Source organism: Meles meles, chromosome 10 (assembly GCF_922984935.1).
Source record: "Meles meles chromosome 10, mMelMel3.1 paternal haplotype, whole genome shotgun sequence".
Lineage (NCBI taxonomy): Eukaryota > Metazoa > Chordata > Mammalia > Carnivora > Mustelidae > Meles > Meles meles.
In genome coordinates, this window is record NC_060075.1 from 70,695,541 (window position 1) to 70,767,629 (window position 72,089).

Below are 72,089 nucleotides of genomic sequence, written 5' to 3' on the forward strand. Positions count from 1 at the left end.
GAGGGAATCTCCCATTTTATAGGTAGGGAACTGAGACACAGAAAGGTGAGTGGTCGAGGTCACTCAGCCACAAGGAGCAGTCACAACTGGAGCTCAGATCTCCTGGGTCCTTCTTCTCTGCTCTTTCTACTGTACCAAATTGCCTTTTTTGCATAGTTTCTACCTAATGAGAAACACTCAGTCTAATGGCTGGTAGAGATGCTATAATCCATTATTTATATTACAAAGAGCATCGAAGCAAGGAATTCTACTCGATATTTTCTTTTGGAAAACCAAACATGCTTTATTTTTTTCACAATTTATTTAAACATCTCACATATACAAAATAGGTACAATTTAATTTTTCTGCTTGTCCGAGAAACAAGGCTTCTTTTTGGTACCACGGGAGAGGATGAAAATGAGACTGGCAAAGAACAAATGCTGAATTTAAAGAAGAGGACAAGGTTGGGCAAGTAATCTGCATACTTTTATTTGGGAATAAGATGTAAAATACTGATGCTAAATCAGATGAAAAGAGAATACACAATACAACTCATTACAGAGGATTATTTCTTCTCAAATTCTTCTAGCACCATTAACGGTCTTCAAGTATCTGAAATACTATTAGCACCTTTGTATTCTGAACAAAACAAGTACCTCAGCTCATCTCCGTCTAGGTCAGCACCTAATGATGTGGATCACACTCACAGGACAGTGTTTTGAGGTAGTTTCAAACCTTTGGAAGTTTGGGTTTTTAACTTCCCTCTGTGGAAGATATTCAAAAGCCACAAGTGGTGCAAATGTTCATGGTTTTTATTTTTCAGTTTTTATTTTGGTTTTCTTACAAAGGTTGACATTTTCCACAACAGGTTGTAAGAGTGTTGAAAAAAAATTCCAAATCTTTTTTTTGGGGGGGGTGGGGGAGGGAATGAATGAAATCATATTGCACTATGCTCTGATTGATCCTCCTCCTTCTCTTTTGCCCACAATTTAAGCAAGTAGATGTGCAGAGGAAATGGAAGGACTCAGCTCTCAGTTAAGAAAAGAAGAAAAAGAAATGGCAAAGAGAGAAAGTTTTTTCAGATTTCTTTTCTTTTTTTAATTTAGGTTGAGTTCATTTACTTGAAACAGACTGGGCCAACGTCCACCCTGAATTCTTGGTCGGCACCACCGATGTCCAAAGGTGCAATATCAAGGATAGGCAGGCGGGATGGCTTATTTGTTTTGTATTCAATGATTGTCTTTCTCCATTCATTCGTCTTTTTCTGTTTGAAAAAGAAAAAATATATATGAATATACAAAAAATATGTCTATATGTGTGTATATAACATATTTATATATATACACATGTGTATATATATGTGTGTGTGTATGTGTGTGTATATATATATATGTATATATAAAATGTAGCACTATAGAGACAGTTAAGAACCACTTTTAGGTATGTTCATTCTGAAGGGTGTCCCAGATCACCATGTTCATCTTTGAAACAAGCATCAGGGGTGTTTTTACATATTCCAAGTGGTTTATGGCTACAGTATCATTTTTGAGGGGTGTGTGTCTCGGTAGGGTGAGCTGGGTGGGTTTGTTGTGAGTAAATTTTAATTTTTCTTCAATGTATAGCATATTATAGAGACAGATTATATGCAGACAATACTATTAAGTCAAATAACATGCATATCACTATAAATTATACCTTGGGACCTTTTAACCTCAAGTAATTTTAAGTTCCAGGAAGCCCTCATCATTTAACAAACTCATGTTTAAAGTTTAAACTGCTAATGCACGGCCATGGTATGTAGTTCAGCTTTTCAGAGAATTTCCGAAGGCAAGATCTGATAAGAATTCCTCTGGACTTGCCATCTGAATTTAAATAAATACACTTCGGACAATGGATTGAATAAGGTAGGTCCCTCCTTCACCTGTTCATGCAGTGGTCTGAGCTAGAACTGCAGCCCCCCCTTTCCCCAGATGTTGCTATGACTTACAGAGCAGCCGTCCGCAAGAACAGTGTAGGTGAACCTGCTGTTGCCCTCGGCAACCAGTTCAACATCATTGGAACCTTGCAGAATGACAGCCTTTTTCAGGTTGCCGGTCTCCTCATCCATGTAGGCAATGCTGTTCTTGCAGTGGTAGGTGATGTTCTGAGAGGCATGGTTGGCCAGGAGGCGCATGAAGGCGAGTTGAGTGGCCATTTCCTTGGTGGTTACTCCTTCAGTGTTATATTCAAACTATAGAGAATAAGAAATGCTAGTTAAGTGGAGAGGGACTCAGATACTAAGAGTCAAAAAAGAGATGGGGAAAAAAAGGCTGTTGTAGGGAGGAATGATGGACTCAGATATGAACCTTGGGGAAAAGACGCTTCTGCAAAGGAATCTCAATTCCCTTGTCGGTGCAATATTAGTTCCCTAGAAGGCACATGGCAACTACCAGCTGAGGCAAGATGATCTCAAAAAGGCACCTGTTTTAGATAAGCCTTTATGTGTATGTTTCTTCTTTAGTATAAGAGAGCAAGGAGACAGAGAGTCAGACCTCTTTCTTTTTCAGATTCCCACCAGTAGGCATTCAATAAAGTTGGTGAAGACATTTGATTAAAAATTCAGAAGAGACTACACAGGCATGGGCGTATGTAGTGTGCGAGCTGGCACTTCCTTGTGCTGAATGGCATTAGTTTCTCCAGTGATTATCAGGTAAGTCCAATTTGAATAATAACTTTAGATTGTCTGGATATGTCCAGTCACTCCCTCTTTAATGTGCAGTCCAGCACAGAACCAAAACCCAGGAAGAGAGTAGCTTCTTTTTAATAATCCCATTTTGGTAAAGGATTAAAATGCAGGTCATTAAAAAGTGAACAACTTTAATATTTAGTAGGAGAGAAGGAGTGTTTGTAAGATTCCTCACCTGGGTACCATCATTGATAGTTTCTCCTAACCAGGTATGCTTCTTGACCTTGGAATTTCTGTACCAGTTCTTGACTGGGATGTTTTCAGGTTGAGCCCGGATGCAGGTTTCGCCAGTAGAGAAATCACAGTATACTTTGATAGCATCCATAGTGCATCCTTGGTTAGGGTCAATCCAGTAGTAACCTTTAAAAAAAAAAAAAAGACCCAGCTCAGAAAGCCTCTCCTTGACTGGAGCATAGGTTCTAATTATTAGTAGACAAAGATTTTAATTCCCATAAGTAACACTGTGTACCCCACATTTAAGAGGAAGAGGATGGCTATTTTTAGGATTAGACAGTTCCTCCTCTCCTCTTCTCCATGAAAAATCAAATCAGAGTGTATTACCACAAAAAGGCAAAAATATATATGAAGAGGAGCCTGGGACTGGGTGCTGGCTGGGAGAGGAAAAGGCTTTATTAATTAGGTATGATTCCAGATAATGCATTTTTACCCCAAAATTTTCCACTGTAAATGTCCATGGGAACGGACTTTGCAAAGCCCAGCTCGTGAGAAGGGCTGGTCCGGCTTGGACATCCTGACTTACCGCTACTCCACTCTGGGTGGCTGAGTCTCAAGTCACGGCATGTGCGAGCTGGGTTCTTCCTTGAGCCTTCAGGGGTAAGAAGGGTCTCGATCTGGTTGTTGAGGGATTTCAGAGTAGCATCAACTTCATAATCCTTGGGTCTGAGAGAAGGTGGTGAGCGAGGCTGGTCAGCCCTGTAGAAGTCCCCTTCGTAACCAAAGTCATAGCCACCACCACTTGGGCCGGGAGGGCCAGGAGGACCGGGGGGACCAGGAGGGCCCTGCAAAGGTGAGAGCAAGAAAGAGGAGATTTTATATTTGGTCACAGTGAGAGACGTCAGTGACAGCAAATTTCCAGCTGAGTGTTACACACAAGCACATTCTAATAAGTAAAAAAAGTAACTTGATCCCAGGCATACTTGCAGGGACCATACAGCTCCTTCTGTATGATCTTTACACAGTTTAGAACTAAACATATGAGCGGGGAGGACTACTTGAATGTGTGGTCACAGCCGTCTTGGGCTAGTCTGAAGAGAATATTCCTCAGGCCCGTGATGCTCTTTATTATTTCATGGAACAGTACTTACAGCAGGACCTTGGCTCCCCTGAGAGCCACGGATGCCAGCAGGTCCGACTGTACCAGGATGTCCAGTGCGGCCGTCTTTGCCAGCGGGGCCGGAAGGACCAGCAGGGCCCTAGGGAAGAAGGACACCAAGTCTGAGTGAGTCAGTAAAAACCCCACAAGGAAGGAGAGGCCTGGGGCTCCCTCCCTGCTGTAAGCGCAGTTTCAGAGACCAAGGTCTTTTAGGTTGACCTACCCTAGGACCGGCAGGACCCACAGAACCAGGTGCACCTTGATCACCATGTTGACCCTTGAAAGAGAGGACAGGAAAAAAAAAAATCACACTTTCAGAACACATGTCGACAGTTTTTTTTTTTTAAATTGAATGGAAAACTTTAGTTTCAATGGACTCTGGATTGAGAAAATTGAAAATGTAAAATGGGGCTCTTTTCTCCCATTATGTCTATTATATTCAATTATAGTTTTTTCTACAAGCTATTTCAGCTGTGCCATATTAGTCATTCCTCTAATTATATTTATTTTAAGTGGGGTTGAAGGACATTGTTGCCAGGAGACTTTAATATATGTATATTTCGATCTCCCTTAACCCGTACCTTTTTGTGTTGGGATGAAATAGCATTATCTCTGTGAGATGAAGTCAGCCAGAGAATGGGAAGTGAATATGATGTAGTTCATTTTAGAGCAAGAGCAGTGAAAATTTGAGAAAGATCATTTAAGACCTGTATACGTGCAGGAAGGGCGCACTTTACTTACAGCAAGACCAGGAAGACCTTGCAGTCCATTGTGTCCCTTTAAGCCAGGAAGACCTCTGGGCCCTTTGTCACCAGGCTCTCCCTTATCACCTCGAATGCCTTGTGGGCCCTGCAAAGAAAAAGGTGGACAGAGAGAATTTACCTTCCTTTCAAAATGACACTTTCCCACAAACATTGCTTAATCTGTTTACAGAGCGAACTCAAGACATGCAAAGGGTTGAGAACCACATGGGTGTTATAGCCATCCATTCCCCTGATCTGCTTTAGTTGAGCCCTCCCTTAAGTGGCTGGATTTTTGTGATTATTTAATACAAACAAGCAGAGGAGATCTGGAATAGAAGAGACTTAGAGGCTAGTTGTAGCAATCATGGACTGAATTTTTTGAAAAATATGAAGTCTAGTCTATACATTATTTTCTTCATGGACAGTCTGGACCTGAGTTTCCTTAAATGTTAATCAGTGAAGAAATTTTCACCATGTACTTACACTAGGACCTCTTGGACCAGCAGCACCAACAGGACCCACAGAACCAGCAGGACCCTGCAAATTGGAGAAGCAAAACCAAACTTGTCAGCCAAGCCCAATCCCACCCCGCCACCCCCCCCGCCACCAAAGCCCCACAATTCCCGAGTGTGGGGAGGTCAGAGTGAAGCCTCCAAGGAGGACAGCACCAAGGGACTGGTATTTACGAACTTACAGGTTCACCGCGGTTTCCATGTTTGCCAGTGGGACCCACAGGGCCGTGAGGACCAGGTGCACCCACAGCGCCAACGGGACCAATGTTGCCAGGGTAACCACGCTCTCCCTACCAGAGGCAAAGTGAAGTTTAGTATCCACCTGGCCTGGATTCTAGTCACTTTTAAATTGGAGAAAGACAAAGAGGTGTGCTGACCTTGTGTCCAGGTTGACCGTCACGGCCTGGGGGACCATCGTTCCCAGGGTTGCCCTGTGAAGATACCACACCAGTTAAGGTGCTCAGGGAGGCTCTTTACCTCACCAGCCCCTAGAGTTCAGCTCCCCTGTTTTCATCCCTCCTGGTGCTCCACAGTGAACCGCCAGTCAGACCGATAGTCGGATCTGCCAGTTAGAACTTGCCAGGCTCGTTTTCTGAGACGTGTTTTAAAGAGCCATCCCCCCAGCCCCCAACCCACGTAATTTTTCATATTTTCAAGCAGGAATGGTCAGGACACAGATATCATGGAGAAACAGACCATCTTGTTCAGAGACTTGGAACAAGAGGAACTCAGCTGAGGACATGAAGCTGTGCACAGCAGAACACAGCTGGGTTTGATTGTCCAGACTGTGTGTTAGACTCACATCACGACCAGCTTCACCAGGAGCACCGTTGACTCCAGGTGCACCTACAGCCCCAGGGGGACCACGAGCCCCAGGTGGACCAGCGATGCCGAGAGGTCCGGGTTCACCCTAGAGGCAAAGAAGATGAAACATTCCTTTCGTTGGATTGAGTGCAAATCTCACCCTCCCAGCACAATCCCAGCTAGGAGATACTGGCTGGAAAAGGGAAAGTACAGTGAGGGAATGGGCCACAGAATGGCAAGAAGCATTTGTGTTCTCCTCTCCCTCCACACTCAGAGGGCCAGCTTCATGTAATTTTGGAATGTCACCCCATACTAGGTGAGCCTGGTTGCATCTGATATCGCCAATGAAATGAATTCACAAAGTTGAGAGAGTTTATGGAGATGAGAGGATTCCTAGTTGCTGTCATGTATCAGATTTAATGGAATGATTCAGAACTTCCAGAGTTTCATTCTTCCTACAGGATAAATGATGCCAGCATTTCATGTTGCAGAGGAGTAAATGCAATTAGAGCTTATATAGTTCTTAAGCATGTAAAAAGAACAAAAATCATTCTGCATAATGTTAAGCTGTATCTTTATAGCGTGTGTCTAAGGAAGGTGGTATTAAAGCTGCTCAGATAAGTGACATGTGATCTGTATAAAGAAAATGCCATGAATAAAAAATCTTAAGTGGAGTTATTCAGTGATCAATCTGTCACATCTGAAGTGGCAGCTTTTAAAATCTTTTATTATGTTAATGAGAAGAAGAATGGTGTCAAACACTCACCACAGATCCAGAAACACCTGGTAGACCACGTTCACCTCGAGAGCCTGGGAGACCCAGAATGCCAGGAGCACCAAGGAGCCCTTGAGGACCTGGGGTGCCAGGAGGACCCTGAAAAAGAGGAAAAAATACTATCACTGGGGAGTCACGAGGTGGTAATACAGGTTGGCTTGGCAAGTATATTTCTTTGTACCTGGTTCCTCCCTGAGACCAATGGGACAAGAGTGAAAAATGTGACTGAGATGAATGAAGCCATCTGGGGTGGTACAATAGAGTTTTTAAAGAATCCATGCCAAGAAGCAAGTTTTGACCTTGGCCTCTAACTGAACCCAGTCTCGTAAAGGCACATTTCAGAGTAACGATAATACCAGACGTAGCGTGTTTAAGACATCGGTAGCTTACAGAGATTGATTCGTTTACAATAGGATGGCCATGGCAGTGGGATTCTGTTCTAATCCCAGGACCAGTGAGGTGCCATTCTGATCAAACAGTGAGTTCCTTCATTTATCGTCATCCCCATCTAGTGCCTTCTAAGCAACTGCCAGAGCTCTGCCAGCTCAGTATGTGCTGGACAGATTTCCTGGCTCGACCGAGCTCTACGTGAAAGCCTGCCGTACTCATCAACAGGTATACGCCACCTAAAGATCTGCGTAAAGGCTTTACTGGAATTCAGTACGAGGTATTACCAGAGAAGAGCTTGAAATCACTTACAGCGGTACCAGCCTCTCCAGAGGGACCCTTCTCCCCGGCAAAGCCAGGGGGACCATGTGCACCGGTTTCTCCCGTTCGGCCAACTGGACCTTGGTCACCCCGAGGCCCACGGAGTCCTTCTTTACCAGCAGCACCAGGGGGACCAGGAGGGCCAGTGATACCCTGTGAGCAAATGAACGAGTCATTTATTCTGTTAATGGTCGCAGACCCAGGAGAGAGCTGCTGAGGTTCTAGAGAGGAAGATGCAAATAGATGAAAGCAACAAAATGATATCTTGGCCATTCCAGGGCCCTGCTGAGGCTCTGTCACATTCCCTCTAATGGAGAGAGGCAACTCCCTGTCCTCCTCCTCCCGAGGCTGTGAGAAGGTGACTAATTGCATTCGAGGCTACGGCAAATGTCTGTGAGGAGAAGAAATGCTGTGTTACCGGGCCGCTGGCATCTCGGAATCTCGGAATGAGAACTCTGGAGAGTGAGATGAGTGGGTCGTAAATGAATGGGACTTTGGGTTTGGGAGGACTCTGCTCATTTCTTTTTGAAGAAAACCAATACTGGCATTTTGTTCATAATTGAGGAATCAGATATGCTCTCAACTAGGTTTAATTAAATGCCTACAGGGAATGAAGATTTTTCTGTTATGAACCTGTAAAAGGATTCCAAGAAATCAACATCTTTGCTATTTTTTTTCCCTGAAACCTTAACCGGAAGACTTAATCCTTGGTAATTAATTAAATTCTCTTGAGTCCTGACAGGAGAGTCTGAATCAGAATTAAATTAGAGGCCAAACCACCTTTAAATTCAGGAACAATTATACCTTAACAACGGAGGCAGAATGTTGGCCATAAAGGGTAATTAGATATAGAAATATCTGATATGTGACTAAAACTGTTCTGTTTTTTTATTTTTAACGAAGAGACCATGCCCCTAAAAGGGGACTTGTGTTCACATGAATAAAAGTCTCTTAAGCTGATCTTATAAAATATAATCTGTGGTGATTTTGCCTTAATGTTTCAGGAAAACTGATTTCAGACCAGGAAAGTAATAGCAAAATATTAGTAGCACGTTTCCAGAGAGTTTCTTGCCAGTTTCCTACTAGAAACAAGGCCTTTTGGCTAGAGTAAATGACATATTTTGAAGTGATTTACTTACAGAAGGCCCAGGAGGACCAGTCCGTCCAGCAGCACCAGGGAAGCCAGTAGCACCCTAAGAAGCAAGCACATTCAAGTTCTACAATCAACACCAACTCAAGGGATTTGGGTAAGACGGAAATTTCTCCTCTGGCCAATCCTTAATGCACGTGACCGAGGATGGACCAAGGAGCACGTAGGGCAGCCTCATACAGGGTATTATTTAACAAGGACTCTGAAGACCTCCATGTCTGCACCTCTTTCCAGCAGCATGCCCCTGTCGCAACCCGTATTTTGCATTAAGGCTCTGATGGTCCTTTTTGAAATGCTACCATATAACCTGACACTTCTAAGAACAAGAAGACAGGACACCATGCCATTATTACACACTGATGTGTAATGTCTTAAACCATGCTATCTTAACCACCTGGCTGGGTACAAAAGAAATGAACACTGGAGAAGTACTTTTGTTTCCAGAGGAAGGTACAAGAACAGACCAAGAGTATTAACTGCGGTCCAGTGAGAGCAGGAAAGAGTGTGTGCAGCTCATTCCTAGGGAAGTTCAGGTCCTGAAGGAGTCAGTGTAATAGCACTGGGCAGGTCAGAGAAAGGGCACGGTCAGGCAGGAGAAGAGGGAGGAGGGCATCAGCAAAAGGACAGGGGGTACCAGAGAAATTATTTTTACCCATTTCACAATTCAACAACCTGGGGTTAACTTTGGTTGTTACCTCAGGTGAGGCGGTAGCAACATGCACTGCATGAGTTCCAATTGGGATTAGTAACCCATGATCTAACTTCAGTATCGGAATTCCTCTGAACAAAGTGAACTTGGATCTCAAGAGTCTCCTGAGTATAGTTCAGAATTAACCAAAAATCTCCAAACTCTCAAGTTGTTGTTAATAGATTCTAAAGAAAGACATGTTATCAGAGTCCCTTGAAATACTCACAGGGGGACCGCCATCACCACGACTTCCGGCAGGACCAGGGGGACCATTTGGACCCTAAATGGAAACAAACCAAAAAAACATGGGGTCCAGTCACAAGACATTTCCTATAAATGTTGCTTTTTTTCTTCAAAGGTAATCATTCCCATGTCTATTAGAGACCAATTCAGAAATTTAAAATGGTGATCATCTGTGTCATGAAATAAATGTCCTTACTTCAGGGCGACCAAGCTCATGGGTTATACTAAAGAATTAAAGGAGGGGTGCCTGGGTGGCTCGGTGGGTTAAAGCCTCTGCCTTCGGCTCAGGTCATGATCCCGGGGACCTGGGATCGAGCCCCGCATCAGGCTCTCTGCTCAGCAGGGAGCCTGCTTCCCTTCCTCTCTCTCTCTGCCTCCTCTCTGCCTACTTGTGATCTCCGTGTGTCAAATAAATAAATAAAATCTTTAAAAAAAAAAAAAAAGAAGTAAGAGGAGATGATGTTTATGAAACTTTACAAAGTATAAAGTGGAATGCAAATGTTAATTCTTATTTTTTAAATCATCATCTATCTAGTATGTTCCTGGTACACAGCAGGCACTTGACTGATCTACGCTGAGGTGTAAGAGCTCATGGGTAATGACACAGGCCACGTTGACTATGGTGAATTCAACTTACGGAGGGGCCAGCGGATCCGACAGGGCCTGTGGGACCAACAGGACCGTTTTCACCCTTGGGTCCTTTGGTTCCTCGCTCTCCTTTAGCTCCAGGTTGACCAGCAGCACCCTGTTAGAGAGGAAGAGTTGTGTCCAGGTGTCCCAGCTCACTCTACTTGCCAGCTTGAGGATGTTTCGGATTAAGTTGCATCCTAGGATACTCACAGCAGGACCAGCAAATCCATTGGGGCCAGCGGGACCGACCTCACCACGTTCACCCTGGGTGGGGGGAAGGGATATTAAGAATGGCACAGCGATCTTAGGTTCATTAAGGTCTAAAAGTTATGAGTGTCCCGGATGACCCAGGTTTCCACTTACAGGGCTACCTCGAGGACCAGCAGGACCAGCAGGACCAGCAGGACCGGCTTCACCCTATAATGGGACCAAAGAGGAGTTTGTCACATCAGTGCTCACAGAGGCAGTAGGGAGAGGGACCGATGGTAGAGAGTGTTGTGTCCGAAGACAAAACCAATGCACATCTCAGGGAGTAAAATAAAATGGATTCTTACTGTGCTTAATATTGTATTCATCTTGGGGGGGAAGCGGTATTGGTCATACACTTGCAAAAACACTATAAATCAGTGCCCACAATATGAGAAGGAGGACATTTTAATTTTTAGATGGACACAGAGCTGATCTATTTGCTGCAATCTGTGCAGTACAATAAATAAGGTCTATTTTAAGTGGACTGTTCGATGTGAAATGGGCACACTATGTATTTTATTGATTTTTTACAATTGAAGGCTTTGAGGAGGCTCAGTGCATTAGGATATTGTTAATGGGCAACGGGGAAAGTCTTTAAAACAAATGATAGGGATTAAAGTATAGATCAGATAGCTGGCACATGTAGAGGAAGGGAAAGAGAACTTTAAACACACAGCATTTGTTTCCTGCGGCCTCATCGCAACAGATAGGTTTTTAAATAAGTAGGCTCTATAGCAAGCCATAAAAATGAGTTGCGGGGGCTCTCTTGGGCGGCGGCAGGCAGCGAACCTGCTGATGCTTCTAGTGGCTCCCAGAGCCAAGACTCCATGGGAAAGCATGCTTACCCGGTCACCAGTGGCTCCCGCGGGACCAGGGGCACCTACAGCACCAGGAGCACCCTAGCACCGAAAAGAAACAGATCTTATTAATTACACCCCTAGGCCATCAAAGGTGACCCCTGCCATTTCCCCTCGCTGTGCTCAGACCGTGACCGAATGCTGTCACTGCACACTCAGGGTGGACATGGAGAAAGCTTTTGATGCACTTCAGTTCTAATTACCAAAACCATTAGAAGCAGCTCTCGGGAGGAAAGTACCCCGGTGATCAAGGTGACAGGAATGTGGAAGTCAAGGGCACGTTAGGAATTGGGGAGATCTGAACTCGCTGCTCTTGTCAGGCTTCCTGGAGAGCAGCCAATGAGCAGCCTTGTTTGAAACCGCCAGGGCTAGGGGATTCAGAGAAAGAACGATTTTCAGTGTGCCATGGGGAGGTGTCAGCTCTGAGGGAGTGAGGAGAAGAACCAAGGTAGCTAATGGCCTGGAAGAGCCACGTTGCCAACTCTCCAGGCAGGGTTATTACCCCTTCATGGCATGATCTTTGGCCTCTCCATGGCATTAACATTTAATCACGGGGGCTGCTCTTGGAGGGATAAATTCTTAGGACACACATTTGAATAAATGGCACCTTGTTTGAGGTTCTGCCTTCTTAAAATCCATGTGTTACTGATCTTTTTCCAAAGTCCTATAATAACTTAATTACTTAATGATCTATTAAACCTAGAGCTTTTGGTTTATAGTTTGTACTCAGTAGAGTTAACACTGAGGAAGGCAGAAAGTTATTCAGGTTATGCTTTTCAAAGGGATAAGTTCTGTTCAATCTTTCTTTTGGAACATGTTAAGTGATCCTACTGGACATAGACCCAGGAAGGAAAGGAAGAATCTTACTAAACCCAGATCCTCCTTTTGTCAGTTCTGTCTTGGAAAGCTGCTCAACTCAAACCGAAGGAAATGGAAACACAACAACAGTCTGAGTACAAACAATAACACTCTACTCACACGGGCACCATCTCGGCCTGGGTTACCAACTTCACCTCTGAGACCAGTTTCACCCTGAAAGTATAAAGCAAGAGCAACTTTTGGTTTTCCGGCCCAATTTTTGGATCAAAATGAATCCGCAATGCTTTTACAGAAAATCCCGCACACCTCTAGTCCTATAACATTTAGTCACGTCTTGAGTCCCTACCGTTCTCTAGATTGTTGAATGAGGGGGAAAAAAATGTAAGGAAAAAATAATTCAGGACCCTCTCCAGATTATCGTGAAATATATTCTTTTCTAATTTCCATACACTCCCCTGCAGCATAATCAAACAAGGTACACATTCACGTGGACAGAATTCTAAGGCGACATCACAATGGGCCTTGGTGCCCGATCGCTCCTACGGCGTAACTAATGCAGCAGCACGGCTGACAGCTGTTCAATATAGCGTCTTCCCATTAATTAGGGCAGGATGAGGCATTATTGTTAGTGGCATTAAAATGAGCCTCATGTATTACTCAACACCATCTGTTTGCGTGAAATTCCATGGTAGCAAGGAATTTTGCCAGATTAGTGAGTTTAGAAATGCGTAGGTGCCAGGTGGCAGAGGGGAATGTGTAGAGATAGGTCTCAACACTCTAGCAGACCACCTCCCAGGAACTGTTTTTAAAAAAAAATAAAAACTGGGCAGCCCTGGGTGGCCTGCTTGGCGAGAGTGCCTCAACAGCATGTGTGAAGGTGCAACAGTGAGAGGGTACCTTTTCTCCCTTGCCTCCGGGGACGCCGGCAGCGCCCCTCTCTCCTGGGAGCCCACCGGGACCAGATGGACCCGCCGTGCCCGGAGCACCCAGCACACCAGGCTCGCCCTGGAATCAAACACACATGAAATCAATTATGTCAGCGGCAAGAGAAGAAAATGAAGACTCGAACTCTTGAAGGATTCCAATTTCAACATTTAATAGGTCGCATTCTTGCCTGCTTAGAGACACAAAGGAGGGCTACTGAAAAGCAGGGAGGCTGTAACCGCGGGAGACGCTATTAATGACGCGGTGGCTGAAGAGAAGTGGGAGTGGGTGGCCCTGAGCTGTAACCTGCTCCGGGTCCTCTTCAGGCAGTCGTCAGGCAGCCATGGAAGTCAGGCAGCCATGGAAAAGAGGAGGCCCGGACGACAGGACACGCAGAGTGAAAAATGTTGGCCCACAAACCTTTCTCAAGGATAAGTCATTCAGCCCACACAGGCTGATATGGAGAGAAACCTCATCAACTGGGGAGATGTTTACATTTGAATCTCCTTAAGAGTGGGGAGTATAAGCTCCCACTTTATATAAAAACCCTACAATTCCACGTACTTCAGACCTATTGACTAACTTCTAAGAGAAAACCGAGAGTACTATCCTCTGGACCGTGTTTTCTTTCCTGTTTCTTCTCTCCCTCTTAGCTTTTTTTCTAATATCCTTCCACCTGCCCAAATAGCTTTTTGCAACTAATCTTTGCTTTCCCCCACCCCCCATAGGTAGGAATCAGGAGTCACAGGAATTGCCTTCTCTTTATTGTGGTCAAAGTAATCCATTTTCTAGAAATGTGTCATTCCACCTATTTTAATATATGTGCTGCCGAAGTGAGCACCATTCCACCCATTTTAAAATGTAAACCAGATTTCGGTTTAAAACCCGGCTTTGTCAGGCTTCTGTCTGGGAGATGAACTTATCATGAAAATTTAGACTACCTCTGGAAATTTTTCTCTCTGAAGTAGGAGAAGGTGAAACTTTGTTTTTCAAAATAGTGTCCAAAGGTTTGCGATGTTTCTAGATTGAAATCCAAGTATTAGCAGCGTGATGACGTGAGAGTGAGAAACATACTAATTCATTTATGCCTATAGAACACTGGGACTTCCCTTCCTTTACACTAATTCAGGTCCACTGGAATCAGATTGTCATTTACTGAGATGGAAATCATTACAGAGTAGGAAATAATAAAAAAAAAAAAAAAACCTGAAAAACAATTCATTTCCTGTTGTTAAAGATCTCGTTACTCTAGAGCATAGTGGGCCAAAGCAGCAATAGAGAACAGAAAATTTTACCTTATTTCCATCGGGCCCAGGAGGTCCAGAAGGACCTCGGCTTCCAATAGGACCAGAAGGACCAGCAGCACCACTTTCCCCAGGGGGCCCACGCTCCCCCTGCGAGAGAGAAAGAGAGAGAGAGAGAGAGAAATTAAACTGTTGCACTCTTCATCGCTTTCAGAGATTCCATTTTACACATCAGAGTTCTTACTTTTTAAGCTTTTGAATCCTGTTTCTGCCATTATAAAATTATAACTACTTTTCCTTAATTTCTCTACTAGCAAAATGAATGGAGGGGATGAGATAATCTCTAAAGTTTCATTCGGCTTTAATGTTCGGGGTCTACAACTCCTTAATGTTTTTCTTCTAGAGTATAATATTCAAACTTGGAACTCATTCTTTTGTTTTTGTTTTTTTTTGTTTGTTTGTTTGTTTTGTAATAGATCCATAGGTAAAAATAAATGCCAGTTATGCATGGTAGTCATAGGGAAAGACTGTGTCATTTTAGCAGAGCAATGCTAGGTGTAGATAGGATTAGATATACTCACACCCACCCCCCCTTTTGTAATCTTATGCACTAGCAGTGTAACAGTTAAAATATTTAACGGGATACACATGTGCATGTGTGTCTGCATGTGTATATCAATCTCTCTACCTGTCAATCTACATTTGTCCCAATTGCATGTCAGCATCACCATGACAGGGTACTCCACGGGCCAGAATATTTAACATGTATGTAGTCCACATTGCAACTGTTTCAAAGGCCCTTGTTATAATTATGGTTGGGGCAAACTCATCATTCCAGTTATTCTAATGACTACACACAAATTAAATCTATTTTTTTTTAATAAGAGCTGATTCATGATTTCAGCTTTAGGCTTTGAACATCAATGCACATTGCAAAAGTGACTTAAAATCTTAGTAAGCTATTACTTTTCCTTGGCTCGGTTCGAGCCACTTTCATAAATATAACTTGTCTATATAAATTACTGAATATAATACATATATTAGCTCCTTTATATTTCTTAGAACTGTGTGGTTTGGGGCTGTGAAATAGGAGTAATTAAATTAAAAAGTCTACTTTCAATTTAGAAATCAAATGTTCTCTACAGATTATGTTTGAGTACAGAAGAGTGTCAGGAACTTGTTGCAAGGTCATCAATAGCTTTTAAGAGAAAGCACTACTTATTTTAAAAATACACTGACTGAAGTTTATGAAAGTAAATTAAATAATACTTACTCTTGGGCCAGCAGGACCAGGGAGACCAAATTCACCAGGGAGACCCTAGGCAGAATATGATACAGAAATAAATCATGAAATGTATCTATGTTCTTGAAATCCATTTATGATTAAGGTATTTAGATAGCTTTTGAAATAGCCAAACAAAGCCAGCTAGGCTCTAGCTCCCTGAGTGTGTAAAAAGTACAGGGCTATTAGGAACAAGAGAATTTTCAGTCGTATATGGACAGATACAAAAAGTGAGAATTCCACTGATATCAAAGATATTTCTATGCAAGAACCTGGTATCAGAAAATTTAAGTTTCCACTACCTAGTTTACTACTTTAAAACAAATTATCTCATTTTATAATATGATAAAAAACGATGAACAATATCAGACATTGCCTATTTTTAGTTACATAACAGACTGCTTTCTTAATAGAAATGATCATATTCTGCACATTACCTAGTTAATCGTATACCCAAGTGTATCTCCTTTATTACTGACCAGCTGTCTCCTTAATGTGCCCCACTGTTGACAAAGGAGACCAGGCCACAGAATGTAACTGAATTGAGGCACATTCATCACAATTACCAGAGAAAATGACTCAGAACTCCTGCCCTGATTGTGGCTAGCACTGTCATGTCTGAATGCCAAGAAAAACATTAAATGCAATTTTTCAGGGTCTAGTTTGGTGGAAAAGCACTGCATTTACTTTCTCACTATGGGAAAGGAAATAATTTGCATGTTAACATTACCAAGAACAAGACAAAAAGTAAGGCTATTAAACGCAATATGCATTGATATATTTTCCTTTCATAATGCAGTGTTTCATTCAGTCTTTAAAACAAAGGAGTTGTTATTCCAAGACAGTGCGAGTAACTGGGTTTATTCTCTCCAAAGTACCGATGAAGTAGAACACTGTCATTAACATATGAAATACGAAGTTTCTTTTTGCATATTATAATTGCAGTGCAGTCCTGCGTTCCCTGGGGTGGGGGAAGGGGTGAAGTCCCAAATTTCCGTGAGCCTCCTATCCCCCGTTTTACTCACTCTTTCTCCTGGTTTGCCGACTTCACCAGCTGTACCTGCGGGGCCAGGCAGACCCTAGATGAAAGAAACCACCAATCTCAATCTTGTGGCCCTATTCAGAGGATTTGCGAATAATTATTTTTTTCTGGATGTTATCTGATATCGACATGATCACGAACTATTCTAGGTTATTACAGAGGTACACAAAAGTTTGCCTTGAAAAGGTGGACCCTTCTTTACTTCAGTTCTGAAATCATGCTCGGTGCTGGGGGTGGGGGGCGCAGGGGAGTGCTCTGGGGCTTTACAGCCAGCTAGTATGAGCAAAGGCAATATTCTGTTTGTCTCTGTGGACTTACCTGGAAGCCTGGAGGACCAGCGGGACCTTGTTCACCTTTTCCACCTTGGACACCCTGAAAGTAATAGTAAAGAGAGCCTAAGTAGAGATGTACGCCACCATTGCTGTCTGTCCAGACTACTTTTGCACAGGAAAAAGGAGGTGGTCATTTGGGAGGACTAGCTTCATTCGGGGCAGCAAAGGACAAGAATGGGAGAGATACTCACCTGTGGCCCAGGAGGCCCCTGAGCACCATTGTTTCCATCAGGACCTGGAGCCCCCTACAACAGGTCACAGAGAGGTACAGCATTACCTGTGAGTTTAAGAAGACTCGAAGCCTCATGCAGTACTTTCTCAACACGTCCCGTCTTAGCATGACTCACTGTGGGTCCCTGCCCAAATGCCAACTTTTGGTATGGCTTGTGGGAAGTCCACGGATGGAGGGCAATTTATGAAGGCCTGAAAATGCTACTAGCATCTGCATAGCTTTCTAATCATAGAATAAAAATCAAATGCGCCCATAAATAATTTTGACCTAATACACATTCTGATTTGTTGGCGCTCCACGGCCTTATAATTGTGGTTGAAAAAGAAAAAAGATATTCTGGGACAGTAAAAGGGTCTTTGGGGTTGTCATTTTGAAAAGACAAGGACAGAATTCTATCAGATGGCCTCAGAGGATGCGTGTTTCCAGAGGGAAAGCTACGTGGGCAGATACCCAAAGTCACCACCTACCCGAGCACCAGCAAGGCCAGCATGACCTTTCTCACCGGGTTTGCCAGGATCACCCTAGAATAAACATTTAAAAAAAGGACACAATGTCAAATTAACCACGACAATTCTGAAAGGTTAATTTCTTGCTTGCTTTGCTTTTCTTAGGTTCCCAGTCTTTGAATTCTGTCCTTGAGGGCACGTCCTACCATCTCGCAACTCGCAATGAGGCCCACCTGCGTCCGCAGGGGCGCAAGCTCTGGAGGCAGATCCCCATCAGGTGTGCACTGGTACCCTGGAGAGCGGCTGCCACTGCGCTAAGGGGCTTGCAGTGTTCTTGTGGTGAAAGGGACCCCCCACCTTGAGGTCGAGTGGACGGAGGGCAGCTGGGAACCCGGGATTTGGTGAATGTGCCAAGGGAAGAGGGTGTGCTGTGCTTACGGTGGGGCCTTTGGGTCCAGGGAATCCGATGTTGCCAGGCTCTCCTCTTGCTCCAGCTGGGCCGATTGGTCCCGGCCTGCCATCAATACCAGGGAGACCCTGAAAGCAGAGTTTATTTAAAGTTCACTCAGCATTGACTGGAGTCTCCCGACTTCAAGCCGGGGATGCTCCTGTAGGAGGAAACAGAATCATCCTCTGAACACACAGAGCTTCCTGGTATAAAGTGTCAATGAATTATGAATCCATTTTCCTTTTCTAAATAGGATGTCAGTACACACGCAGCCAAGTCAATCTCAGATGTACCCAATTCCCTCCTTCCCCTCCCTTTCCAGACCCTCGTCACCCTCTTCAATTTTCCATGCCATGTTTTTTTTTTTTTCCCCTCCACTCCTTCCCGTCCGGCATTCATCTGGACTCCATAATTACAATCTATTACTTTGCGTTCCCAGATGATGTATGTGGCTGATATTTATTTTCAGTGTGTTCATGTATAAATAAGCCGCAGAATAGACTTGATAAGGGTGCAAGAAGTGTCCTTGAAAATATAATGGAAAATGAGCAATTCTTACCATGGGACCTTCTTTACCAGCTGGGCCAATATTTCCAGGGGCACCAGGAAAACCCTATAAAGTAAATGAGGATGCTTTCATGTCGCCACTTTAACTTACATACTCGAGGCTCCAATTTATTAAAACCTCACAAAAGCACTTCCCCTCACCCCACCCCCGACTTTTCGTTTGTTGCCTAGGGTAAACCATTAGGGGTATTAGCCACTAGCTGGGAGGTATGAAAAGAGCTCTGAAATCTTTCTTCTCTCTCTGTTTTTTTATACCTTTCCTTTCATTGGAGTTTAGTGCAACGGGTTCATTTATGGAGAGCTCAAGAAACTGGGAAGCAACATACTATATGGGCAAAATGTATCATGTTCTTTACCTCACTGTAGAAAAACAAATACTTTCAGTAAGCAATTTTCAAAGTGGATTTTTTTATTGCTACATTTGGTGTCTTTATTACTTGTTTATGGTACAATTACAGATGATATTCATCCATAAGAGATAATGGAGGCAAAAAAAAAAAATCACTCTATTGCTATGGATTACAGTGTCTACGAATCTAAAGGTCATTTCTCCATGGCTAGTGTGATGCTGAATACATTAAAGCATTTTGTGATTGCTGGAAAAATGATTTCACTTATGAATCTAATACACTGATAATGTATAGTCCTAATACGTTTCATGGACACCTTATATAAAACTCACAAATTGAGATAAAAGATTCATGCTGATAGGAGAACCAACCTAATTTGGGTATATTAAAATAAATCTATTTTTCAAAAAACCTCACAACCATTGGATTGAGTAATAAATAAGAAATTGATGAACTAACCCAATTCGTAAAAATATATCTGGGCTTTGATAAAGTTAAATTAAAAAGGCAACCATCAGCAAATCTACTAACAGATTTACTTTGGATGATTCTTTTTTTTTTTTTTGGCCTTCTAATATTAATCATCCCTTTCAAAAAGGAAACAGTGCCAGGTATGACTTGCTCCAAATCAATCTGAAACTTACTCGGGGTCCCATGAGGCCAGGCTCTCCAGGGCGACCAGAATCTCCATTGGGACCTCGGACACCAGCAGGGCCAGTTGCACCACGAGGGCCGGGAGGACCCTTTTCAACAGAAGGGAGAGGGGAGGATGCTAAATCGAATGACAGCCCCATCAAAAGAAGCATCAGATCCCTTCCCCGGGAGTGAGTAATGGACAGCTCACCATGACACCAGCTCTGCCATCAGCTCCCGGAAGACCACGAGAACCAGGACTTCCCTGTAAGAAAGCACACGAAACAGGAAGGATTGGGAAAAACCCCTGAATCCCACAGGGCTGGGTTTACTGAGACACGGCTTGCATGCAAGAAATCTTGATGCCCTGAAGGGAGAGATACAAACAATAAAACCAAGCCAGAAAACTTGACCCAAACCTCAAAGGAATGTGTAGAGGAGGCACTCTACAAAAGTAGGTCAGCATTGCTTCCAGACCAAGCTGAGAGTCACCGATTTAATAAAGGAGATGGAAAGCAGATGCTTCCCTAGTCTAGAAAATGCACTCAGTGGTTCTGACCAATCCCCAATGAAAGGATGTCCTCAGATCCTTCTGGTATGTCTGGGTGTCGAGAGCATCTGGAACCTACTCTCAGCCCAGGAGGTCCAGAGGGGCCAGTGGATCCAGCTTCACCATTGGGGCCTCTCTTTCCTTCTTCACCACTGGGACCAGGAGGACCTTGGGGCCCAGCAGAGCCCTGTTTCATGAGAAAAGCAAAGAGGAGAGAATAGGAAAAATCATTTTTATGTCATATCTAGCCAGAGAAAAATTAATCATTTTTTTAAAAAAGCAAAAGTATGACTTTTTAGATCGAACAAGTAATAAATCCATAAAATTCGATCATAGAACTACTTACAGGCTCACCCTTGTTGCCACTCTCTCCTTTGGAACCAGCTGGACCAGGTTCACCCTAGGGTTCAATACAAAATGGCGGTCAAAGGAAAAACAGGTGTCACAGCTCTCTCACAGAAAAACGCCTTGGAATTATTTATGGATCAAGATAAAGAGAAATGTGTGTCCAGGTTCACATTCAAACAGCTGACAGGGGACTGGCTTCACTGAACAGACAAGAGCAATATAATAATCTACCTCACTGACCTCTGGGGAGTGTTCCAGGATAGTAGGAGGGGTGTGTGTGTGAGAGAGAGACACACAGACACATAGGTGGACCTCATAGAAGTAATAGACACTAAAAATGCTCAGGAAAGAAAAAACCAAAAATGTGAAGACCACAAGAAGTTGAGATGGTGATAAAATGACAGCCGAGTTGGCCTTTCAAGATGATGGGAGCTGCGGCCATGACCACTTACCACTAGACCTCTGGCCCCAGTAGCACCAGCAGCGCCAACAGGGCCGGGAATTCCACGGGGTCCAGGGAGGCCGGGAGCGCCAGCAACACCGGGCAGGCCCTGTGGAGAGAATGTGGCGTGGTGGGTCCTGAGGCGCTGGGCGGACGAGGGGGCATGCGCCCAAGTGCGCCTAAAAGCAGAGTAGCCCAGGGTGGCCAGATACTCACAGCAGCTCCCTTAGCACCAGTCAGGCCATTGGCTCCAGGGTTGCCCTGTGAGGAAGAAGGGAGGAAGAGGTCATCAGTCAATGGGAGTGTTTCTATTCTTTGACCCCCACTTTCACTCCTTCTGCCCGCTTCTACTCCATGAGGCTGATGACGGTGGCTACTTACAGGAGGTCCAACGGGGCCAGAGACACCTGGAAGACCCACTTCACCACGGGGACCCGCAGGACCAGCAGGACCAGGGTTACCAACAGGTCCGAGTTCACCCTAAAAGAGGGAATGACACGGAGGCATTGGTCTGCAGATAATTAAACAGTGTATCTCCATTTTTAAGCCCCCAAGTTCCACAAGCTTTCTTCGGAACTGCAATCATTTCCCTCATCTCGTTTGGTACCACAAATTTGGATTGGGGTTCCTATTTTCCTGCCTTCGTTCTGCCATCTTGGGTACCTACCATCTTCACCTACCTCTGTCTCTCTGTGATAGACACTGGTTCTCGGCTAGTCAGTCCTCACTAGTTTGGGAGTATATCCCAGAGGGCTCCCATAAAACAAAGTTCTTTGTTGGCGTCTGTATTTATATTCCTGAGCTCAAGTCTCACAAGCTTTAAGTGAGAAACTGGGTCGTTCTACATCCATTCTGAAAGGGGTGCTCATTAAGCTCCCTGTGGTGTAATTTCCTATCTGCAAGCACAGGGCCTGTCTTTCACATCACAGTAAGAAGTGGATCAAGGTAATGACGATGGTTGGCAGTGTTTTTACCTTGGGGCCAGGAGCACCAGGGAAGCCTGGAGGGCCAGCAGACCCAATAGGACCCTGAAACCGAAGTAGACTATGGTAAGAAACTGCTTCCATCCCAAATTCTCAACCCTTCCCAAATTCTTCAGTGTCAGAACTTACAGCAGGACCCACAGGGCCCACACTTCCATCACTTCCACGGGCACCCTACGAAAATAAGGAGACAAAGTCAGAAGAAAGTTAAGTGGCAGTTATTACAACAATTTTTAAAAGGATAAGGGACAAAAACGGAAGCACTCACAGCTGGACCAGGGGCACCGACACGTCCTCTCTCACCAGGAAGCCCACGGGCTCCCTAGAAGCAGAAATATTTTCAATGAAATCCACAATGCTAATTTTAAAAATGTCACAGGCATCATTTGCTTTGTCCAATTTCCAACATGCGCAAGAATCCACTAGAAATAAATCGGTCTTGTTCTAATTCCAACTAAAAGGTAATGGATTTCAATTAAGTATGCAGAAGGTTATTAGAAACATATCAAAGAGTACAATGCTGAGGGAAATGGTAATTAGCAAAAACATGAAAGAAGTTCCAGCTTGCACAGAGGATATACATTTAGATTTACAATCAAGTCATCGATACTTACTGTTTGACCTGGTGTTCCATTTTCACCAGGGGCACCGGGTTCACCCTACGTGGAAAAGAAGGATTGAGTTTTTGTTCATTTCAGGGTATCAGTTTTTTTTTTTTCTGATTGGGTCATTTTTGCCCTATTATTTTATTTTTTTATTCTTATTTTTAAAATTTTTAATTTATTTGACAGACAGAGATCACAAGTAGGCAGAGAGGCAGGCAGAGAGAGAGGGGAAGCAGGCTCCCCGCTAAACAGAGAGCCCGATGCAGGGCTCAATCCCAGGACCCTGAGATCATGACCTGAGTTGAAGGCAGAGGCTTAACCCACTGAGCCACCCAGACGCCCCTACCCTATTATTTTAATTTGAACCATTTATATATTTTGTAACATTTCTTACACAGGTAGATGTTCTCAATTATGCCAATCCATAAAATTTTAAATTTCAAAAATATGCATTTTTAATATAGATAATAGCAGATACCAGAGTACTAGGGAGATGTAGTCATTTGAGGGTTATGTAACCCAGATCTAATATTTCCCCTTAGATTTTGGGTATCATTTTGACTAGGCTTATGTATCAGGAATGATATCATAAAAAGAGATGGCAGAGAATAAATTGCTTTCAACAGAACCGTATTTACTCTCTTTAAAGTTATTCTTAACACTCAGTATTTTCATTTTTGTAAAATATGCATGGAAATTTAAAGCTTTGTAATATTTTTCAAAGCTGCCTTATTTATTTCTAACCCATATTCTTATCTTGAGTAAAAACCATGGTACCGGCAGGGGAGGGGGAGTAGTCATTTAATAAAATGGCACATATGAAGGAATTTTGCTACTAAGGAATCTGATTAGGGTCTGGAAGAAACAGATTTCACAGACCCTTTAGGAACCATTCATTTCTAGGCTTCTATGTCAAGTGTATTCTTTGGGAATAAGCACAAAGTTGTTCTTTGAGAGTCAGAACTTCTAGCCCCTGCCCTCCTAACTACTAGATGTGTGACTCTGGACAAGTCACTCATTCTCTCTGTGCCTCAGTTTCCCTCATTTGCAAAATGAGCTCCTTTCGGTGCTAACATTTTTATGATGCTGGGACTAGTAGGCTGAGCTATTACATTAGGCTCTAGGGAGAATGAGTTTGACCTTATCCATTTGTGTGGCAGCTGGAAAGTTAGAACAGATTCTCCATATTCATGTTCATTTCTAGTCCCGCTAGTATTCGTTACTCATTAATTTGTAATTACGTTGGTATTCACTTTAATATCACATTATCTCCTTAATAGGAGAGAGAACATTTTATAGTTGAAAATGCTGTCAGAGAAGAGCCTAGCCAAGAGATAACACACTTCTGAGACTTTAATTACCTAATTAAAAATTTTTTGAGTGTGCACAGATAAATCACAGGAAAGAGGTTGAAAAGTGTATTGTGACATGAATGTACCTATCTAATTAGTGCATGGCAAAGGAGACCTTACAGTTTAAAATAACATAGTGTTCCAATATCTGATTATATGTTTATTTACTTTTATTTTGGCTACAGAGATCAGCTGAAATTGGAGGATAGGAAATGAAGGAAGAAACTACTGACACTGTTTTTATCTCAAGTGGTTAAAAGCTATTGAATTAAAGAAATAGTACTAATAACTGGACTTTGGTCACAGAATCCCATAGCCTCACCATTGAGGCTCTGAAGTATTGAAGAGGAAATAAGATATTCTTTGGAATATGAGTAGTCTTCACTAAAAATATCCCTTCTGATGGTCATGGGGAATTACAGTCAATTTAAAGCAACAACAACAACAATGTTCTGGCTCAGTATTTACCTTCACACCTGGAGCGCCCGGCTGTCCCTTCAATCCATCCAGACCATTGTGTCCCTGAAATGCAAATCCTTATTATTAAAATGCTGTTCCATCACAGTGCTTGGTCAAATTCTGCCCTCACCCGGGGATGACCCCTTCTGTGCAAGGGAGGGTCCAGCCGGCCAGGCCAGTGGGCTGCGAGGGGCACACTTGCTCCGTTGCCCCAGGTAAGCCTCCTCTCTGCACTTGGAAGGGAAGGAAATAGAATTAGATGCTCTGTCACAGCCTCTCCCTCTTAAGTAATTTTTACTATTTTCAGATGGTTTTAAGTACCTCTTAAAGTCGTCCGCCTTTTATACAATTTTCCCTGTAGGGATCCTCATTTCTTGGAAGCTGGGAGCACACTGAGAAAAGTGCATCCCACCATACTTTTCAGCCATCTGAACTCTTCTCTAACTCTCTTTCCTCTGGTGAATTCCAGGAATTTGGAAGCAAGTATGTGTCACCCAGGAGTTTAAATATAGTCAAGGCTTTTCCTAAAAGCATGTACTCTGGGTAACAAATGTGCTCACCCGAATGCCCTTGAAGCCAGGAAGTCCAGGGGTCCCAGGGAAACCACGAGCACCCTTAAAAGGAAACACAGAAGAAGACAAATCATGTTTTCATTCTAAATTAGAAAACAATGATTTCTTCCCTCCAGAGTATTTCTTCCCATTGAAGTTCAAACTTGGAATCAAAGACTAGGATATTTTAAGCGCATCCCCTTGCTCTCATTTGAGTAACACTAGGCTGTTTGAACAAAACCGGATTTAGCTTACAGCAAGGTTGCTGTCACTAAAACGATATTCCTCACACTAACAAACACTGTATGCATTCTTGACTGGGCTCCCTGCTTGGTCAGATGCTTTCAGTGAGTGGTACAAGCAATCCAACATCTAGGTGATCGTTTAGACCGATACCAGTTTTACCATCCACCTTGCATGGGAGACGCCTCTGACGTCTGGGCTGGAGACCCCGGGATAAAAAGCTTACCTGTGGTCCAACAACTCCTCTCTCACCGGGTCGTCCAGGTTTTCCAGGGTGACCCTAAAACATGAAAGCATTGTAGGGTCAGCCTTTTCTTGCTAAGCCGCCAGATCAAAGTTGGAACATCTTGGTTTTAAAGATGAGGGAAAAAGGCATTCTATAAAGATGTGGGTCCGAATACATACTTAATGGACAATGAATTTCCCAAAATACAAACAAAGATTTCTTCCACATCTTCCACATGGGGTGAGTCATATCGGGCATAACCAGCTTTTGGCAGAATACTTCATTTGAATCCAGAAAGTCTTGTCGAGGAAGGAGTGTTTAAATGGCATTTTGGAAATGCTTACGAGTAAATACTTACATCCTCCCCAGCCTTGCCAGGAGGCCCAGGTGGACCGCGAGCACCTGCAGGACCCTGAAGAAAACAGGAGACAAATCATTTCATTGAGGTTATATTAATAAACATCTTGAAGAAACATAATCTACCACAAAAGGGTGAAAATGTACTCACAGTTTGACCAGGTTCACCGGGCTCACCAGCAGGTCCTTGAAAACCTTGGGGGCCCTAAAAGAAACCAGTACGTCATACTCCACACATTTCTTTAATTCTGGCTTTTTCCATAAAAAGGTTACCAGCTGTGGGTACTTACAGGAGCACCAGACGCACCAGGTGGCCCTCGAGGTCCCATCAAGCCCTGGAAAGAGGACAAGTCTTAGCACTGAGAAGTTATCGAGGCTTTGGTTTGAGTTGGAGAGCAATGGCATAGTCGTACCACCGACATTTTGTGATAGACAAACAGAATGTGCTGGTTTTATTTCACAGTTTTTGTTTCTGCCAGGGAGGCTCTTACAGACCACCATTTCCTCTACTATTTCTCTGTCTTTGCTTCTGCCTTTTCTCCTAGCCAAATCAGCAGAACCCAATTGGGTGGGTGGCCACAGGTTCCTTAAATTTGCAGACAACTGGGCTGATCGAGATTGTTCTAAAGCAACGAATTGGAGCCATGTGCACAGTACGGAATATACAACCGCCTTCTGGGCCGTGGGTGAAACATTTCCATTTGATTGCCTCGATCATAGGTCATCTCCCCATCATATTTAGTGAAGAAATTGATATTTTTCTTGCCGCAAGGGGCATCAATTGAAAAGGATCAACAGTCCTTCTTAATGATTAGAGGGAGGTTTGTTATGTAACCTTATAGCTCCTTTTAGGGCTGCTGGGGACTGATGAAAATGTCAGACCAAAGCTGAGGTAGTGAGGGGTGAGGGAAAAATGAAACGTTATTGAAACATCTTCCTAGAAGGTTCTGATGTTATTACTGAAAATGTGGCCCACACCCACAGCAGCCGGTTCTTCCTTTTGTTTTTCCTTCTGTCCCAGGCAGGTAAAGCGAGACAGTGTTACTAGTTTGTGAGTTAAATCCACATTCTTGACTCCCCTTTGCAGTAAGCGAGCCTGTGCAAGATCTCTTGTAGGGGCCAGCTCCTTCACGCTGAAAATATTGCATAGGCAAGTCTAGGATAATTTGTTCATGACACATCAACCATGGGGACTCTGCAGGCAAGTCTGCCCCACGGTATTAATGCCTAGAGTGAAATAATATGGATTTTATTAAAAAGTAGCTCATCTTAATTATAAGAATTATTTGTTTAGTTTTAGAAATTGCTTTCACATTAAAAGAAACTGTCACTTTTCAATCAAAATAATTTTTTAGGTATACATTAAAAATAATTTTCTTTGACACCATGAATTTTTAATTATATTTATTCATTTTTCCGCATATTTGCAACAATTTCATTTACATAAAAGGTAGTTTATTTTGTGGAGGCTGTGAGACGGACGATGATTACTCATTAATTCAGAGAAGAACCCTGTGGGGTTTTAGAGTTATTGATTTTCCAACATGGAAAATTATTTTAATACTTTATTGCTGCCTTTCTTATTTGTGAACCACGTATCTGTTGATTACATATGTCTGTGACTGTGTGGGGATGGTGCAAGCTTAAATTATATTTCACTGATATTTAAAAGTAAAACACTCTCTTTTGTGCCCCCCAGAGAATGTTCCGAAGTCAGGGGAATCTGAAATCCATATTAATTTTCTGGGCTTATGTAGGCTATTCTATTAGTGTTTTACTTTTTTTTCCCCTTTAGCTTCTTCCTGACACATAGGTACTGCTTTAAAGCTGACTAATGTCAGCATTAGCTGAAATGGCTAATTTCAAATACCCAATACAAACAAAGCCAAAGAAAATCTCTACTTCTTCATTTTAAATATGGATGTTTGAAAATTACCAGAAAAATCAGGAAATTGGAAATCATCAATTACAGGCACATTACTTCTCAAGTGAGAGTTTTAATTTACACAAAATATTATCTTGCCCTTATAGTGGATTAGCTTACCGTGGACCATTAGGTCCAACTGAACGTCTTCTTTTGAAGACAGAGCACTGAATGGCACCGTCCAGGTGAAATTTATACTTTATAGACCATGTTAATGTTAAATTGCAGTGTTTAATTGACTTAATATTTTTAGTTCCAGCCATTTTGCCTTTATTTTATACATACTAGTATATATTGTGCATGCTCATTTTTTTTTTTCTAACACATCTTATTAACGCTTATTGGAAGGCTCGCTTGTTAAAGATACACCATCATCATCGTAATCATGCAGGGAACTTTTCTAGCTATTACTCAAATTATAGGATATGTTGCTGACTATTTGTGCTGAGTGATATGAATGCTAAATTATACTCCTATTCTCTTCTGTATGGATTTATAATAGACTAAAAAGGTATTAATCAAAAGGTATTAAAAGAAACATTTCCAGTACTGTTAACTCCTTGAGGGAGGGTGAGATTCTGCCATATTCATGGCTACATCCCCAGCGCCCTAGTACAGGTGCTGTTCTGAAGAGCTCACTGAAGCCACCTGATAAATAGTTGCTGAATAAATTGATGTTTTATTCAAGTACAAGATACATGAGACACGATGTTTTTGATGATCAGATATCCTGCCTGAAGGCAAGTCCTAGTTTTGTCATTAACCACTTCCATGGCCCTAGAAAAGTTTAAACTCTCTTGTATAGGACAAATGGGTGGGGGCATCTGGCTGATTCAGTCAGTTAAGCCTTCGACTCTTGGTTTCGGCTCAGGTCATGACCTCAAGGTCCTGGGACTGAGCTCCACATTGGGCTCCACACTCAGCACAGAATCTGCTTGTCCCTCTCCCTCTGCTCTTCCATCCCCCACTCAAATACATATATAAAGAAAGAAATCAATAAAATATTTTTTTAAAAATGGGCTGGACTAGAACTTGCTATTCCTTTCCAGCAAGTTTATAGAACTTAATAGCTCTGCATCTCTACAGGTTGCTTAAAATTCTGAGCAATGTTAAAGGATATAAAAAAAATTAATCAGAGTGATCACTCTTTCAAACTAAATTGATTTATCTAAATTATAGTTACTATGTCCAGAGATTATTTACACACTGGACACATGTTTGTAGAGAAAATTCAACCCCCAGATGGAGGCTTAGATTCTTGTAGATTTGAATACAAAAGGACTTGTTGCCTTTATCTGATCTAAGTATTGAGTGTTAACCTAGGTAGTTAAGGAAATGGCAATGTGAAATTTTTTACATAGAAACGAATTCTCTATTCAGTAATTTTTTTGGCTAAGATTAAAAAGAGGGAAGCATACCATTGGTCCAGGGCCAAGGCCAACTCCTTTCCCAGGATCATACTGAGCCGCAAAGTTCTAGAGAGAAAAAGAACACATTATATAAAAATTACCAGCTCTGTAGTTCATCTTCTCATCCTACTTGTACAGATTTTTATGTTGTTATTTAAAAAAGGGAGTGATATTTTTATAAACTTATTAGTTTATAATTCCATATTGAGCTAAGTTCTTAAAAAGTCAGGAGAGAATATAAGTTTAAAATGGAGTCCCCACCTGGTTTGAAGTGGGAAGCTTCCTTACCTCATTTTTTCAAACCCTTTCTGCTCTGCCAATCACCTCTCCCTTCTCCCACCCTCTAGCTCTACACTGAGAAAGGGGAGCTTTCTAAACTTTAAGTCCTTGGAGACTCCTGAGAAACTGAGCAGAGATCGAGAGGTCACCTTTGCATTTCCACCTGTTGTCCTGCTCCTCCAGAACTACACAAAAGTGACTGAGAGGCCTTTTTCTTGCTGGAGTTTCAAAAAAGGATATAAAGAGTTTTCAAGTTTAGAGGAAAATTAAATTAAAATGCCCCTTGGAAGATTAAACTTTTAAAAAATAGTTCACAGTAATAACTTTACTGTTAAAGATCTCTCTTATAGTAGTAGATCTATTAAAGGAGGTGCTTTTTAATGCACTCAGTAGATAAGCAATCATAATAAGATTTTCTGGGGGAGAAAGGTCTTATTTTACTGGCATACAGTTGGATATTAGAATCAGGCTCCTGATTCATAGTGCTAACCAATTAAGCAAATATGTTTTCCTTCCTGCAGTGAGGCCATTTGGCACTCATACCATTGTTAAAGACATAAAGCTAAAAGAAGATATTAATGAAAAAGGGAAATGTACTTTTCTCAAATTAGTTTCAAGCAAATTAAACTTAAAACTACTTTGAATGTTGGTTCAGCAGACTTCAAGCCAAGGAGAATAAAAAGAGTAGGATGTTTGTGAAATTGCTGAAGACCAGAGATTTCACTTATAATTCAATCTAATCAAACTCTTTAATAATGCAACACCTCTTATTTGTGCCCTACTGATGAAAGATATTAAATCCCCAAATTAAATAATAGTCATGAGGGCTGCAGCTACCTTCAGTGAACACAAAGCCCAGTTCTGTAACTGACAAGGGCTCACAAAGAAACCAGGCAAAGCAAAATCTTGAATGAAGAAACCAAAGAAATGAAATAAAATGTACTAATATCCAAGTAGCAGATTCTCCCTTAACTGTTAAAAATAAGCTCCACAATGAGCCTTCTTTCAATAGAGGTAGAAGACACTGAATTGAGCTAAAAGTTAGTAGTACTTAAGACGCCTTACCCCGCCAAGACCAGGGGGGCCAGGAGGTCCAGGTGGACCAGGAGGGCCTGGGATACCATCGTCACCATCTCTGCCTGGTGGGCCTGGTGGACCCTGTTTTGTAAAAAGCAAATTCAGTCATGGTTAGACAGACCCCCATAGAAACCTATACATATAAAAGGAGACCTAATATATGCAGTAAGATCAGTGGTTCAGACCTTTCAATGTGCAAGGGGTAAGGAAATTTAATGCGCCATCTTTGTCATCGATTGAACTTCACTTATGACGTGGGTCTTTCTTAGAAGGAGGTTTAGTGACTGATACACAAAAAGACACCGGGCAGACTAGTTCTGCTGGAAGAGGGATAGCTCAGGCTTTGAATATTAATTCAAAATGGAGCTCCAGGATTCAAATAAAGATAGAAATTATAGCTACCATTTATAATTCTATAAATTTCACATGGAGATCAGTGCACAGTGGTGTTCTCTGTATATTGATTGTCAGTTTCAGATTGATGAACTTACTCAACTGTTTTGGTATACTATGTATGAATTGTAGATTAATTGATAGGATAATAAAGTCACTTTATCACAAGGTAGAAAATCCTGCAGACTTCCTACCGTTCACACTATTCATGTTGTTACAGTAATTTACTGACATAATGCGACCTCTACTAGACTGTTGGGAGTGGAATACATTTTAGACTGCACTTCCCAATAGATATTAGATATAGGTATTTATATATTGGCAAAAGTGTCATATAATGTAGCTGTACATGCCAAATAAGCAGAGCAGAGAGATCTAAGAATACCATGAATAGATCGTAAACCTAACTTGCACGTTTACGAATTTAGGCAGAAGCATGTTGTTGACTGCTGTTTCACTACTATTCCTGGGCTTTGTAAGAGATCTTGCTTGAAAAGCAAACAAAACATGTGCAAAGAGAGGACTGTGGAGGTAGGTAGATGCATGACCACTATGCGTAAGTTGGACAAGTCTACTGAAAACAAAGACAAACCAATGCAAAGAACATGGCTGGTTATAACAGCTTGGCTTTCTAAGATAATCTTGATCTAGAAAAATAGTGATTATATATAATAATTCTCATTCTCCTCTTCTGCAGGGCATTATCTGCTTAAAAGTTGGTGCAAAATCTCAATACATAATAATCCTATGAACCGTCTAATCTGTAGTTATTCAAATATGGCCCAAAGCTTTTTAACAGTTCAAAAATGACGCACCCTTTCTCCACGTGGTCCTCTATCTCCAGCTGGGCCCTGTGAGGAAGATACAAACAGCAGAATAATAAATGTCTAAGCAATTTTCAGTGAATGAGAAAGCAGCCTTGGCAATAATTAGTAAGACTGAGCTAAACACTGTATTATTAGAAAGTAGCTGTAAAAATGGCATAATACAATAGAAAAAGGTACATTGTTTTTATTATAATTACATGTAATGTTTTCAACCTGGGAGACTAGAGGCTGCAGTATCCAGTCATGGGGCCAATATTATAACTACTATTTTTAGAAATATGATTTCTGTAGATAAAAGTTATCATTTTGTTACACTGTTAACAGTATATTTAAAAAGCCCTTTAAAATAAACTTTCATTTACTACCTATAATTATCATAATATTCCTTCCATCTCCAGAATTAAGTCTTTTTTTCTTTAGTATGTAAATCACCAGTTTGTATAATATAATTAGAGATAATTCTGGAAGATAATAAAACTTGGTTATCTTAAAAATCAAAGCTACTTTATTTTATGGTTTGCTTAATGCATATCCATGTGAGCAAAATCTTGACAAAGTATTTTCCTTCTGTAGTTTACTACAAATTTAGTTAAATTAGAAGTTATTTCTGATCATTTCAGATATTGATGGAAAAGTATTAAGATTCTTACCTTTCTTGCAGTTGCCTAGAAAAGAATAAGAAATAATTATGAGAAAAATTGTGTATTTTTTTAAATGGCTCCCATTTCTGTATAGTATACAAATATATCTACGGAGTACATTCATTATGCATGCCATTATTCCAAAATTTCAAAGTATGATTTTAAATTTTACCCACAAATAACATGTTCAGAACAAAAATGCATACTTATCTCTAATTATGCCTCAAATTCAATTCATGAACTAAGAATTTGTTCCTAATACTCTTGCAAATGATTCCAAGGGAGTAACAAGATTCTCTAGTTCTGTGAAGTCTCCTGCTTCGTGGTAGTGGATGCTTAAAACCCAAACTTCCACTGGATTATTTATTCTGTTTCTTACGAGCATTCTTGTAAGGGTGGTCTCATTCAATAGCACCGCCCATTTTGGAAATTGGGGTGGGTACTTTCTAGGCAGCCAGCAAAGTTTGACTACCATAACTCTTGAGGATTTTCTTGGAAATCCAAATTGTTCCACACCACTGTAACCTTCTCTCCCTTCCCCAGAGAAGGCATAAGTGCGGCCAAAACCATCCCAGTATAAAAAAACAAATTCTAAAAGTAATTTTACTCACCTCTTGTAAAGCTGTAGAGGAAAGGGAAAAGAGGCAAATAATCATTAGTATCATTTCATTGATTCGTAGCAGCAATTAACAAATAGACATATTAGCCTATAAAATTGACTTACCTAATTAAAGGATCAAGTGTATTTTTTATTAAGAATATTCTAATGACTTGGAAATTATGCAGGTCAAAAGTATGGCAGGGGTCAGCAGGGTGATTTGTTTGCAATATTAATATGTAAATATATTTGGAATTAAATTGTTAATTATTTACTATTTTATAAATGCAGTGAAATATTAATGTGTCCAAAGGACATTTCCAATGCATAGTAATTAAGTTGAGAAACTGTATAGGTGGGTCGCTGAATGTAAGACCAGTACACTGATGAGGAAATAATTTATGGTGTAGATGGTTTTTGATACTTAAAAATCTAAAAAAGGGAAAACTTAGGGAACTCTGTTATCTAAATATTTCATTTTTTATAAAAGTTACCTAGTGCTTCATTGAGTTTATACCATTCTTAATGTCCTTTTTCAAAAGGTCTAATTTGCAAATTAGTCACAATCAAAACGGAGCCATTCAGACATCCGAAATTTTGCTTTACATTGGTTCACTTAAATTTGGTAAGGTCATTTTACCAATATATCTCTCTTTTGTCCCTGAGAAGGAATTGCTCTGTATAAATGGAAAAACGAAAGATCTTGAGAAGTAATGGGGAAAAACACACTGAAGTAATATCCCCCCCTTTGCCATAATTGCTCTAAGACCTTAAAGACTGAATTCCTCTCCTACGGTAGAAAAATTATAGGTTAACACAGGATATGAGGGTGGCCAAGCTGGCAACGAGATGAATCACCCCTAAAAATTGCTTTAATGAGGAGGCCAAGAAGTGTGTCATTTGGAGTAAGAACATCTGTTGCAAGAGTCACAATTCAGGAGGGTGGACCACATCCAGCACTGATATTTAAGGGCAATTTATGAGAATTACTTTTAAATAAGGAAAATGATATGTTTACTTCATTGTGTCCATCAGTAGGAAGAATAATTATGCCCAGGCCTGATTAACAGAACTCCTTATGATTTTGGAAATTTGCCTTTTCATTACTCAGACTGAGCCATTTTGAAGAAATGTGTGTTTGGTAACTTTTACTCCAGACTGATGTTGGCTGTTGGTCAGAAGGTGTGTTGCCTTTTTGTACCTTCAGACTTCCCTAGGTCTGTTTTCATCTTTCCTTTAGGAGCCAGCTTTTTCCCCTATCCTCAGATCTCATAAAAACAAAATTGGTAATGTGAATTTGTTCCATATAATCACTCATTAGTATCCACAGTGTGAATACTGAAAGTGGACAAAGGGAGAAAACACACACACACACACACACACAAATGCATCGACAATGATGCAATGGTAGACACCGTGGCATGTGGGTGGAGCAAACTTTGCGGAGTGCTGGGTGTGGCCAGACACTCCTCCGACCCTATCAAGTCAGTATCTTTGGTAATTAGGCAGCCATTTTCAAGAAGGACCGATTTTCTTCTATCTTGACACAGAAGTCTGGTCATGAAACCTTTGGCTGAAAGTAGCCTCGGAATCCATCTAATCTGCATTCTGCATTTTAGAAAAGGCTCAGTAGGACTTGCCCGAGGTCACATGGTAAATTAGTGGCCAAGTCATTGGAAAACCCTGGGTCTCTTGCGTTTCAGATCCGTGTTGATATTTTCCAACTTGCTGTGTTCAGAATGTCTGATTGTCATTAAGAACATGATAAAGAGGTAACTTGCAGGCTCAACGAAAGGCAAAACAGATTTTAATTAAATAATGTCACCATGTCCATGACCAGATAATAAATGGAGAAGCTAATTCTACTCTTCAGACTGTAGCCATTCCAAGTAACATCATTTTCCTTCCCAGAATATGCTCACTAGACACCGGGAATGGCTTTAATCAGAACCGCAGGTCACCTCCCTTTGTAAACCTGTAGGGGTCTCTCTCATGGGGATTCCATTAGCGTAAGGCCTGGTCCCCTGTGCTTTCACTATCCTCCCTCCAGAGGGCGCCTCATAGTTATCGTCATCATCCAGGCAAGCCTAAACCGCCCAGAGGAGCAAAGCCCTTAGGGGGTGAGTTCTACATGACTAAATTCAAGGGTTTCTAAAGCAGGCCTCAAGTTTACAAGGTGGGCATCAGTGCAGCCATGGGGCCCGATAGTTGTCAATATCTCACCCTTAGGAAAAAGCCTTTCTGTTCTCTTTTAAGCCTCACTGATCAGAGGATCCAGATAAAATTAAGACTAACTTCGAGTTGAGAGAAAAGTTCCCTAACTTTGGGGGAGGGTTGAGTCTTTTCTGTTTTCATTTCTAAAATAATTTCCACGTTTCTCATACATGCCTGCCTTTCTCCACATGCCAGGGAGCCTTCCCTCCAAGCTAGACCTAGACTTGACTGTAGGATTTCATTTTTCAGACCAGGGTGCCCACCCATCTAAACTTTCTCCCCCCGGCAGCCCCAAACAAGCTCAAGGCACTTACATTGGCATGTTGCTAGGCACGACGTTACTGCAAGCAGCAACAAAGTCCGCGTATCCACAAAGCTGAGCATGTCTACCACTTAGACATGCAGACTCCTTGTGTCGCAGAGCCCCTGGGTCACCGGCGGAGGTATCACCTGGCGGGCGCAGGCATGCAGTCGTGGCCGGTACCTCCAACTTAGCCGAAACCTCCTGCCGCCTTGGTGCTAAAATAATAAAGCCCGGATCTGCCCTATTTATACGGCCAAAGTTTCTCTGGCCGGAGGGTGCCTCCAAAAGCGCCTCCACCAATCGGAAGGCTGGGGCTGGGGGCCCGGGCAGCCACAGCTGGGAGGAGACTGCGGGGGCGCAGAGGAGGGAGCGAAGGGGGGAGGGACGTGGCCACGGGGCTGGTTTCTTAAATTGGTTCCATTCTTTTTGAGGACGTGGACACTTTTGAGGCTTTCAAGGGGAAACTCTGACTCGCTGTCTGCATACCTCCGCCCTCCCCATCCCCCCGCCCTTCCCCGCCCTTTCCAAGTTTGGAAACACTTTTGGACACGTCGGAGCGCTCTGCAGACACCGACGTGGGCACACTTTGCAGATCTCTGGGCAGCCAGGCAGCTGTAGAAAGGACGGGAGCCCGGAGATCAAAGCAGGAGCTGTCCAGCCCTGTCTCACCTTGTGCCCTGCAGGCCACCCGCAGGGTGGAGGGCGCGCAGCGGGTGCAGAGGAAGCAAGGGAGGAGGGAGTGGGGATTCGACAGCGTGGCGCAGCCGGAGGCCGCCCTCCCTCCGCCCCCCGCCCCCTCTTCCCATCCCCTCCCCCATCCGCGCCCAGCTTTTTCCAGCTTTGGGACGTGTGTGCCCCCACAGTAACGCTCTCTCCAGGCTCTGGGAGAGGGTGAGAGGGGGGTTCTGTCTGTGCAGGGTTGGGTTGGAGTCCGAGGACGCCTGACTTTGGGGAGGAGGGGGAACACGCGAGGGGTAGCGTGGCACTGAGCACTGGGGAGGATATGCTTTGCGCACGCCAGACTGGCCCAGCCGTTCCGGAAGTCCTTCGTTCGACCTATACTGAGGCCACTCTCGGCTTCTGCTTTGGAGATTATTGGCCCCTGCGAAAAGACTGCAAGTGACCACCTGGTCGCCTCTCTTACGGGGTCTCTCCTTTCTGAGACTGCAGTGGAGAATCCATCCTCTCTCCTTCAGGTTTCCACTCTCCACTTCTCTTCACCGATGCCTTGTCTGGATTTATCAGCTCCATGAGGAGCCTGGACTCAGATAACTCTCCAACAAGACCCCCAATGCCCCGAGCTCCCTGAGTATTCACTGACCCCACTTTTACAGGTGACGCCCAAACACGTTCTTGGTTTCCTCATGGCTCCCCTCTACACTTTGGGGAAAACACCTAGCCCACCTGGAGGGGCTTCCAATTCCATTCTGAGATGGGGCAGTCTTCTCTGGTCACTCCCCAAGCAGTGTCCTCATCAGTGTGGATATTAACTCCCTCCCGAACACCCAACTTCCTTCTCCCCTTTCAGCCCCATCCCATTCTTTGCTCCCCACCAGGGAGAGGAGGAACTGAGATCTTGACCCTGAGCTCAGGACTGAGGGTGAAAGCCCTCACTGAGAGCTCCTGAGAATTGTGAAATACTGGGTGCAGTCAACCTCAGTGGACGGCCCTTTTCCCAACGCCCTTGAGATGTCATTCCAGGCCCATAAGGCTGGGGCTGCACTTCTGCCTGCTCTGCACCCCCAGTGAGGCAGTCATGTGCTACTCAGAATGCCAAGGGCTCCCAGAAGTCAATGTAAAAGGGACATCTTTAGGTCAATTCCCTCTGTGCCAAACAGAAGTGAGTGGGCTGCAATTCCTCCTTTCCCCAACCCCCCTTTCTTTTTTCCCCACCTCTCCCTTCCTTGTTTTTCCCCCCTTTCTTTTCTTTTTTTTTTTTTTTTTTTGGCTGTGCTTTAAGGAAAAATTTCTGCCTAAGTTAACTCCATCAGCAGCTGCTATAAACCAAAGGGATTGAATATTCTTAAAGTGGTTGCTTTCTCTAAACTTAAAAACAAACAGGTAAATGGAAATAAAAGGGAGAAAACATAACTATAATAAACTCTTCTTTTTTCTACTTAAGGGCACTGACTTGGGGGATAACTCGGAAAGACTTTTTGAAGTAACTTGGAGGGAAGGAATTTGAAAGGGTATCTGGTCAGTTCTAGGAGGGTTTTTACAAGGAGGAATCCACAGTCAAATCTGATCATTTAAACTGGAGAACATTTTGTGAAAGCATGACTGTCATTTCTTTTTTAGTATAAAAAATGCTCAGCTAGTTTTTGAAAACTAGTGAAGTATCAGTTCAAGCACACATTTATAAACTTAAAGGAAAAACATCTCTGCAGAGTAAACTGATAACTTGAAACACATTCCTGGAAACTGATGCAAATACCAAATGCTGCCAGGCTCCTTCCCTGCTGATGTGGCAGGGTTTGAAGCAGGCAGTCATCGGCGTTTGGTGGGAGGCCCTGGGACTAGACAGAACAATGAAGATGGTGAAAACCAAAGGGGAATTTTTCTTTTTTAAGCAGAAGACTGATTGCCATCCCAGTCATTTTTATACATTATTTTGACTCTTTCTTACTCATCACTCATTGGGGAAGTGAGTGTTTACTGTTAGATCTCCGTTAAATATTTTGTGCCTCACTTTTTTGTGTGGATAGGGGTGGGACTGGGAAGGGAGCTGATCCCAAAGCATGGAGGATGGTCCTGGTGATGGCTGTCTGGTGTGTGAGTTTAGGGGGCCTGGTGTGGTGGCTGGTGGTTGAGCAGGAGGAGAAAGGAGTGGAGTAGTAGATGGGGGGGCCCTGAGGGCTGAGGAGTGGAGGGGTGGAGGAGGGGAGGCAGAGATCTGTCTTCAGCTGCCTGACAGCTAACACCTGCACTCCTAGTCCTAAAGTACTCTCTGTTGCAAAAGAAATGGTCTCTTCAGCTCCCTACACCCCACAGATTTCAAAAGGGGCCACACCTTAAAATAGGACACAGGAGTCTGCCTGCTAAAGAGATGCGAACAGTCTGATAAGGCCTTGTTGTCTTACACTTTTATTCCTTTCTTTTCTTGGATCAAAGCAAGCATTGGAATGATGTCTCCTTTTAAACATTTGTGGAGGCTCCACCCTGTGGAAAGCCCAGTACTATCCTCTCTCATTCTAGTTTGACTTTGAGTTGAGTTGCTGTCAGACAATTGCCATGAAGGGATGAGCTCATAATTAAGACGGTAGCTGAAAGGTTTGAGGGCTGCTTTCTTGCTGTGATATTGGGAAGGCGTGGAGATTCCTGCCCTACATCCTATCAGTTGGGTTACTCAGTTCCCACTGACCATTTAAATGTATAGTCATTTAAATAATATTGAGTGTTGTGCCAGCCACTGTACTAGTTGGGGGGTTTATTACTGGGAAACAGAATGACATAGTCATTGTCCTAAGGAGGCTGGCTGACAGTCTGTTGGAGGATAGAGAAGAGTGTGGAGAGGACTGCCATGGGGGAGGACAGGATGCTTTTGTGTTTATGAGAGGATTTAAGATGGACACCTTATCTGGACTTAGGTGGGTAGAGTCAAGGAAGGCTTCCTGAGACTGCAGCAAGCTCAAGCCTTAAACATGAACACGATTTAGAAGAGATGGGGGGGGGGGGGGAGACCCAGGTAAAGAGGCATTAGAAAATGTGCCAGTTCTGAGGAATGGAAGCATTTTGGCATGGGGGGATGATGGGGTGGGGTAACGAGAGGGGGGACCGTGAATAGAGAAAGGAGCTAGAGACGAGATTGGTGGATTTGGCAGGAACCAGATCAAAAAGCAAAAGCATGTTTAAACTGTATTCTGGTGTTTGTGTTTTCTAAACTGTGCTGTGTGGAGTGTTTGTACAATTTTAACCACAGAAATTATGCAATGAGAGCGTGCATCTAAAAAGATGGTTTCAGCTGCAGAGGACCCAATGAGGAGGCTGCGGCAGTAATTCTCCCGAAAGCAATGGTGGTCGGGACCAAGGTAGTGCTGTCGGACTCGGAAGTCGTCTGATGTTTGACTGTGGGCATTGAGGAACGTCACCAGGTTTCTGCCTTAAGAACTGGCTGCCTGGAGGCCTAGTCATTGAGCTGGGAAACATTTGAGGGGAAGACTTGAGGTGAAGAAAGGATGAAGAGGCCAAATCTGGGCAAGTTCGGTGTTGAGTGACTATGGACTACCCAGCTGGATAGGTTCTACAGACGATGAGCTACATAGCCCAGAAGTCCAGAACGTACACTTGTTCTAGGTTTACAGACAAAGGAGTTAAAGACATTAGGTTACTGATGTCATGGAAATGGGTGAAATCCCCCAGGCTGTATGTGTGTGTGGAAGTGGACAATAGGAAAAACCCAGGACAAAACCCTGAAGAGGCCCAGAATATAAGCCATGGACAGAAGAAGGGGAAAACACATCCAGGTGACTGAGAAGGAACAGCCATATGGGATGGGGGAAAACCATACAGTCTCCACCACAGAAGGCAAGTAAACACGTTGTTTGGGGGAGGAGAGAGCCGTTTTTTGGGTGTTGAAGTTTCATGTGTTTCTGAGAGGTCAAGGAAAGGCTAGAAAGACTACTTAAATTAGCAATCCGGAGGTCACTTCTGATCTTGGTGAGGTGGTTTCAATGGAATGGAATCCAGCTAGGAGAAGATGGAAGAGTGAGGTCAGGGACACATCTAGGGTAGAACTGAAGTTATACCAGGAGTATAACAGGAATCAGGAGAGAGGGGGGTATAGTGTAAGAATGATGTTAGGATTCATATGGCAGAGAATTATGTGTGTTAGAAAGAGACCATCCGAAGCAGATAAACCTTAACACAAACCCCACTCTAAAGACTTCCGTTGAAATGCTCTTCTCCTGGGGCACCTGGGTGGCTCAGTGGGTTAAAACCTCTGCTTTTGGCTCAGGTCGTGATCCCAGGGTCCTGGAATCAGGCCCCCGCTACTTGTGATCTCTGCCTGCCAAATAAATGAATAAAATCTTAAAAAAAAAAAAAAAAAGAAAGAAACGCTCTTCTCCTTCTTTAGGCTTCCTACATTATGCCCACCCTCATTTGCTTTTTAGCATTGAAGCAAGGAGCAATTAAGTGCTTACAGATTTTTTTTTTTTTTTTTTTACTTGATAGTGAATGATCATTCTTTTTTCAGGAGTTCTCTTCAAAATATGTAGACACAGTCAATTTATCTCATAGTTTTTGAGTCCCAGCTTAATTTGGGATTCAGTGCCCCATTTTTCAAGTTTAGAAATATGAAATAAACAATCACTGTTTCTGCAGGACTCCCAGTATTCTTGTGTACAGATTGAATGGATATATTTGTTTTGTGGCAACTTGTTATTGTCTATTCTAAGCCTGATAATTCCAAAGGAATATATTAGGGCACACAAATTTCAGCTTTCAATTAAGTCCACCTCTTTCTTTGAGAAGATGCTGATTACATTTCTTCAGCTAGTTCCAAATCTATCCTTAAATTGAAGAGCACCAGAATGCTGATGCATTCCAAAAGTCCACTCTGGCTTATTAGAACTTTGGTTGGCTTGGTTTCCAGATTCATATTTTTCAATTTGTTTCAAGCAGCTGGAAAAAATAAGGAGACTTTCACTTTAGTTGCAAGAAAGATCTGGATGGTGGTGGTTGATTTACCCATTAAGTTGAATTGAGATACATTCTCTTTGTTTCCTGCATGGCATACAGAAAAACAATTACAAAGACTTAATTATATATGATACCATATTTAGAATTTATATAATTTATATTTCATCTTTTAAAAGTAACTAGCAAATTAAGTTAGCAGTATTATTGACGAACTCTTTAGAGTTTAAAATTCGATCTTGATCTTTGGGATTCTTAATTTGCATGGATAATCTTTCAGTTAGTTAATGAGCAATCATAACTGCCTATTATATTGTGTGCTAAGTATTTTGCTAGGAATTTGACATAAATTGTCTCAAACCTCCAATAATCATTATCTAAATCTCAGGGAGAGGTATGTTTTATTAAAAATTACATTTTTTATTTATAAAATAGATATTTATAAAATATAATATTTATATATATATTTTTTATATTATAAAATCCCGATTTTATAAGTGAAAAACCTAATGCTTAGAGAAATGAAGTGACTTGTCTAAGGCTTCCTGGACACCTCAGAATGAGTCAAGTCTCCACTGTATGTTTTCTTTCTTTTTTTTTTTTTTTTTTTATTTCCAGTGTAGTTAACATACAGTGTTAGTTTCAGGTGTACATATAATGCTTCAACAATTTTATACATTATTCAGTGCTCATTAATAGAAATGTCTCTTAAGCCCCTTCATCTATTTCATCTGTCCCTCCCACCTACTTCCCCTCTGGTATCCATCAGTTTATTCTCTTAGAGTTAAGAGTCTTTTTTGGTTTGTCCTTTTTTCCCCCTTTGTTCATTTGTTTCATTTCTTAAATTCTATGTATTTTTCTCTGCCTGACTTATTTCACTCAGCATTATACTCTCTAGATCCATCCATGTTGTCGCAAATCCCAAAATTTCATTCTTTTTTATGGCTGAGTAATATTCCTCTGTGTGTGTGTGTGTGTGTGTGTGTGTGTGTGTGTGTGTGTGTGTGTGTGCATAGGATGTCTTCTTTATCCACTGATCTAGCAATAGACCTTTGGGCTACTTCCATAATTTAGCTATCATAAATGTGCTTCAATAACTGTAGCGGTACATATATCTTATCGAATTAATGCTTTTGTATTCTTTGGGTAAATACCCAGTAGTGGAATTACTGGATCATATGGTCAATCTATTTTTAATTTTTTGAGGAACCTTCATACCGTTTTTCAGAGTTTGCACCAGTTTGCATTCCCACCAACAGTGCACAAGGGTTCCTTTTTCTCCACATTTTTGCCAACCCCTGTTGTTTCTTTTTTGATTTTAGCCATTCTAAAAAGTGTGAGGTGCTATCTCATTGTGGTTTTGATTTGCATTTCTCTGATGATAAGTGATGATGAACATCTTCCTGTTGTACATTTTCTAATGCCTTGTATTTCTAATATCTAGTAGCTCTCACAATGACAATTGATTAACTAATGAAAGGAGTTAATTTTCCATTGACTAACCCCCTTAAATGTGAGGTCATTTTTTAAAAGATTTTATTAATTTATTTGACTCAGAGAGAGAGATCACAAGTAGGCAGAGAGGCAGGCAGAGAGAGAGGGAGAAACAGGCTCCCTGCCGAGCAGAGAGCCTGATGCGGGGCTCAATCCCAGGATCCTGAGATCATGACCTGAGCCGAAGGCAGAGGCTTAACCCACTGAGCCACCCATATGCCTCAAATGTGAGGTACATTAGCATAGCAGAGACAATGCCCATTTTATTCACACTTCCAACCATTTATCCTAGCATAGCGCCTGCTAAATATTAGATGCTCAACAACTGTTTGCTCAGTTAATGCAGACAGATTTGGCATGATGTCACTGGAGAACAAGGACCTTAAATATCAGTTGTGGTTATTTTCTTCATTGTTGGTTTACCATCTAATCCACACACTTAAAATTTTCTTTTTATTGATAGGCAAGAGTGGCAGTCAACACATGAAATTTACTTGAATAATATATGAATGTGTTTTAGCCCAATAGTAGCACCTAATTTTTCCTTGATATAAACATGTTAAGTCTAATTACTAAAGAACAAAGTGATTGAAAAACAGGAAAAGGCTAAATTTTCTCATTATGAAGTCACAAAATTTTAGAGTTGAAAAACAACTAAGGGTTCATTCAAAACATAACCATAATTCTAAATGTGTAGAATCAGGATTTGTTTTCTACCATACTTCTAATGTCTGGCTAATGTTAGGCATATTAGGTATTCAGTAAGTTTTAGTTGCATGAATTAATACATTTTATAAATGCAGAAACAGGCCTGGAGAGGTTATATGACCAGCTGCCTTATTATAGACTATGACCAGAGGGTTTCCTGATTCCCTGTGTCTTGGTTTTTCCTTTAAATAAAATAACAACTAGCATTTCCCTGGAATATTTTGCAGCATTTAGCCTTTACAATGATCTGAAAATTAACTATTTTAGAGAGGATAAAATTGAGACTCAACAAAGTTAAAGGTCTTCAGGTCAGTGGTTCTCAAAATATGGTCCCTGTACCAGTAGTGATATTAGCATCACCCTAGAACTTGTTAGAAATACAAATCATACTCCCCATCCCAGACCTACTAAATCAGAAACTCTGGACATGCGTTAGCAGTAGTCTGTGTTTGAACAGCCCTCCAGGTGATTTAGTATTGAGGAATGTAACTTACGGTTAAGCTTGAATTAGATCTAAATCTAGTATCATGGAGAATAGAGGTGAACATGACAAGATAGAAAAGTGGGAGAGTCCAGTTAAGAAAATCATAACTCCTTTTCTCTATTCTTCTTCACTACAGAATACCCCCTTCACATCTACTTTTGCTCTCTTTCCAATATATCTGTTGACTTGCTGCTTCTTTTCTTAATTCTTCTTGGTTAAAGGGAATGGGTGGCTGAACATTCTGAAAGGCGATTATATTTTTATTTACAGTATTTGTAACATCAAAGGAAGACCGTGCTTCAATCCTGTTTTGCTGATCCAAACTCTATTTGGATAAATAGCATTTATAGTAGGAAAATGTGTGAGGAAGGGTAGATGTGAACTCTTGAGGAAAGCTGAGTGTGGCTGGCCTCATAGTTGGAACTTGGTGCTAATAAAGTCTGGGCTGTAGCCACAGTCCCTCTGTGGACCAATTAACTTCTTCCTGTTTCACTACTTTGGAATTCACCACTCTGTGGTCCTGGGTGTAATTCCCTGGATAATTAGTTCAGGTGAGGCAGGAAAGATTCATGGTTTACTGCAAATCCATGACTCATTCTGGACAATGCCCCCCCCCCCAAAGGCCCAGATGATGTTTTGAAACATTTTATTTATATATTGACATCACAGACATATGCTTCTATTCCCTACGGTCCCAAGTCATGTTTTGATACTTGAATTAGAATGGCACTTCAGGGCCTTAAAAAATGGGCTTTCCTTCTGAAGCACCCAAGAGAATAAGTAAGCAAATAAATCTTCCTATTCAGCGCTCCCGAATGTGCAAGATGCTAGACTAAAGCCGATGCAGAAGTCATTGTTCCTGCCTGGAAGTCCCCGCTGGGTTTCCTGACAGGGTCCCGATTTTATAACTGTGGCCGCTTACGCTCATCTTCAGACCTCATTCTGCCCAGACTCTGTCCTTGGATAAGATGAAATTAAGAAGCTCCAATTCTAGCATTTTCTATCAAAATTTGACTTTTGATCTGACTCTCCACATTGTTCCTTTTTTCTGGGCTTAATATAGCTAAAGCCCAGTCTAAATGTTATGCCCAGTCTTACAACATAGACTCCGTCTCTTCTTGTACCCAAGTTCCTCTTTTGATAATATGCTTATCTCCTCAAAGACTGGTTTTATTCACTCCATTCATTCAGTCACTCTGTGAATCTGTTACTCTCCGTGTAGGACAGAGTGCTGGGAGCTGGCTGTGAGACATGCTCCTGGCAACCCTCTCCTGACTGCCCTTTCCTGACACCCTGAAGACCAGAGTCCTGCCCCTAACTTCAGCACCAGGTCTCTACCTTCCTGTCTGATACTGTTGCAGACCTGCCTGCTTGGATCTGCAATAGTGCTTCCCCAGGGCTCTATCTTCCAACATCTGTGGCAACACCTGCATTTCTTCTTGCAGGACCTCACTGACGGCAGTCCTGGCTGGGCCCGGCATATCCTAGTTATCTCTGTGTTTTCCCTGCTTCTGACTTCCAGCTACTGCCTGCAGCTGAGTCCATTCCTGCCACGCCTGCTCCCAATCGCCACTTTTCTCTCAGAGTCTCCATCTGAGAGAAGAGAATGGGTTTTGCCGGTTCCTCTAGCCACATCTTGTTTTGGATTGAATGCTCAACAGTGCTGGAGTTCCAGTTATGTGCCAGGTGCAGATGTGGGGATAGACAGAGGGATAAGGTATAGTTTCCAGTCTCGGGAGATGTCACAAATACAGCAGATTCTCCCCAACTGTGAGGATAAGGAGATGTATCGGTTCAAGGTACTTAAGATGTAGGGCCGAAAATAAGGTTTTGGAAAGCCTAAATGCAAACCCTTATAAATCTTTGTACCATCCTAAAGTAGAACCATCAAGACAGCATGCTAAATAAAGAGTGTATCGGTAACATTTTTCACGTCTTAAATTACTAATAATGGTTATGGTACAATTGCTTTCCATTTACCATCTCTTGCTCAATAGAAATTTCTCAGGGTCTCTCTCCCCTGCCATTTCAATGAAATGCCCATAAATTTGCTTTGCTTTGCTGAAGATAATATGCATATGATAGGCATATTTTCTCCCTGTATCTGCTTCTCCATCCAAATGTGCAAAGCCTTTCTGATTTCATGATTTGGAATTGTTGACTCCCGAATCCTCAGTCCCAGAGATAACTCCCCAAAGCACATGCCATCAGGCCCCTCTTACACAAATATCACTTCCCTGCTTCCTTGCAGCTGCGGGAGTGCCATTTTAAGGTCCTGGTTTATGTCTCCTCAGATTCCCTTATTTCCTAAAGCCTCAAGGCAAAACCTCTCTTACTGCTATGCCATCTGCTTTACTTTACTTTTTTATTCTTGACACCCAATTTCTTTTTTTTTTTCCTAATTATCCTCAACAGGAGTGACTTATAATTCTTATATATGGGAACTAAAATTTTGTGCTTGGGAAAAAGTATACAAAACTAAATTTGCATACACTGAAATCCCTTGTTTACTAAAATTTGAAATAGGGGCAATTTACGCGTGGGGAGAAACTGCCTTACATAGCTGGAGAAACAAGCACATTAGCTCATTAAAATAAAGATATTTTGTGTTTATTCAGTGAACAATGTATTAAGATCTAAGGGAGTCTCCAGGAGGATCAAAGAAGAAGTAACTGATTCTGCTGGGAATGGCCGACTAGGGGAAGGAAACACTAAAACTGACTCTTAGAGGAAATCATGAGGCCAAAAGGAAAGGAAAACCTTTCCTAGGGAGGTGGTACAACATGTGCAGAAACAGATGACATTTACCATAATCCCTATTTAGAAAATAATTAGTGCTATAAAAATTTCCCTCTTGAATACTGGGTCTCAACCTGGGCAATTCTGGCCCCAGGAGATTTGGCAGTATCTGGAGACATTTTTTTTTTACCATCACAGGGGGTGGCGGGGGAGGGGGGGCCCTACTGGCATCTCGTGGATAGAGGCCAGAGATGCTGCCAAATACCCTCCAATAAACGGGACAGGCTCCGTAACACATAATTATCCACTTCAGCTGTCAATACTGCCTTGCTTTTCCTATTCGCCCCAGTGTCAACGGACAGGTAATACTGACTTGACATTTATTGGCTGAATGGACGGATGAAAGAGAAGGGGATGTACTGGGGGAGGGGAAATACATGCGCAGAGTTAGAAGTTAGGGTAGAATTAAAGACCAGTGAAAAAACAAGACCATTGTAAGTTAAAGAAAAACAAGAGGGGCGCCTGGGTGGCTCAGTCTGTTAAGCAACTGACTCTTGATTTCAGCTTAGGTCATGATCTCAGGGCCATGGGATCGAGCCCTGCATCACGCTTTGCCCTCAGCTCAGTCTGCTTGTCCCTCTCCCTCCACTCCTCCTTCCTCTCTCATTCTCTCTCTCAAATAAATAAACTCTCAAAAAAAAAAAAAAAAAAGAAAGAAAGAAAAAGAAAAACTATAAAGGGCATCTTGTGCCATATTAAGGAGGCTTCCTCTGATATATAGTGTGCGGAGAATCACTGGAGGGTTTTCAGCAGCAATTCGATACCATTCGATCTGTGCCCTATCAAGGAGCAGTAGAAAGAGCCAGGAGTCTGGACAGTCATTTAGAAAGGCATTGTAACGTACAAGGATGATGAAGGCCTAACCTAAGGCTGAAGCAGTAAAGATCGAGAAAAGAGGGCAGATCTGAGAGATATTCAAGACTTAACATTAATTAAAATTAAAATCAATAGGACTTGATAAACAGTTAAATATGGAAAATGGAGCAGTTTCTGCCACGGGCTACTAAGTGGGCATTGGTATCATTACTGGAGATGAGGAAGATAGGAGAAGCATGGGATGTGTATGTGTGTGTGGGGGGGGGTGTTTATGAGCTTGTCTTTGTATATTCTTTAAAAACATTAACTTACATCATAATACTCAACAGATTTGAGTATTATGTCCTTAAGAAGTTGACATGTTCAGGGGCGCCTGGGTGGCTCAGTGGGTTAAAGCCTCTGCCTTCGGCTCAGGTTGTGTTCCCAGGGTCCTGGGATCGAGCCCCGCGTCGGGCTCTCTGCTCTTCAGGGAGCCTGCTTCCTCCTCTCTCTCTGCCTGCCTCTCTGCCTAGTTGTGATTTCTCTCTGTCAAATAAATAAAAATAAAAATATAAAAAAAATAAAAAAGAAGAAGTTGACATGTTCACAGCAGCTCTATTCACACTACCCAAAATATGGAAACAACCCAAATATCCATTAATGGGTGAATGGATACACAAAATGTGGCATATCCGTACAACAGAATTTTAGTCATCTGCAGAAAGGAATGAAGTATTGATACATGCCGCTACACGGATGAACCTCCAAAGTATTATGCCAAGTGAAGGAAACCAGACACAAAGGGGTTACATAATGTGTGATTCCACTTATTTGAATTACACAGAATAGAGAATTCCACAGAGGCAATTTGGTGGTGGCAAAGGGCTAGGGGGAAAGGGCAATAGCGAATGAGTACTCAATAGGTATGGGTCTCCTTTTATGATGATGAGAATGTTCTGGAACTATACAGTTGTATGGTCTCACAACACTGCAGAGATACTAAGTGCCACTGAATTTTACACTTTAAGGTGATTAATTTTCTTTTATGCGAATTTTACCTCAAGCAATTTTTTTAAAGTTCACAATCTCATGAAAATGAAAGACAAGTAAAAAATATGGCAAATCAGTGTGAACCATCTATTATTGTCTCGAATAATACAAAATGTTCTTCAAGCTGAGGAAACTTTCCACATAAAGCTTCAGCAGGTATGAAAGCCCATGTCAGGAGCGAGGAGCAAAAAGGAATTTAAGAGACCATTTGCTCTATTTTTACAGGAGTGATTACCACACTTCATGTGAAGCATAATGGAGTTATTCCAGAGACATAAAGTGGTTCCATCAATGTCTTGTGACCAGACAATGACAAAGGTCTGAAATAGTATAGTTCACTGATTCTTGGAACTCAGATCTCTTGCAGACTTCGTCTCCAAAATATTTGTAGAAAGTGAAGTCAGAGAATGACAGTGGTAATTCAAAGAATTACAAATAGAAAAATAATTCTTTAAGAAAGAATAGTGAAAATTTACAACACAAATTAAAATGGAATGACCTCTAATGTTTTAGATGGATTTTTTTTCCCCAAAGAATATTAAGGAAACTCCACTGCTTCAGTTGTGTGTTTTTTTTTAAAGATTTTATTTATTTTTTTGACAGAGAGATCACAAGTAGGCAGAGCAGCAGGCAGAGAGAGAGGGAGAAGCAGACTCCCTGCTGAGCAGAGAGCCTGATGTGGGGCGCGATCCCAGGACCCTGGGATCATGACCTGAGCGGAAGGCAGAGGCTTTAACCCACTGAGCCACCCAGGTGCCCTATTCAATTGTTTTTAAGAATAAAGAAAGGGTTAAAAGATGTACTGTAGTGAACAATAAGGAATTGGTGGAAGAGTCTCACAATTAACTGAAGGTATATTCATAATGTAAAATGACTATATTAACACTTTTTTTTCCATATCTTTAAATATCTTAAAAAAATAGACTATTGTTCCTTTTATGTTTATGATGCCTTTCAAATATGGTAACAAAGAACTGGAATCACTGAATAGTTAGGATAGCTCCATCCCTCCATATTGGAAGAAATATTACTTAACCTACTTCTTTCTCAAGTGAATCGTTTATAGATTTATTCAGCAAACATGTCTTGAATCATAAGCCTGAGGAGAAATGGATGCTTAAGATGATAATTGCCTTCAAGCTGCTCATAATTTAGCGGGGATGTGTGAAACAGACACAATACAATATGACAGAGGTCTTTCTATAGGGAAACAAATGAGGTATCTAACTTTGTCTGAGAATATTAAGGTGGAGCTCCAAGAGGAAAAGATAATTATTGATGGGTGAGGGTTTGTTAGGTTGGCACTGCAGGAAATAAACAAGAATATGTAAAAGCATAGGAGTATGGTGCAATCAAGTTATTTATCTATTTACTTATTAAGTACTTACTTTATGTCTACTGTATCTCAGTATTTTATGCCTACTATGTCTCAGGCACTGTGGCAGGCACTGATAATCTAAGGCAAGAGGGTTCCTGCTCTCATGATCTACAGTCTAACAGAAAAGACAGATATTAAACAAGTCTGCACCATAAACTGTGATGAATCTGACAGGAAATATATGGGTGCTATGGGAGTACATGGCAGGGGCCCTGATCTAGCCATGGGACATAGGGGAGGCCTCTGGGGAAATACCAAACTCAGAATGAGAATGGTGACTTAGCTTGGGCTGCCATAACAACATACAACAGACTGAATGGCTAAAACGACAGACATTTATTTCCCACTGCTCTGGAAGCTGGGAAATCCAAGGTCAAGTGCCTACAGATTCGGTTTCTGGTAAGAACCCACTTTTTGTCTTCTAACTGGCTGCCTTTCTTGTTTTATCTTCATATGGAAGAGAGAGCATGAGAACTCTGGTCTCTCTGCCTCTACATAAATAGATACTAATCCCTTCATGGGGGCCTCACCATCATGACCTCATCTATACCTAACAATCTCTCAAAGCCCCATGTTTAAATACCATCACATTGGGGTGTTATTCATCACAGCCAAATTTGGTGGGGAAGAAAACATTCAGTCCATAACAAATGGGTGCCATTTGGGTAAGGGAAGGGAGATGGGTGAGGTACCGGTCGAGTCTATAGATGCTCCAGGTTAGCCAGAAGACAATCGGGTGGCGGGGGAGGGGGGGTGGTTCTTGAAAGGCATCTCAAGAAATTTATTCTGGCAGCAATGAGAATCCACTAAAGAATATTAAGCCCTAAGCAAAACGTTAACCTAACCTTCTAACTCTAACCCCAATCAGATTTTGTTTAGAAAGACAACTCTCTGTGCTCTTGAGAATGGACTGGAGAGAGCTGAGTGGCACAAGACTCTTTAAGAGAACTTTAAGAGATACTTCCGGATGAGAGATGATTGGTAGTGGGGTCTGGGGTGATAATATTGGGGATGAAGAGAATTAGGTGGATTTAGGATATAAGAAGCAGGAAAAGAGAAAATCAAATGTGACTATCAGTTTTCTACCTTGTGATAACATTCCTTTCTTTCTCTTTTAAGATTTTATTTATTTATTTTCTAGAGAGAGAAAGAGAGCACATGCACATGCAAAAGTAGGGGGAGGGGCAGGCAAAGAGAGAAGCAGGTTCCCCGCTGAGCAAGGAGCCCAATTGGAACCTAATGTGGGACTCAATCCCAGGACCCTGGGATCATGACCTGAGCCAAAGGCAGACACTTTACCGACGGAGCCAGCCAGGCGTCCTGTAATAACATTTCTGAGGCAGAATCCTAGCAGAAGAGTGCATTTAAGCCTGAGAAAATGATAAATTCCTTTTCAAGCATAATTGTTTTGAAATACGTGTGTATAATTTCCCATGGATGGAACATGAGAGCTGTTTATCGTAAAGAATCCGAAGAGAAGTAGACAAGTGGGCAGCATCCATGTCACGGAGGACAAAGGTCTATCTTACAGGGAATGGAGAGTTATCGAGGGATTCTCACTAGGGCAATTCTGTGGTTTGATTTGTGTCTTAGAACAATTATTCTGGCAGTGGGAAGGATGGACCTTGGGGAGTTGAGATTAGAGGCAGGCAGTTAAAAAGCAATTGTATCACATAACATGGTGGTGGTGGGTTGGACAGGAAGAGAAGGAGAATTGTGTTTCAAGGGCAGGTTCATAAAATTTGCTGAGAGAATACTGGGATTAAGGGAAGAATTCTGAATAATTCCTAAATGTCCTTTGGAACATTGAGTGGATGATGGTGTCTAATAAATATGGGGAAAGAAGGGAGAAAGGCAGAGTTGTGGCTCTAACTTAGAATTGCACATGGTATATTCTAGGACATTATTTGCTGATGACTGGTGGGCAACTGCTACTGGTTTCTGTGAAATCACTACAAGTAGCCTTATGAATACTGACCCCTTTCAGTTTCCCTCTACAACCTCTTTTTTTCTCTTGATCCCTGTAGATGGGTCTTCTCCCTTCTCAGCACACTATTCCTCTGAGAAGATCTTTTAACGGGGAGGTAACTGAATATCATCATTCTAATGTAAGCACCACCACTCTATGTTGACTTTTGTTCTATGAACTCAAAATTAGCCTTAAATATCCAACTAACTCTGGGTATTTCTATTCGCATGTTTTGCCATCTTCTCAATTTAACATATTCACATCTAAGCTTTCCAAAATTCTTCCATTATGTCCAAAATCTTTGTATTTTCCCGAGTCTCTTTGTACCATAATGGTCTCTCAGTTGTGCATCTTAAAATCTCAGTATCACCCGTGATTTTTCCATAGTCTTTGTTCTAAAATTCAGTCAGTCGTAACATCTTATTTTTTTCCTTTAAGATGCCACTTGTTTCAACCTTCCTAATTACTATCCCAAATGTTCTAGTTAATAAAAACAGCAAAGAAAAATATGGATTAAGCCCCATACTGTGTGTCAGATAATCAAAGCTGCTCAGAGTGTAATACCATTGGAAATACAAATACATAGACCAACAAATGCCATTTAATACGATGTGGAATTACTGTAGAGTATAATGTGTAGTGGAGGCCACAATAAGAGCTATTAATTCAAACTGTGAAAATCAAGAAAAGTCAGTAAGAGACGCAAACCTCTCAGTGAGTTTTGAAAGAGGAATAGGATGGCATGGTAGATAAGAAGAGAAAGACAAGACATAGAGGCAGGGGGTATAGTATGAAACAGAGTGCCCAGGCAACCCTCTGTGGTTAATGGGGTTAGGGTACAAATTATGTAGCAGGAAGTGGTGGGAAATAAGGCTAGCAAGGGACCAAATCCCTTATCCTAAAGAAGCAATGCTTCACACAATTGGCAGATTGCTGTTCCAACTTTGTAGTTGCTTTGATGCCTCTAGTCTCTCCTTCGTCTGGCTAATAAGAATTTATTTTATACGGTATGTAGAATGAGCTTTTCCAGTACTGTCTGTGTATGACCGAGTTAGCCAGCACAACAATCCCTTGAGGTAGTAGCAAGCTCAATAAGTTTTTTTTATATCAACAAGACCAATTTTAGACCCTAGATCTTTTATATCGGATTGTCAAATGCTTGCCATTCATGTATGCATTTTGTGTGTTTCTGCCAAACTCTTTCACACAATGCTGCGATTATCATTCTACTCCTCAAAACTTTCATTTACTCCCTACTATCCTGTATCAGCAGAAAGAGCCATTCTGCTTGATGTTTTCAAGACTCTCCATAATTTGGAAACATCATACATATTTAATCTTATTTTCTACTACTCAACAAAATTTGTTTTGTTTTGTGCTTTGTGCTTTGGTTATCTACTGCTAACAAGCCAGCCTGAACCGTAGTGTCTTTAAACAACAAACTTTTGATTTGTGGCTCAGGTATTCAAGTGAGGCTTAGTTGGGTGCTTATTCTGTTTTACTTTGTATCAGCTGAGTTCACTTAGGTTCCAGCCATTAGCTGCTCTGGTCCAAAGGGTCCAAGATGGCTCTGTTTGTATATATGGTACATGTGTTGCCTTAACAGAGATGACTGAAAGTCTGGGGCTCAACTGGGACTGTTGACACAAATGTCTACAATGTGGCAGCTCCAGCATAGCAGTCGGTTTTCTTAGAACACACAGTGTTCTAAGAGACTAAAGCAGAAGCTGCGAGATGACTTCTCTCTGAGCCATGGGACGGAGGTGACACAGTGCCACTGTGTCATCCCAAATCCCAAAATCACAAAGAGGACATCAGTGCCAACTAAGATTCAAGAGGATGGGATGGGATAAGGTCTGATTACCTAGAAGCACGATTTATCAGGGAGTCACTTTTGGAGACTAATAAGCACACTTGGCTTTAGTCCAACAAATCCTCAGTGTACATGCACATGCCACACTTATGTCCATATCTGCACCTTTACCCATGTTCTTTCGACCAGATCCCATTCCATAGCTCCTTTCACTTACTGAAATTCTCTTTGTCTTTCAAGGAGTGTTCAAGTCTCATCTTGAGCATTTTGAGTCTTTTTCTGAATACTCTTGTTCTCAAAAAATCTTCCCCTTATTGAAAATCCAACATTATGTCTAGCCTGGTAGTAGGACTAGGAAGGAGACATCTGGGTAGAAGAATCGACAGGGCTAGATCCCTGTTTGAATGTTGCCGGCTGGTAGTGTAGGAATCAGAGATGATGTTGTAGCTTAGAGTCCCAATGGATGAGAGGATGGAGCTACTATTTATGAAACCACAAAACACCATGTGAGTAGTGGATTTGGGAGAAAAGATGAATTCCCTTTTGAGTACGCTGCTTTGGGGGTATTGTGGAAGAGCCGGAAGAGGGAGTCTTGCGAACAATAAAGGGTGAGGAATGGAGACGGGACAGAGGTCAGAATTAGAAGAGTCTGGGAAGAATCTTGAAGCTGTGGGGTTGAACAAGCTTGCCAGATGAGAATTTGTGGAGATAGAAAGTACAACAGCCAATGGCAGATCTGGGAAGAATTTTTTGCAGCAGAAGGAATATGAGAATACAGAGAAAGAACACAGAAAGAGATAAGAAGACATCTGAAGGAGTGCAGAGCTCCTAATGCAAAGGAGTAATAGGCTTCAAGAAGGTGAAGATGGTCAAGTATTAAGGCTGAAAATATGTTTAAGAAGGAAGGGACTAAAGAAGACCACTGATCACTGATCAAGGAATCATGAGGAGAAAAGCTAGATTATACCCACTGGAAGTGGGCAGTGGGGTTAAGAAGTAGTGAGGCAGACTGGCCACTTTTTCTAGAAGTCTAGCTTATTATTAAGGAAAAGGTGGATATCTTCTGCAGGAGTATTCCAAATAGAACTCTTAAAGGTGACTATTCTTCTCTGATAGTAATCACTAAATGGGAGTTGTGTGTGTGTGTGTGTGTGTGTGTGTGTGTAGGGATACACTATATAGCAGTGTTTTCCAAGTCACGTTCTACTTAAAAATCACTGGAAGACCAATTACACTTTGTAAAGCCTCAGATCAGAATGAGAATTTTTAGGGATGGGGCCCTGGCATCTGCAAGTTAAAAAAAGTTTACAGACACTGATTTAAGGGTTTTGGTACATCGAGGAAACTTGGGCTTCACAAAACAGTTGGTGTCTTCACAGGAGTAGGGTGAAATGGAATTAAGCTAAAATGGAAAACTGTAAAGTGAAAACCACAGTAAGAATTCAAGGTGTGAAAAAGAAGACAAATATCTTTAAATTGAAGACAAATATTTGGCAACTACAGAAACCCTATGCTCTAGATTTATTATTGTTGCTGTTGTCGTCATTATCACTGTTTGCCTCAGCAAGCAACGTCGACAGTTTTATGAAAGCCTGTCATCAGAATTCCAAGTTATTTTCCTTTTCCTCTTTATATTTCTTTTCTTAAAACTGGGCTGGGGGAGGAGGGCAAAAAGAATGTGGTTTGCGAGGCAAGCTAAACCTCAGGAATTATTTCAAACCAAACACTTTTTTCTAACTATTTGAAGCCTGGAAGTCTGGATATTGGGGGTCGGGGAATGAGCACAACTTGGGCTGTGGAAACATTTGTCATTTCCTGGGAGGTGCCCTGGAATTAACTCTTGAACACACTTTTGAGATGTGACCAAGGTCAGGTCCAACCCTAGACTTTTTCTTTTTACTTTTCAGATTGGTGTTTTCTTGATCTACATCTCAGTGGGAAAAGAGTGGCTTCCCTTGAGAAACCAGCAAACAGCAGCACCATTTGGGGATGTCAGTGATACCAACACTGTTCAGTGCCTCTGTGTTCTCACGCTTCTCTGCGGTAATCCGAAGTGCGGACACAAATGGTGTCACATTTTATTAATCATATTTAAATATGAATTAGTTCATATTAGTTCATATGTTACAGTGTGTTTATGTTTTCAAGGGAAAATATCAGCATGCAACGTCTGGCTTTTGTGTTGCACTAGTGTGCCAGGAAAGGGTTACAGAAGCCTGTCTTCTTGATGTATAACAGCTGTTACGAAAGCCCTGCTTCATGCTAACCCACCGCCATCACCAACCCCCACTGCCTCTCTCTACTTAGTAAAATTCCTCGCAAAGTTGAAATCCAGTGGTAAGCAAAGGAAGCAGCGTTGGTTCTTTAGCTTTAGAGGACTAAGGATGAGATTGTTGTAGTTAAAAAGGAAGTTTTACATGCACCAAGTGGTATGCAATCTCCAGGATTCGTGGTTGGGAGTGTCGTTCCTGAAAAGGAATCTTTCAAGATAAAGAGTAGTCTTGGACTTATTGAGAGCCTGAGCTAGAACTGGAAGCCCCAAACCAAAATCACAATCAAGTCTGAGAGCTTAGCGTCTTCAATTATGGGAACACCGCTTGGCAGTTTCTTGCTGTATGCAACTTAGAGTAGATAACGACTTCCACTGACTCTCTAATCAGTGTCTTACAGAACTGCGCTTGCTCGCTACAAATAAACAGGGACACACAAATGAAGTGTCCACAAAATGGCACACCCTTGGGTCAGCGTAATAGCCACTTAGGCTGTGGAGAAATCCACATGATTCATGAGGTCCTTAACTAAACACATTAAGGATCTATATATTACATTTTCTCCAAGTCAGAATAAGTGCTTTAAATAGCGATCAGGAAGGAGAGGTCGAAATGTCCATCTCAGAATGCCCCCACCCCCGTCTCTGTGTGTCTGTGTGTGTCTTTCTCTTGCTTTCTCTCATGAAGGTCAAGTGTCAGTGTGTAACCCCCATCTTTTGAGTAACAGTAAGTCCCCAAGGAAATGAAAACAACTCATTTCTTAGTGAAATCCAACGATCATCTGGATGGACCCAATACACTACAATGCTCATTGTGAGAGCCATGAAACGGATTTAAAGGACAGAAGTTGGGAAATGAAAGAGAGAAAGACGCTAAAGTTTTCTAAATGCATGAATACTGCTAGGGGAGGGGATGGCTGGCTTCTTGGCTGGAAGGCTGAGGGCAAACGCCCTCTGTCAGAGCGCCTCTGCTGAGCCACGCTGGCTTCTTTCTGGAAGGGCGGGCTGTGGGGCCGCAGCTGGGCGGGGCTCCAGCTGGTCAGCTATGTGGCACCGCTGCTATTGTTGAACAAAATTCTTTCCTCATTACGCATCTCTCTTCTCAGTTTAATAGAAAGTACAGTTCTTGGGATTTTTCTCTTTGTGAACTTGAAGAAAATCAGAAACAAGAAGCTTATTTTCCCCTCATTTAACAAGGGACTATTTGCTGGATCTGTGGCTTGAAGCCACTTTCTATGAAATTAATTCTAAGGACACAGAAGAAAGAATCAGGAATTTGATCAATGTGATAGGATGAATATTCAAGCAGAATCCATAATTTACGAAGGGAGAAGTCCGTTCGGGCTGATTGGCTCTTTTTAATGGACCTTAATTCTGTGGCGATTTGCTTTAAATTGCTTGTGTGAATTTAACGATCAGTCCGATATTGTTTCTATTACATAAGATAAGAGACACTTCTGGAGCTGGAACATTAATCTTTTTTGGAAAATTATTAAAATCCTGGAAAGAGCAAAAATAAAAGAGGGGCAAGATCCTTTTTGAGCCTCATTTTTTAATCCGTAAGTTGGAAGTAATACTTTCTCGGCCTACATACATAGAACAATGAATGGAACCATTATTTGTGAATTCACTAATGCTTTTGAAAAACAAATGCAAAGGCTTTGCAAATTATGAATCAGTGATTCTCAACTGGGGTAGGAAAGCTGGATGAATACGATTGGTAGTCACCTACATTTTTTTTTTTTTTAAGATTTTATTTATTTAATTGACAGAGAGAGAGATCACAAGTAGGCAGAGAGGCAGGCAGAGAGAGAGGGAAGAAGCAGGCTCCCTGCTGAGCAGAGAGCCTGATGTGGGGCTCGATCCCAGGACCCTGAGATCATGACCTGAGCCGAAGGCAGAGGCTTTAACCCACTGAGCCACCCAGGTGCCCCTAGTCACCTACATTTTTAACTCAAAAGAAGACTGTGGCCAGATTTGAGGACACGAATTCAAGACCTTTCCCCTTCAGTTTTAGCATCTGATGCCTCTCATTCCTGGTTAATATGGCCTCACATCAGAGAGAATTTTGCACGATCAATTATCATTGAGTTGGTACTCTTGTGTATTTAACAGCTTGGATAATTCAGGCCAAAAACAAAATCGAAAACATAAATAAACCCTGTTTTTGCCAAAAGCCAAACTTGAAAAAAAAATTTTTTTAATTAGAACTTGGAGCCAAATTCTCTAATGTCATAGCTGTGACAGTCCAGCCCAGCGATTCTAAACGTGTGGTCTCTAAAGCAGTAGAATCAGCCTCACTTGGGAAACCTGTTAGAAATAGAAATTCTGGTCCTCTTCCCCAGACCTAATGACACAGGATCCCCAAGGGTGGGGTCCAGCAATCTTTGTTTTAAGAAGTCTTCAGGCAATTCTAGCTCACACTCAAGTTTGAGAATCGCTCATTGATCTAATTCTGTTGACTATTTGGTCACATGGCGGGACCGACAGTTTGAACAATTACAAAGATTGTTGTCTCTCAACCTCTACTTCTCTCTCCTACTAAACCCTCCTTTGCCTTGTCAGTACTGATCTTCCTCAAGCACCATATTACTCATATCCATTCCTTCTCTTAAATTGTCTCAGTGGATCCTATTACCTGCTACATATATTTATGCAGATACTGTAGCTAAAAGGGGTCCTCACTATCAAATCCAACCATTCAGGAGACCATTCTGAGGCAGGGAATCAGGGTGGGCAAATCAGATGAGATATCCCTGACAGTTTTGGGGAGTGGGACAAAGTTGGTGTTATGAGGCGGCAACATGCTAATTGAGGTGTGTGTTTAGAAGGGGCAAGAAGTCTAGGATCCAAGCCTTTAATTATTTGGGACAGCCAGACCCCTTTTTGTGTTCTTGGAACTAGCTCATGGGGTGTGTTAGTTTGCTAGGGCTGCCTTAACAAAGTATTACAAACTGCGTGGCTAAACCATAGAACTTTATCAGCTCCCAGTTCTGGAGTCTGGAAATCTGAGTTCTAGGTGTTGCAGGATTGATTGCTTCTGAGGGCTAAGAGAGGGAAGGATATGCTCCACGCCTCTCCCTCTGGCTTGCAGATGGCTGTCTTCTTCTTCCTGTGTCTTCACATCACCTTTCCTCTGCGTATACCTCTACAGCCAAATCTCTCCCTTTTATAAAAACATCAGTCATATTGGATTACAGCCATCCTAATGGCTTCATTTCAACTCTTTAAACCCTTTTAACTCTTTAAGAACCCTATCATCAAATAAGGTCACAATCTGAGGTACTGGAGGTTAGGATTCAACCTACAAATTGGGGGTGGGGAACACAATTCAACCCATGACGTGGGCTTATTACCACCTTTTCCTCTGCCCTTGGATGGTCCAGTGTGACAATCCCAAAAGGACTAGTGTGAGGAAGAGTGCTGAGTGAGCAGGTGCCGTTCAAAGCCTTTTTTTTTTTTTTTTCCCCAACCTGGGAAACAGCTCTGGTGTTAGCTCTAATTCTAGAAATGAAGAACGCTAACACTGGAGAGTCTTTTAGAGAACTTCTGGTCTGACCTCATCATTTTGAAAGAAAAGCCCACTGATGGAAAGAGTTTCGCCCACAGTCACAAATCAGGCTTCTGATTTCAACTACTGTGCTGTTAAGTATCCCGCATCCTTAAGTGATGAGGCCACTGACCAAGGTCACAGCAGACATGGGACCGCCAGACTCAATTCTTACAGGACTCTATGCCCGTTAGTGGTAGTACTGAGGGGCAGATGTACTTCTGAACAATAAACATTATGTAACACTTGTGGGCATAACCATGACTTTCCAACGGCACTTTCCACCTGAGACAGCTATATTACGGTGACCTAGAGGAGGTTTCAGCTTCTTTCCATCAAAATGGATTTCTGCCACATTTTTACTGAACAATATTTGCCTGACTTCATATTACTTCTCTTAGCTTGATTGTTAGAACTTTTGTAATAATTGGTACAGCAGAAATAAAGAACAGACTAACCTTATGGGTCTCTTCAGATCAAAAGTCACCTATTTCCTGCAAATTGTCAGAGAAAAAGAAAACAGACTGAGACAGTTTTTTTTTTTTTTTTTTTACCTCTTAAGACACACGGCTGCAGAAAAAGAAAAGAGTTGCTGATCAGTTTCTGCTCTTGGTTGGGGGGGGATACTAGGATAAAGCCTCATTAATTTAGACGTATTGTGAGTCTGTGATTATATGAATATATGGAATCATGTAAATAAGATCATAAGGGGAAAGATTAATTAGAAGAAAAGTTTTTCCAGTTATACAAGATGCAATCAGGTGAAGAAGCAATTCTCTCTTCTTAACCATTCTATCTCTAGCATCTAGCATCGACCTGGCAAATAATACGTGCTCAATAAGTCTGTGTGGAAAGAATGAATGAATAAATGAATAAAAGAGTACACTTACAAGATAAGCAGACGTCGGCAATACTTGGGCTGGCGCCTGGATATGATAATCTAATTGCAAATCTTGCTTCGTTATTTATTAAATTTGAATCTCAACGAAGCAGTTCTCAGTCTAGTTTTAATTACCATAGATTCTTTAAAGCAATAAACGTGAATTTCATTAAAAGAATTATATTACCCAAACTTCATTAATTCATACTCCTCTTTTCCTTTATTTAGGACGGCATGGTGAAGTCTAATTTCATTGAAATGACCCAGAGGGAAGTAAGCGATACCAAATGGGAGACAGGAAAACTGATTAAAGACAAACTCCAATGTTTACCACCATCCCCGTCTTTCTTGATGAAAGTCAACCTCACCTGAGAGAGAGAGAGAGAGGAAACAAAAAATATTTTTACAGAATACAGAGAGATGGGTGTGACTGTCTTGGGGTGCCTGGGAAATTGTTAGGAAGTATAGAAGATAATTGCTGCCTTAAAGTTACAAATCATAGATTTCTCCCCTCCTGCAGCAAACACCATCACCCACATGGAGGAAGCAAACTTGAAATCCAGCCAGTTATGTAAATCCTACGAGAATCATACAATGTATCTTACTTGACTCCAGGAGTGAAAAAACTACCACAAATCTGTCGTCTTTGAAGATCTTGTTCAAATTCTCTATTTTAAACTTCATTTTCCTTTATGTCTAGGACTACCCAAGGTGAGTGTAGAGAAGACTCTGGGCTTGATCTTACTGCTTACAGGTGTTTCATTTTACAGTAACACCTCATTCTGAGGTGACTCCACTTGGCCAACTCAAATAGTTAACTGAGATTGGCACTGGTCTCACCTAGCTGGAGCCATTCTTTTCCCTTCACTTGGGAGCCTAAGCTGATTATAATCAAGAGAATAGAGGAGAAAGATAGACAATGGTTTCCTTCGGCTAATCTTGTCTGTTTTAGAGGGTGAGCTCCCTGGATTTTCAGTAAATAATCATGGTTTTACCTTATTCCTGGTACCAGGACTTATTTTCATGTTTCTCAGTGCTGTATTTTTCTTTGACGTGTTCAGCACGTTACTGTTTTTCTAGTAATCTGTTTCTCTTTCCCAGACCATGAATGTATTGTCCTTGGGACTATTGTCTCACATTAAACAAATAAAACTTCTGTGGCTCAGTAAGCCTTCACAGCCTTTATTGTTAGCAATGCCATTCTATGGGGCCTAATGGAAAACCACTACATAATAATGAGCTCTCACAGAGATGAAAACCAGCACGTTTTCCTTTTAATTGCTGAGTATGATCAGAATGTTGCATTTTACTGCCGCCAAATATTAAGAGCTACTCTTTGTTAATAATACTTCCCTTTTACCAGGCACTTATCATGCGTGTAGAGTTAATCTTCACAACAACCTAAACATGTCGACTTCCTTTAATCGCATAAATACAGATGCGAAAATCCAGGATTCAGGTCACCGAGAGGCAGAACTAGACTTGGAACGGACTTGGAACGGACTCTGCCCAACACTGAAGCCCCTGGTCCATCGGTGGAACTGCCTCTCCACATAGCCTGCAGTCAGTAGTAAAAAGAAAGTTTCCAAGCATTCAGATCACTCTAAAATGCCTTTTAACATGGCATTTTTCCTAAATACTAATAAAAGCCTCTACTCAATTGTAATTCTTCCTAATTAAGTGAAAAATAAGGGGAAGAAATCAAAACAGAAATAGGAGCTTGGTAAAAGGGAAAATATTCCCTTCAGCCATATGCCTCCGTGGCACCTATAAAGCTGTAGTTCTTTTTGAGAGCTGGCCAGAAAGGAATAGGGTAAGAGAAATGAAAGCAGAACCAGATGTGGGCAAGTCTAGGTGACCTGCCAAGGGGAAGATAATGTTCTATACAGATGCAGACACAAACACAGTGAATAAAAATCTTAAAGACATACTCATCTCCATTCACTGGGCACCAAACAATGAGAAAAACACACGTCTTCCAAGGGTGATGCTTGAAAACTTAGCTCTAATGTTTGGCATATAGAGTTTTATTTCCATTCTAAATTGTCTTCAACTTCCTCTGCTGAGCATTATGGGACCAAAGTCTTAACTGATTGCAAATGTTTCTGTGGTAAACTTTTCCATGGGAGTCACCAGCTGGATTCAGCAGGGCTGCTTCTTTTGCAGTAAAACTCGGGAAGGAGTGGGTAACATCAAATCTTCCTGCAGGACATCACTGTAAAAAGTTGTCAATAAATGTGTTTTCTGTGTTTGTTAAAGTGCAGGGTGCTCAGGAGGAGCAGGTAAAATAAAGCCATAAAAAAAGTACTTGGACTCTAATTCCTTCTCAGCCAGATGACTTCTAGTGGTTTCAGAGTGCAACCCAGAAGTATGAGTGGTTTCCAGAAAAAATAGTGTAAGCGTCCAAACCAAGCAATCTACCTAAAGTGGGCAAAGCAAAGCTGGATGCCATTATGAGTTTGAAGCAAGAGACATTCTTTTCCTTCCTCTCTAAGTGGACCTAAGAATTGAATGGATTTTATTTTATTTTATTTATTTGAGAGAGAGAACATGAGAGGAGGAAGGGTCAGAGGGAGAAGCAGAGGCCCCACTGAGTGCAGAGTCTAATGCAGGGCTTGATCCTGGGACTCTGGGATCATGACCTGAGGTGAAGGCACACGCTTAACCCACTAAGCCACCCAGGTGCCCCAAGAATTGAATTGTAATAGGAAATCAGAACCTGGAAAGACTGTCCAGGAGGAGCTGAGTTCTTAGCAGTTACTCAGTTCTGTCATCTGTTGTATATTTGCATGAAGAATTGAAACTCTTCAAAATAAGCTTTCCCATCAGGATTAAAAAACAGAAAATCTATTATCACTACTTCTGGATATTCCTCCTTATATTTCCCAGGGGCCAAAAGTCCTTGTTAGAACATAGAGCCATCCTCAAATTAGACTTTCTAGAAAGGTCTTTCTAATTTAATACATCTTCAATAGAAAGACAGCTGGGCTTTCCTTTGCAGAGGATAAGTGTGAACATAGCAGGTGGTCAATTAGCACATTAACCTAAAATATTTATGTTTATTTTTATTTTTAATCAAAGGTGAAGAGTGAGGTTCTTCCTATGAGAAATCACTTTTCTTTGCTCTAGGGGTATTGACAGAGGTCACTCCCTATAGCTCAACCTCTAGGACTTCATAGGCACCGGGGCCATTTTTTTACATTATCATAAAGGAGGAAACCAGAATGTCTGAGGGCAGCAACTTCTTAGGATTGGCAGGGAGGAAGCTCTCCCACATTCTCCACAGGGTGAGGCAGGCTTCAGTGCAGCCCATTTATCCTTGGTCCTTCCTCCTTGCGTCCTGTCACTTATCCTCTGTGGTATGTGGAATTCCTCTCCTGCAATTTTTCTGCAGAGACCCAAGACCTCCTCCTGGAGTTCTGCCTCTGGCAAGGGCCCGTGAGATGCATTTCTCTTATCTTATCCTTTAGGTGTGACTGGCAAAGCTTTCTGTGTGAGGTCTGGGGCTGACCCCAGAGAAATAAATCTCTAAGTCTGTTCGTAGAGTACTTTGAGCCACCGAGGCATCCCTGCTCAGCTCTGTATTTAGACCCTGGTGTAACCTGTCAGTTCCTGTGAGAATAAACCTCCTGGGCGTTGGGGTGGGGGATTCCTTGCAGACACTGGGCTTGGCAGCACCAACCCCACCCGCTGCTGGGGACATTCTAGATCTGTAGTTCATAACCTTTTTGTCTCTGAGGCACCCAAAAGAAATGAATTCTAAATCGGGCGGCAGTGCCCTTGAAAAGAAGAAAAGGTAAATATCAGTTTAAAAAAGGGGAAAATTTTGGAAAACTGAAAAAACTTCCTGAAGTGACGTTCCTCTTCAACTAGTTACACTTTGGCCTTCAGCTCCACTGTCCGCCTGATTCCAGTTTCTGAATGCTCTGACAATACTTCCCCTTTGTGAAGCAAGATCCCCACATGTTCCAGTGAATGTTCAGGTCCCTTTCCTGCTAGACTGAGTTCAATCTCTTACCTTCGGCAAGGAATACTCTAGTCCATATTGCACTGCACGGTCAGTCAGCCCAGCGTCCCGTCGGATGGACACCACCCGAAGGAGTCCTCAGTTGCAGCACAAGAATATTCTACCTACTGAGCCCAAACTCTATACTGAGGAAGGGTCTGCGTTGCACTAGTGTGTTACAATTCACTGAGAACCTGGACCCCAGAAAGCCCTCACGTTCTGCTCTCTCCATCCTCAGCATGAAGGAAGGCAACAAGAGCAGGTATGTGAGGGGGAAAAGCCTCCATCTCTGTGCATTTCCTCCTAACTGATTCTTGTTAAGAACTGTCAAGGCTTTGAGATTTTTACCCTACTTGGCAAGCTAGCCAGTGAGACCACACCGTTTCACGGATACTTGTAGACGACCAATAAATAAATAAATAAATAAATTCCTGAGTAAGAAACAAAAGACTATTGCTCACAGTGATAGCAATAGTCAGAAAAGGAGCATTCTTTTCTCTTTTGCTAGTTCCCTGAGTTTCACAGGGTGATGGAAACAAACCAACAAACAGAAACGGGGTCCAAGGGACTGTCACGTGAAGGTGGAACTCTGAATTTAGGGAACCCAAATATTTTACAATGGGCAGTAAGCATTTCCGTGTTTGCTCTCACGGAGGCATTATCTTTACTGCACTGGAGGCTAAGCATGCAAAGTATCTCTCTTTGTTTTGGAGGGAAATACTGTCTTTTTCTTCCAAGGCTGTTGACTATACAAACATCCTTGAAAATTCAGTCCAGAATAAAAGTGCAATCAGCGTTTGTAGTGCAAAATGTGCAGAAGCGTGTGACCCACGGAGAATTGTCTCCCAACAATTTGTACTTGTACTGACAGAGCTAGTAAAACAGTATTTTCAGGATGAAAGAGAGTTAAATTATTTCTAGCCAGGATTCTAACTCCATCCTAGGTCATGTTATCTTCTGTAGGGTTGCTAGATAGACTAGTTTGGGAGGTTAAAGAGGAAAAAAAAGATAAGAAGAATTGTTCTTGAGAGGTGAAGGTATTTAAGGACTCCTAACTTGTCGGTTATTAAGGAGTTAAGTTGTAGAAGTTAATGATTCTTCACTGAATGGTTACTTTTCCTTTCAGGTTATTGCTCCTAGGTTCATGCCTCAATAAACTAGTAGTGGGTAGTGAAGCTGAGTGCCATCTTTCCAATGTTCAAACATTACCCAACCACTGTAAGATCATTAAAAATTTTATACTATTCTTCCCCACAAACCAGGACGTTAACCTCACCACTAACAGGTAGATGCTAACTTCAAAAATTGGTCTCTGATTGTCACCAGAAACCACCACCACCACCATTTATAGACTGGAAAGCAATTATTGTTTTGTCAGTTCAGAAGTTTATAATAGTAATCTTTTAACTAATTAAAATGATATATAAGGCCGAAGCTTCAGTTGACTAAAAATACAAAGGAGGGCAACTTTGCACAAACTGAACCATTAAAGGGGGCTTGTTTGAGGAGTGAAGCGAGGAGGATAATTAAAACAGTGTCTCCAACTCAAATGGACTCGGGTCAGTCGCCTCTCTGAATAAAACAACATTTTCTCAGTGGGAGTGTGGTCTGGTGAGCAATTAATTTTAAATGATAGTTAGTTTTATATGTTCTGGGAAATGTAAATATCAATACAAGAATGATCTCCCCTCCCCTTTCATTACACTTTCTTCTTTCCAAGATGGATCATATAGCAGGGTTAGAATTCATACAGAGTCTCTCTGCTAACCAAGAAAGAGCTTCCTGATGAATGCTCTCGGAGAACACAGCTTCAGCAGATAAAAAGAATGGCGGGGGGAAAAAATGACTGCATTGCATCAAACTCAGATTATTTTTCCCTGAGGAAAAGGACAGCTTCAGCCTTCTCTTTTGTGAGCTTTCAGCCTACCATTACTCTTCTTCTGGGTCTCCACCATGAAGTAAATAATTTCCAGGTTGCTTTCATTTTGGAAAACAGAAAACACCCTGAGAGGATTTAGAGAAAATAGCCATGCTCATCAGAGATACCCAGCCTCACGACTCTTTGCTCTATGGAATTCTGAGGGAGAGTTTGTCTCTGCTGTTTTTATAGCGATGGAGTTTGTTATGCTGTTTCTGTGGAAAATATATTCATGTTAGGAATTAAGTTCCATGTAAAGTGCAGAGAAAGAAATGTCTGGCGCATGGTGGGATAGAAAGTTTCTTGAAAGACACCTTTTCCTTGTCTCTGTATATATTGCTGAGGTACACAATATATATTTTTCTTTTTTTTTTTTAAAGATTTTTATTTATTTATTTGACAGAGAGAGATCACAAGTAGGCAGAGAGAGAGGGGAAGCAGGCTCCCTGCTGAGCAGAGAACCCGATGCGGGACTTGATCCCAGGACCCTGAGATCATGACCTGAGCTGAAGGCAGAGGCTTAACCCACTGAGCCACCCAGGCGCCCCTATATTTTTCTTTTAAAATTAGATTCCTGTTGGTTATGAAACTGTTTCTCTAAGGACCATCTTCTTCATATAAGTTTCTGTCCAAAGGGTGAAATTTCTTGGGCTTCTAGAAGGCCCTTTTGTCCAATTCATATACTACTTCTGTTCTCTGCTCATTATTGTCTACCTTTCGTCTATCCTTTCTATTCAAATATATCTCCTCCTGTTGGTGGTAATTACAGAACCTTGCTCCTATGCTAGTTCATAGGGGAGATCACAAAGGTGAACATCGTTTATGACTTCAGGAGTTTATGGTGTAGAGCTGTGCTGTCCAATACAGTACCTACAATTTGTCCAACATGTGGCCACATATGGCAACCAAACACGTGAGATGTGGCAAGGGTGAATGAGAAGCTAAATTTTTTATTTTATTTACATTTAATTAACTAAAAATATCTCAATTTTTAAAACACTGGTTACATGTTGAAGTGATAAGAAACAGAATCTTAAGATTTATCCCCTATTTAGATGGACAGACTTACCAAATAAAAGAAGAAAATGCCCAGTTAAAATTTGAGCTTCAGAGAAACAAGGAATGACTTTTTAGTGTAAGCATATTCCTTTAAAAAAAAAAATCTGGCAAGTCTGCCTGTTTTCATTACTTATTTTAATAGGAATACTAGAAAATGTAACATTATATATGTGGCATTTCTAGAGGACAGTACTGCTCTAGAAGAAATGTTTTTAATCTGACTTCATTACAATCTAACTCCATGAAGGGAAGGAAATGTTTTTGGTTGTGCTGGCTACCATAAATGTGGCTGATTTTTCAAATATAAGATTTGCTACATGTCTATTTTTCCTGGGAACAAAAGCAACCGGTTTTAGAAGAGGTGCTTAAAGGACAAAAGTGTTCAAGGGCACGGGTTCTCTCCATGACTCCTTATATCTCTCAATACACCATTCCCTTCCTTTCCTAACTTTCCTCCTCAACCATAAGCCCATGTGGTATTATTTCAATAACACTATGGCCATTACCACTAAAGGCATTCACCTTTGGGTTTCTGTTGCACCCAGCGGGCTAGAAAGTCTTCCCCAGGTCACCCATAGATCTGCCCTTCCTGAGCTTACATTGCACAACCCATCCTGGCTGTAGCGGGCTGAACAGCAGGGCCATAGATTCTGCCATAAATGGATACTCAACAACTGCAAAAGGGCCTTATAACTTGTTGCACGTTTTTGCCCAAGTCCCACCCCTGTTTTCTGAAAAGACTTTCAAACTCTCCTCAGAATCCTTCAACTTCTCTATCCTTTCCTCTGCTCTCAGCCAAGGACATTTTCACCGAGAAAATGGAAACTACTAGATAACATCGTGAGCTCTCATCTTCCCATTTCCAAACATATCTCTGCCTACATCTGTATCTGATCTATTCTTCTTTCCTCCTGTTTAATAGAAGAGCTGTTTGCATCCTCTCAAAACCCAATCTGTTCACTTGCCCTTTACATTTGTACTCCAAGTCCCAAGTCCCTCCCTACCCAACCCCCACCATCATAGAGGGAGATTGGCCTGTCCCCGTCACTGAACTGTGATAGTTTTTATTAAGATCAACAATGGCCTCCGTGTCTCTAAATCTAATGGACATTTTCAGGCTGCTTCTTACTTGACCTCCCTGTGGTGTTTGTCACTATAGATCATTTCTTTCTTCCCTTGACTGGACACAATCCTTTACCGCTTGCTTCCTCTTTGCGGACTTATTGTTATCTTTGCAGGCTCATCCTTCTCTTTCCTGACTTTAAGTACCAGAATTCACCAATACTCAGGGTCCTTTTCTCTTTTCATCTGGTACTCTGTCCCTAAGCTCTCTCGTGATGTCTCCAGCTTCTCTTACCACCGATACGCAGATGACTCACACACGTGCAGCAGAAGCACACTCCAGACCCCTTATTTCCCTTTGACATTTTGGGATAGATGTCTTAAAACACCTCAAGCTCAATACATCAGAACTGAATCCATTTTTTCTCCCATTCCCCAAACTTGGTTCCTTTTATGCATTATCTGTTTCCATGACCCCTGCCCTCTCACCTTCCCAAAGTTCAGATTTAACACTGCAGTCTGACAACTCTCTCAGCCTCCTCTGATGTTTCCCCCAAGAAATCTGTTGCACCTTTAATTCCACCTTATTGTCTGTTTTCTGGACTAATACACAAAGTAAACAGAAACCTTCCCTGGGAGATGAAGCAACAATGAAATATAGTGACTACTATAATAGATCTCACTGAGCTTGGTCCCTTCCTTTATTTTCACAAGTAAGGCTTTCGAAGCTTAGAAACCCTTAATTGGAATGGAACTGAACAAGACCTGTCATCTTCAAAGTTCATAAACATAACCTCTGTTGCACTGCCTCACCTGGTTCACAGCTGGTAAACGTAAAGTTCCCTTAGAGGCAGACAGTGCTTCTATTCTCAGTATGTTTTTAGACATTTTCAAAGGGTAATTTTAATGGGAGCTCTAATGCTAAATAACATACGCACAGAAAATGGCATAAATCATGCGTCCTGCTCGGTGTATTTTCACAAAGTAAACTCACCTACACAACCTCCCATAACAAAACACAGACTGTGTGTTCCTCATACTGCACAAGACCTTTGGGGCTTCCCTCTAAGTCACGAACACTCCTTCTTCAAAGGAAACCACAATTGGGACCTCTAAAAACAAAGGTTCATTTTTAATTTACCTTTACGAATAAGCTCAAATCCATCTTTTTTCATAAATCCACAGTGCTTCAAATAAGTAGGTATATATGTGTACTTACAGCAATTCACCACGAAAACCTCGGAAGATATTTTTTGTTCACCATTTCAGTGCTAGAGTCAAGGCACTTTCCCACTCCTGACCCCGTGATATTTTGTAAGAAAGACAAGGCATCTTTGCCAGAAATTGGGCATGTTCATTCTGCTGTTACCTTGGAAAAATTATTTAACTCAAAGATTCATCTTCCTCTCTGTGAAATGAGGATAATAATAATATACACAAAGATTACCATGATCTGGAATAAATACGTTCATGCATATATGCATATATCATGGTGCCCAGAATACAGTATAACTTCAGTGAATGTTAGTTTTGTGGGAGTTATGATTAGTATTATTAATATACAATATACTAATATACAATATAATAATATACAAAAGTTCATACCAGAACTTTGTAGAGGCAATGTGTCAAATTAATGCCTCCCTATCCAGCCTTGGCCACAGGATATAGTTTTTGGATGTTTGTGCTTCTCTTTTCTGAAGAGACAAAAGGTGAAGAAACAATTAATGAGTTGTTTTTGTAAGCACCGAGCTCTACAGATGAGAAGATGAAAGGCACCTTTTAAATATACAAATTATCTTTTTGTTTCAAAGTACAGCAATGCAAAGGCAAGACACTATCCTCTTGAGAGATGATTTTTTTTTGAAAGAGTAAAAGTCATATTGACTTTTGAAATCCCTCAAGGACATTTATTTGGATTATATTCTAATGCAAAAACCTCTATCTCCATTCCAGATAAAAGATGTCAAGAATTAATAGGTTGAAAAAAGAATCCAGAATTAATTTCTCCCGAAGTAACACGATTAAAAACCACAAAGGCACAAATGTATATATATATATTGTTGATTATAAACGGCAGGGTTCGGGAGGTAGATGCTAGAGAGGAGTCAGTAATTCTGGGATCTAGAATCTTCTTTTCCACTATCCAGTTGTATGACCTTGGGCAAGTCATCTTACTTTTTTAGGACTCAATTTCCTTGACTGTAAAATGAAATCAATAACTTTATATTAACTGTTGATGGAACCGAGATTTTTAGATAATAGTCAAAGACTAAAGCCTGAATTCAATTCTGTGTGTGTGTGTGTGTGTGTGTGTGTGTGTGTGTGTGTGTTGGAGTGGTTCAGATGCTGGAGCGGAATGAGCTCATAAAAGGGAAAGAGGATACCACGGGCGACAAGAGAATGAGTATTTATAATGTTGTATCCTAGATTTGTTGTTTCTGGATATAGCTTGAACCTGAGAGTTCTCAGTTTGGAATTAAGACAGGCAGTGTGTACCACAGTGGAAATAGTACTAAAATAACAGGCAGGACTCTGGATACTCGTAGCTTCTCTGTGTGATTAGCAGTATGATATCTGACATATCATTTCATCTCCTGGTATTCTCAGATGTAAAAAGAGGTGGTTGGACGTGACTACTCAGATCTCTTCCAATTCCTAAAGCCTGATTTTTAAAGAGGAGGATGAACCAATTTTCTGTGTGGTGTGGGTACAGGGTGGAGTGGCTTCATGGCATTTTGGGATCAATCTGAAGCTTATAATTAGAGAAGAGTCCAGGCAAAACTTCGTGCCTTCCTTTTTTAAGGTCATTTGGGAGAACTGGAATTCAAATTTTGTCTTGGTCAGCTATATTCACAATAATGCCATATACTAACCACTGCAAAGCTCAGTGGCTTCTAGCAATAAAGTCCTTTGTTTCCCAGCCATGCTTCTGCAGGTCAGCTGAAGTTTGTCTGATGTTGGCTGAAGTGGGATTCAGGCTGCAGGTTAGTTTTGTCTGTCAATGTGGGAGCAGTGAACTATCTTGAGTTATGTGGACTAGCTCAGGGCTGTGTAGGTGTATAAGACAGCAAGTCCAGTTGCTCAAGCAAATTTCAGTTTTTATGCATCGGTTATCTCTGCTAATGCCCCCTTGGCCAAATCAAATCATATGACCAAGTCCAAAGTTAAGGGGCTTAGAAGTGGAGTCTACTTACCATAAGATCACAGGAAAAAATACAGATGTATAACACTTTTACAAAAGAGTAAAAGACTTTGGACTAATAGTTCAATGTATGACAACTTGACATAGGTGTGTGAGCATGTGGATGTATAATGAAACAAGGAAAGAAAGCAAAAGAGATTTCTGAGTCAGTTAGGAAAGAGAACAGCATCGGACTGAGAAGAAGGATCTAGGTTTTATAACCATATGCCATTCATTGTATACCCACTAGCAGAGTATTTTCTTGTACTCTACATTACTGACTGACTGAGTCTACTAAAGAATTTCGGCAGAGAAACATTCTTATCATGCTCAACAATGATCTCCCTATTCCTAAAATCCCATAATTGCTAATTCTCACAATCATTTCTCAAGTTGCACAATATTTGACCTGTCCGTGGCATTCGACACAATCAAATGCTCTGCCAAGCACACTTTTGTGAGTCTGGTTTTCTTCTGTTCAAAGGCTCTTGACCAGAACTAGTCATGTGGCTCCTTCCAACTGCAAGGAAAGCTGA

The 72,089-nt window shown here is 41.6% G+C and overlaps 1 protein-coding gene across 1 annotated transcript; it reads right to left on the reverse strand.

The window, feature by feature from the left end:
- Positions 1-774: 774 nt before the first annotated feature.
- On the reverse strand, positions 775-35,927 carry COL1A2 (collagen type I alpha 2 chain). Its single transcript, XM_046020796.1, has 52 exons — positions 35,509-35,927; positions 32,994-33,004; positions 32,392-32,406; positions 31,730-31,765; positions 30,510-30,602; positions 29,175-29,231; positions 26,123-26,167; positions 25,984-26,037; positions 25,834-25,887; positions 25,476-25,529; positions 25,016-25,069; positions 24,465-24,518; positions 22,654-22,698; positions 22,308-22,361; positions 22,169-22,213; positions 22,031-22,084; positions 21,438-21,536; positions 21,273-21,317; positions 21,067-21,165; positions 20,613-20,666; positions 20,346-20,453; positions 19,928-19,981; positions 19,728-19,826; positions 18,726-18,779; positions 18,157-18,255; positions 17,740-17,793; positions 17,232-17,285; positions 17,027-17,080; positions 16,692-16,745; positions 15,658-15,702; positions 14,436-14,534; positions 13,114-13,221; positions 12,376-12,429; positions 11,386-11,439; positions 10,655-10,708; positions 10,502-10,555; positions 10,299-10,406; positions 9,645-9,698; positions 8,720-8,773; positions 7,572-7,733; positions 6,864-6,971; positions 6,096-6,203; positions 5,671-5,724; positions 5,476-5,583; positions 5,265-5,318; positions 4,780-4,887; positions 4,262-4,315; positions 4,031-4,138; positions 3,466-3,724; positions 2,881-3,065; positions 1,968-2,210; positions 775-1,244 (listed from the first exon to the last, which is right to left on the reverse strand). Exons 1-52 carry the CDS (start codon positions 35,576-35,578, stop codon positions 1,098-1,100), a joined length of 4,104 nt encoding a protein of 1,367 aa, XP_045876752.1. The 5' UTR covers positions 35,579-35,927; the 3' UTR covers positions 775-1,097.
- Positions 35,928-72,089: the final 36,162 nt, after the last annotated feature.

Excerpts from the sequence above, each read along its gene's own strand:
- COL1A2 (XM_046020796.1), bottom strand. The coding sequence starts at position 35,578 with ATGCTCAGCTTTGTGGATACGCGGACTTTGTTGCTGCTTGCAGTAACG. Across the intron at positions 20,454-20,612 it reads GTGGCAACAAGGGTGAGCCT|GGCTCTGCTGGGCCCCAAGG; the intron begins GTAAGTAGTTCT and ends CTCATGAAACAG. Across the intron at positions 17,081-17,231 it reads AGGGGCCTCCTGGGCCACAG|GGTGTCCAAGGTGGAAAAGG; the intron begins GTGAGTATCTCT and ends TATTACTTTCAG.